Source organism: Sebastes fasciatus, chromosome 6 (genome assembly GCF_043250625.1).
Source record: "Sebastes fasciatus isolate fSebFas1 chromosome 6, fSebFas1.pri, whole genome shotgun sequence".
Classification (NCBI taxonomy): Eukaryota; Metazoa; Chordata; class Actinopteri; order Perciformes; family Sebastidae; genus Sebastes; species Sebastes fasciatus.
The window spans coordinates 26,890,261-26,957,726 of NC_133800.1; the positions used below are offsets into that span (position 1 = coordinate 26,890,261).

Consider the following 67,466-nt stretch of genomic DNA (forward strand, 5'->3'; position numbering starts at 1 on the left):
CCTCGTTAGACTAAAACATTACAATCCTCTCCTTGTTTTTGGCATTTTATGAATATTTATATTATTTATTTAGCGGAACAAAACAGGAGAAGTCACAATTATTTATATATATTTTGCATTTTATTTTGATTAGTCTATGAAAATTGCTTATAGATTTAAAAAGAAATGGTATTGTTCTTAATCAAGAGGAAAGTGTTGAACTCTGAATGACATCCTGACACCATCTGCTGGTGACATAATGACATGGCAGCATTTCCTGATAATAATTCACCCTGTGACAGAGGTGAGTGTAAATGAAAGTAGATTTTGACATTGTTGATCAGAGCTGAGACGCCATCACAGGGTGTGAGATCTCTGCTGGAAAACACACGTTTGGATTATTTGAAGCAATCAAGAGACGGGACAGTAACTCGGTGAGTCTTGCTTCTGAAAGACAATTTAGCAGTGGCGGCCGGCCAATAGAGGGCCACGGGGCCTGGCCCCACCCACCTTGAGCCACCAAAAAAAAAAAAAAAAAATTATAAAATTATTAATTATAAAAATTCTAAAAATTCTAAAAATTGTCAATATGTGTGTTTTTGACCTATGGAATATACCCGTAATATTTGTAAAATAGGATAACTGCGCCAAATATCTGCTTTCCTCCTTGAACTCTCTGCTAGTGCACCTCTCAGCTGCTCTGCTGCACGTGCACTTTCTGGGGCCAAATGGATTTGGCCCCAGAAAGGCGGGTCTAATAAGCAGTACAGCCAATCACTGATTAAAGATATATGATTACAAGCATGAATGACATACAATTCATCCAATCAGCGCCGTAAAAAAGACTTCCGGGAGGGCCAAACTGATTTGGCCCATGGTGTGCGCGCGCACGTTCACGTGTGTCTCTCTCTGTTCTCGTCAGGGCTCATGTCAGTTCTCGCGGGATCAAGACCTTCCTGAGAAACACCATGACACAGGATCGCCTTAATGCTCTGGCTATGCTCTCCATGGAGAAGAAACTTGTCAGGAACATGCCTGACTTCAATAAGAAGGTCATTGAGAGGTTTGCCACTCAGAAGGACAGAAGAGCAAAGTTCCTTTATAAATGATCTGTCGTATGTTATATTAACATACTGAATTGTATGAATAAGATGTCCTTATGTCAGTGTTGGAATAAATGATAAAAATGTAACTGCAAAGTAGTAATGCGTTTTTGATACCTTTTTTTGCATTGAATCGTACTAGGATGTTTGTTGAAATTGATTGGCCCTACCCAAAAAAAAATCCACCAGCCGCCACTGCAATTTAGGTACCAAGTCAAATGGCTGAGAAAATTGATCTTTTTGAAAGTTTCCTGAACTGCCATGTGTGTTCAGAGACTTTCAGAAATCCTGTGTCTCTGAGCTGCAACCACAGCTTCTGTTCAAGCTGCCTGAAGAAATTCTGGGAACAAACTGAAAACAAAAACTGTCCCATTTGTAAAAGAAAATCATCTAAAGACCGTCCCTGGGTGAACTTTGCACTGAAGGAACTGTCTGACTCGTTTGCTGAGAGACAGAAAGCTGGATCATCTGAGACAGAAAAAGAAGAGAAGAAGGTGGAGGTGGTGTGTAGTAAACATCAAGAAGAGCCTAAACTGTTCTGTAAGGATGAAGAGAGAGCTGTGTGTCCTGTCTGTGAGTTTTCTCTCCACCAGGGTCACAAGGTGGTTCCTGTAGAACAAGCAGTCAGTGACCTGAAGGACCAGCTGAAATCTGACTTAGAGTCTTTAGAGGACAAGAGGGACAAACACAAACAAGTAGAGAACACATACGATGAAATGGTTAAACACTCCAAGAAGCAGCTGTTGTCCACAGAGAGGCAGATCAGAGCAGAGTTCAACAAGCTCCACCAGTTCCTGAAAGAGGAAGAGGAGTCCAGACTGGCAGCTCTGAGGGAGGAAGAGGAGCAGAAGGGGAAGACTATCAGCAGAGAGATGAAGATGATTCAGGAGCACATCTCCTCTCTGTCAGACAGTATCTCTGCTGTTGAAGAAGACCTGCAGAAACACAACGTGCCCTTCCTCAGCAGTTATAAAGCCACTCAGACCAGAGCCAGAGTCCAGTGCTCACTGTCAGATCCACAGCTGGTCTCAGGAGCGCTGATAGATGTGGCCAAACACCTGGGCAACCTGTCCTTCAGAGTCTGGGAGAAGATGAAGGACACGGTCCACTTCAGTCCTGTCATTCTGGACCCAAACACTGCAAGCCCCAGTCTCTATCTGTCTGATGATCTGACCAGTGTGAGACATGGAGACACAGACCAGCAGCTTCCTGACAATCCAGAGAGAAACACTAAGCATCCCACTGTTCTGGGCTCTGAGGGCTTCAGCTCAGGGAAACACAGCTGGGAGGTGGAGGTGGGAGACCATCCTGACTGGTTTATAGGTTTGGCTAAAGAGTCAGCTGACAGGAAGGGAGAGATATATGCCTCACCAAAATATGGAATCTGGTGTTTAATTCATCAAAGTGGAAAATACACTGATGTTCTTGGTAAGACATTCAGAGTGAAGAAGAGTCTCCAGAGGATCAGAGTCCAGCTGGACTATGACAAGGGGGAGGTGTCCTTCTACGACCCTGAAGACATGACTCACATCTACACTCACAGAGACACTTTCAATGAGAAACTCTTCCCATATATCTGTATTATGTCAGCTGGTGATGCTAAAACTGCTGATGTCAAAATCTGTCAAACTGAGATTCTCTGTGATGTTCAGACACGTTGGTGTTAGTTCAGACTTTAATCTGACTTCACTGTCTGTCTAGATCTCATTGAAATAATCAAGACAATCAACAGTTATAACAAAAATAATATTTACTCAATACTTAAACTGCATTACATCATCAGGTCTTAAACTTTCATACAGCTCCAAATCAGTTTACTTATTAACCTGGTTATCATCATCTTGTGTTGAATCAGACCACAATATAACATCTGCTGTATCCACTATACCAAACACTTTGTTTCAGCTGTGTGATTCTTTAAGGGGAGACTCTACAGGTGAATAGGGTAAAATATTTAACTAATAGATATCACCATGAAACTTCCCCAGTTGATTACTGACATTAAGACAATTATTTTTTGTATTACAAGTTTTCTGAAATGTTATGTTTACATATGCAAATGAGGCATTATCTAATTATAACTTTCGGTGAATTTAGGAGAAATCTACAGACACAAATAGACAAAGTAGTAAAATAAAAACCTAAATGTGTATTTTGGATGTTTTCTAGTCTGAAAGAAGACTTTTTATTGAAGCAAAATTGACCAGTGTATGAAAAACAATGTTTCTGCCTGTAGTGTCTTTCCTTAAATTTTATCACCATCAGACAACATTTTTAGTTTGTCAGATTTCTGGATCTTCTTGTGAGTTATTTCAGCTCTGATTTATAATTTCAATGTTTTACACTTTACACTCAAAGTCTCAGTTCATCAAAACACATTCTGGCTCTGATTGATTGTTATCTTTTTTATATTTTTATGATTTGTTGAGGGTCACAGATATTGTTTTTCTCTACTGTCCAAAATTAATTTATATTATTTTATTGTTTTAATGCAACTCACTGTAAAAACATGGACACATAAATCATTTCTTATATCTGAAATTCATTTTTGAGAATACCTTGAGAAATTAAGTATATGTTGTTTAGAAAAAATGTGTTGAAGATGGTAACTAAGATTAATCCACAAGAAAATGTGGCTGCAAAATCTGTATCACATCATCAGGAGACAAACTCTAAAGATAAAAGCTGTTAATTATTCTGGTTATCAGCATCTTGTTTTGAGTCAAACAACATTATATCGTAGTTTCAATCATTAGTTTAAGTTTTTGATATTTTCTAGGATCTTCTGATGAGTTATTTTAATTTTGGATCTCTTGTTTTAATGATGTTTTATTTTAAGATGAGATAAAAACTTTATTCATCCTGAGGGAAATTGCTGTGCAGTAGTTGCAACAAAAAGTGAGAAAAGTGTAAATATAAAAAGTGTAAATATAAAGTCTATGACAATATGGTGTAAATATATACAAAAAAATATACAATGCCTAAATCAAGTCAACAGTATGGGTCATAAAAATATAAACATGCTTTTATTCAGTACTTAATTCTTACAGCGCTTCTTCAAACTGTATATGATATTTTTTGTAGTGTATACATGATCAATAATATGAATGATAAATGACAATGTCCAGTTTGAGATCAAAATAAAGGAAATATCAGCAGTACAATTTAGTTTCATGTTTTTTTTATATAAAATTTAAATCCAATATATCTTTATAAAATGTACATCTTGTAACTTTCCTAGTGCTCTAGGAACTACACTGTGCCAGACCCGCCCAGCCTGTTCGATGGCCACGTCTGGCCCATGTGTTTGAAACACAACAACATCTTGTGTCGAGCTTTTATCTTGTAAAGATAAAAGCTGTTAATTATTCTGGTTATCAGCATCTTGTTTTGAGTCAAACAACATTATATAGTAGTTTCAATCATTAGTTTAAGTTTTTGATATTTTTGGGATCTTCTGATGAATTATTTTAGTTTTGAATCTCAACAATTAATTTATGATATATACTTTTTTATATATATATATATATAAACAACATTCAAATAGAATAAAAAAAATAAAACTGGTCATGGAACAAGAAATAAAAAATAATAAATTAGAAAATATATATATATATATGTACAGTGTATATATTTATATACAGTATATATATAAAGTATATATCATAAATTAAAAGAAACAGTGCTCATCTCAAATTAATTTGTACATATCAAACAAAGAGAATAATTTGACAGCTTTTTTAGTCAGTCATAATGTACAAAGATTTACTTAGCAGTTTTAACTCATTCTTCATACTGGTCAGACAGGGTTTAGTGTTGAGTTATCTGCATTAATGTATAAAAATGTTCTTAACCCTCCTGTTTCTTCCCCGCCGTCGACCATGCAAATTTTTTCTTCCCGGGTCAAAATGAACCCGGTCTGGTTTGACTTTTTATAAAGCATACAGTATAAACTATCACCCAATTCTGTGTTACACCTTTTTGGCCAACTTCATTCCTAATTATTAAGTTTTACACTTTTTGGGGGGAAATTAAGGTTAATAAACCTAATTTCCGTGAAATTATACCAAATTATTTAGTATAAAAAACAACCAGATATTGTGAATTATTTTGACTAAAGTTATTATCAGAGGAACATAATGTCGATGTTTTATCACATACTGGTATATGTAAACTTTTAGTCAGAATATTGTTTTGAGTAGGCAACCATCAATGTTATTTTTGGGTAATTAGATTAAAGAAATCCATATTTATGATATAATGAAGTTTGAAAACGGGTCAAATTTGACCCGAGGACAACAGGAGGGTTAATAAAAGTGAAATATTGATAACAAAATCCAAATTCTGATTGGCAGCAAAGATACCAAATTTGACCGTTTTCTCTCTGAATGGTGACAGCTCAGTCCTCTTGGATTGTAGCCAGCTCTGCATGTCATTCCAGAAAAACTTCCCTGATTCACAATTAAAAAAAAACAACACATGTTCCAAAATTTCAATTTCACTTTCACAAACTACACAGTTATTCACATCAAAGTTAAACCTCAGTCTGAAGAATTAGTTCGTTGGGTAAATCTCATTCAGGATATTGAAGTTCACCTCTTTCACCTTAGGAGGGAGAGGGAATGAAATATATCTTCTCCGTATTATCTTAAACTCTTCAGCTTCAAATTCCTTGAAAACATAATTTCTCCTGACTGGGTTAGTGAAGTATTCTCTTAAAGGAATATTACTAATAACTTTGTTGGTAATCTTGATGTCACACAAATCAATTCCTTCTATACAGAGCTGTCTTAGACCAGGGGAGATATTTGAATACAAGATGTCTTCTATCACCATTGATCTCAGGCAGGGGTCAGCAACCTGCGGCTCCGGAGCCACTTGAGGCTCTTTAGCTCCTCTCCAGTGGCTCCCTGTGGATTTTTAAAAATGGAAATGAATAACTGTTTTTTTGTTTACATTTTCATTTTTATGTATCATTGTTGTAGGTCTATGTACGATGGTACGACAGAGTATTAGGGCCACATTGAGGAAAAAAAATAAATCTGAGATTTCGAGAATAAAGTCATAATATTACGAGAATAAAGTTGTAATATTATGAAAATAAAGTCATACGTTTACGAGAAACAAAGTTGTAATGTGAGAATAAAGTCATAAGTTTACGAGAAAAAAAGTCGTAATATTATGAGAATAAAATCATAATATTATAAAGTAGTAATTTTTACGTGTTATTTTATTTTTTTCTCGTAAAGTTCTAACTTTATTCTCGTAATATTACAACTTTTTTCTTGTAATATTATGACTTCATTCTGGAAATCTCAGATTTTTTTTCCCTCAATGTGGCCCTAATACTCCGTAGTACATTTGCACTTTGGCCCTCACTGCATTAGACTTATATGCTATATACTTATACTATAAACTGTCTTACCTTCATCACAATGCTCAAATGTTTTGCGGCTCTAGACAGATTTTTTTTTTTTTCTTTGCATAAAATATCTCTTTTGATAGTAAAGGTTGCTGACCCCTGATCTAAGGGAAGCTGGTACGGCTTTTATCTTTCTATTATAGTTCTTAACGGTACATTGGATTGAGAACTTCTCACAAAACTCTTCATGCTGTAACAAGTTTCCACTGTCATTCATGAAATGGGCTACAGCCCAAATCCCTTTGGATTTCCAATCCTCTATGTACTCTGATTTTTTACTCCACAAAATGTGTCTATTGTTCCACACAGGTGTGTTATGTGGTGTAAAGTTATGTTTGTAAATTAACTTCCAATAGAGGAGCACTTGCTGATGGAAAGCAGAAAGTTTGACAATGTAAAAATCCCATCGGCTTTGTGATGCTGACTTCCAGGTTGCCCTACATTAATTCATCATCCCTGCACCGCTCTATTTGCTTCTGTAAAGTCACATGACTAATTAACTGATTGTAGAAACAACCTCATAGCAGCCTGATGACGGCTAAATAGCTGAAAACATGTGAGGAATAAATGAATTGTGCAACTTGTTTAATTTAGATGGACTTGTTTTGATTCTCACACTGGTCTGTACCTCACTGTGTGTGTTGTCAACATTAGAAACAGTCAGAAATCACATTTAAAAGATGGTTCAACTTTACCCTCCTACAACTTCACTGCATCATTATAATCTCATATAAAAACAAACAAACAAGCAGAATCATGTCAGTTGTTGATCAGCTTTGTTAGTTGAAGTCGTAACAGTGTGTTGATACTCCAGTCTGTTCTGGACAGCCTCACTGAAGAGAGGGAGCACTGAGGGTTGTATACACAGAGATGTAGTGATGGCTGTCTAAACTGACCTTAAGGAGCATTAAGATGTTCACTATAAAGATGTGTTTCTTTAATCCAGTTGAGTCAGTCAGCAGGACTGTATAATGCTAACACAGTGTATGAAGGCTGTAGAGATGGATAAGCATTTCCAAGAAGACAACATTGTTTAAGAAATGATTTCACTTTTACATTTGATTCATTCTGTAACCTACTGAATGCAGTTTTCAGGGACAACATGCTCACATGTGCATAATGTCATCAACATTATTGAATGTACAGTATGTATACAACATGTGAATGCATGGACACATTTTACTTCCTGTTAACACCACTAGATGGAGACAAAGTCCACGTTTTGTTGCTCATTTTGAACACTGAACATTTTATTTCTGTTACTTATTTACATGCATATTGTTGTTTGCTGCACAGGTTGATCAATAGTAGCTCCTCTTAATAGTTTCTGATAGATTGTTATTTTAATGCATATTCGTCAACATACTTTATGTCCAGAGTATCTAAGAAATGCATCACTGCTGTGTCTCTTGATGTTGTTGTTGCTTCATCAGGCACCAAATGAGTCAAATCATCTCAAACACATGATTCAGATTGAATTATATCTCTGACATGAGTCTTTTCAGCTCTTAAGAGACCAACATTAATTTTGTGCTGAATGAATGAATGAATGAACGTATGAATGAATGAATGAATGAATGAATGAATGAGGGAGAAAATGTGCCAGAAAGTAAAACAAATACAGTCAGGTTGAGAAAATGTATGTAGATTCTATATCATGATTGTTATTTGTACATTTACTGTGACACAATGTGAAAAACAACAGTAATTTTAGTGAGTTTTCTCTTTTTGGAAAATACTCGCACTTGCACAGACATTTGACCACGTTGACTTGTGATGAATAGGAGAATAAGCAAATGAAATGAAAAGTAAATAACAAGTTTAATTCCTATAAGTGATGGTTTAGAGAGTGCTATCTATTTAGTCAAACTGGATGAAACTAACAAAGTCATGCAACTGGTTTAGTGTCAGTCAGCCTGTTGAAATGTTCAGTCCTCGTTAGACTAAAACATTACAATCATCTCCTTGTTTTTGGCATTTTATGAACATTTCTATTATTTATTTAGCGAAACAAAACAGGAGAAGTCACAATTATTTATATATATTTTGCATTTTATTTTGTTTAGTCTATGAAAATTGATTATAGATTTAAAAAGAAATGTTATTGTTCTTAATCAAGAGGAAAGTGTTGAACTCTGAATGACATCCTGACACCATCTGCTGGTAACATAATGACATGGCAGCATTTCCTGATAATAATTCACCCTGTGACAGAGGTGAGTGTAAATGAAAGTAGATTTTGACATTGTTGATCAGAGCTGGGTGTGAGATCTCTGCTGGAAAACACACGTTTGGATTATTTGAAGCAATCAAGAGACGGGACAGTAACTCGGTGAGTCTTGCTTTTGAAAGACAATTTAGATACCAAGACAAATGGCTGAGAAAATTGCTCTTGTTGAAAGTTTCCTGAACTGCCATGTGTGTTCAGAGACTTTCAGAGATCCTGTGTCTCTGAGCTGCAGCCACAGCTTCTGTTCAAGCTGCCTGAAGAAATTCTGGGAACAAGCTGAAAACAAAAACTGTCCCATTTGTAAAAGAAAATCCTCAAATGATTTTCCAGGAGTGAACTTTGCACTGAAGGAACTGTCTGACTCGTTTGCTGAGAGACAGAAAGCTGGATCATCTGAGACAGAAAAAGAAGAGAAGAAGGTGGAGGTGGTGTGTAGTAAACATCAAGAAAAGCCTAGACTGTTCTGTAAGGATGAAGAGAGAGCTGTGTGTCCTGTCTGTGAGTTTTCTCTCCACCAGAGTCACGAGGTGGTTCCTGTAGAACAAGCAGTCAGTGACCTGAAGGACCAGCTGATATCTGACTTAGAGTGTCTACAGGACAAGAGGGACAAACACAAACAAGTAGAGAAAACATACGATGAAGTGATTCAACACTCCAAGAAGCAGCTGTTGTCCACAGAGAGGCAGATCAGAGCAGAGTTCAACAAGCTCCACCAGTTCCTGAAAGAGGAAGAGGAGTCCAGACTGGCAGCTCTGAGGGAGGAAGAGGAGCAGAAGGGGAAGACTATCAGCAGAGAGATGAAGATGATTCAGGAGCAAATCTCCTCTCTGTCATACAGTATCTCTGCTGTTGAAGAAGACCTGCAGAAACACAACATGCCCTTCCTCAGCAGTTATAAAGCCACTCAGACCAGAGCCAGAGTCCAGTGCTCACTGTCAGATCCACAGCTGGTCTCAGGAGCGCTGATAGATGTGGCCAAACACCTGGGCAACCTGTCCTTCAGAATCTGGGAGAAGATGAAGGACAAGGTCCACTTCAGTCCTGTCATTCTGGACCCAAACACTGCACACCCCAGGCTCTATCTGTCTGATGATCTGACCAGTTTGAGACTTGGAGACACAAGGCAGCAGCTTCCTGACAATCCAGAGAGAAACACTTATTCTGCCACTGTTCTGGGCTCTGAGGGCTTCAGCTCAGGGAAACACAGCTGGGAGGTGGAGGTGGGAGACCATCCTCACTGGCTTGTAGGTTTGGCTAAAGAGTCAGCTGACAGGAAGGGAGAGATATATTCCTCACCAAAATATGGAATCTGGAGTTTAACTCATCGCAGTGGAAAATACACTAATGGTCTTGGTGAGACAGTCAGAGTGAAGAAGAGTCTCCAGAGGATCAGAGTCCAGCTGGACTATGACAGGGGGGAGGTGTCCTTCTACGACCCTGAAGACATGACTCACATCTACACTCACAGAGACACTTTCACTGAGAAACTCTTCCCATATTTCTATATTGGACCAGCTGGTGATGCTAAAACTGTTTATATCAAAATCAGTCAAACTGAGATTCTCTGTGATGTTCAGACACGTTGGTGTTAGTTCAGATTTTAATCTGACTTCACTGTCTGTCTAGATCTCACTAATATAATCAAGACAATCAACAGTTATAACAGAAATAATATTTACTCAATACTTAAACTGCATTACATCATCAGGTCTTAAACTTTCATACAGCTCCAAATCAGTTTACTTATGGTTATCATCATCTTGTGTTTAATCAGACAACAATATAACATCTACTGTATCCACTATACCAAACACTTTGTTTCAGCTGTGTGATTCTTTAAGGGGAGACTCTAAAGGTGAATAGGGTAAAATATTTAACTAATAGATATCACCATGAAACTTCCCCAGTTGATTACTGACATTAAGGCAATTATTTTTTGCACGACAAGTTTTCTGAAATGTTATGTTTAAATATGCAAATGAGGCATTATCTAAATATAACTTTGGGTGAATGTAGGAGTAATCTACAGACGCAAATAGACAAAGTAGTAAAATAAACACCTAAATGTGTATTATGGATGTTTTCTTTCCACTAGTCTGAAAGAAGACGTGTTATTGAAGCAATATAGCCCAAAAATGTCAAAATTGACCAGTGTATGAAAAACAATGTTTCTGCCTGTAGTGTCTCTCCTTAACTTTTATCATCATCAGACAACATTTTTAGTTTGTCAGATTTCTGGATCTTCTGATCAGTTATTGCAGCTCTGATTTATGATTTCAATGTTTTACACTTTACACTCAGAGTCTCAGTTCATCAAAACACATTCTGGCTCTGATTGATTGTTATCTTTTTATGATTTGTTGAGGGTCACAGAAACCGTTTTTCTCTACTGTCTCTACTGTCCCAAGTTAATTAATATTCTTTTATTGTTTTAATGCAACTTACTGTAAAAACATGAACATAAACATTTTTTTATATCTGAAATTCATTTTTGGAAATACCTTGAGAAATTAAGGATTTGTTGTTTAGCAAAAATGTTTTAAAGACGGTAACTAAGATTAATCCACAAGAAATTGTGGCTACAAAATCTGTATCACATCATCAGGAGACAAACTTTAAAGATTAAAGCTGTTAATTATTCTGGTTATCAGCATCTTGTTATGAGTCAAACAACATTATATAGTAGTTTCAATCATTAGTTTATGTTTTTGATATTTTCTAGGATCTTCTGATGAATTATTTCAATTTTGGATCTTTTGTTTTAATGGTGTTTTATTTTAAGATAAGATAAAACTTTATTCATCCTGAGGGAAATTGCTGTGCAGCAGTTGCAACAAAAAGTGAGAAGAGTGTAAATATAAAAAAGTGTAAATATAAAGTCTAACAATACGGTGTAAATATATACACAAGTATATACAATATCAGAATCAAGTCAACAGTATGGGTCATAAAAATATAAACATGCTTTGATTCAGTCTTTAATTCTTACAGCGCTTCTTCAAACTGTATATGATATTTTTTGTAGTGTATTCATGATCAATAATATGAATGATAAATGACAATGTCCAGTTTGTGATTAAAATAAAGGAAATGTCAGCAGTACAATTTAGTTTCATGGGTTTTTTATTAAATCAAATATATCTTTATAAAATGTACATCAGATGGATGCTGCTTCACATGATGTGTAATTAAATCACCAGCAGTTTTTATTCTGTAGTTTGTGTATGAGGTTGTTTCTTTACATAAATCTGTCAAATGTTCAGGTGACGAATTACGAAGAATACAAATAATGAAAGATAATTATACAACCAGCTTTAAAAAATACAATATTTAATCTTTCTCTTCAATTTTTTATTTTAAATACATTAAATTTCTTACTGAAACTCTTTCAACTTCAACATTTATGGAACTAACTTATTATTTATAAAGTGCTACAGGAATGAATCCTAAAACACAGAAATGAGTTAGCAATTTAGCACTTCCTGTTTCCTCTTCTGGAAGTCAATGGGTTTTCAGTTAGATGCCTGAAATAAGGTCTGTGGTTAACACACGCTGAAGAGATGTTATAAAATACGTCAGTAAATATCCCACTAGTGAATTTTGAAGCTTTTATGTGTCTTAGAAAAGGTGGTTGCTAACAAGTGACTAAATGAGACTACTAAACTTCATCACGGTGACTCGTCCTCCTTTACAGCCTCGCTGTGTATAGTCATGCCACCGTGGTGTAGTTTGTTTATAGCCTAACCTTAGCTTTATACTTATGTCAACTGCATTCATGCTTCAAAAATCATAAAGTGGTGTTTATTTGTGGAGATTATTTTACGGAACAAAACATGTAAATATGATAAACATTTGTCACAGAGCTTATTTTAAATAAACATTTCATGTTCTAAAGAGCTTGGTTATTTGACTTGTGTGTGTGTTTGTGTATAAACAATTTGAATCACTGTTCACTATGACCAAGAACTCCGTAGCAACCCTGAGATTAAGAGACTCAATTGATTAATATCACATTTTGAATTTTTCCCTGTTTTTATAAAATTAGGTGGCTCCTGGATAAATTCTGATATTAAAACTAATTGTGTGTGATATTTGAAGCTGAGTTTCACCACTCTCCTTCACATTTTATTACAATTCATGGGTTTATGATTAATACATTTGAGTTATTTATTAGAGATATATATTTTGATATTAATTAATGATTGATTATCAATATGCTCTATGCAATAACGCTACAGCATTATTCATTTAATATCTATTAGTTAAAGATATTTACCCTATTCACTTACAGTGTCTTACAAATTGTATGGAATTTAACAATCCATATCTTTAAAGGCAGTTTTCTCAAAATTAGTACTTTCTCAGATTCAGAGACAGAAATCTCTACTTCAGTAGCACTTACATTCACCAAACTTTCTAGTTTCATTCCTATCTATATTCTGAAGGTTTTTACAGAGGGGTTTGTTCATTTATCATTCACAGCCTGATTTATAGAACATTTTATTCATATAGACATGGCGAAAATTGTTTTGTTTTTTTTATTACTCTTGACAGTATTTTCTGATTTATGGAGCGATGAAAAGAGATATCCAACATCCCCTCTGTAAAAACATTTGACTCCAATGTGTCAAAAAAAATGAAACAAGAATTTTGAGACAGTTTTTATCCAATGTTCACATTTCTGTTCTGGAAATGTATTTAAATTATCACATATTTAGTAAGATAATGCCTGGTTTGCATATGTAAACATGCATTTTCAGAAAACTTGTATTACAAAAAATAATTGTGTTAATGTAAGTAATCAACTTTGGAAGTTTCATGTTGATATCTATCAGTCAATTTTTTTGCCTTATTCACCTGTAGTGTCTCCTTAGAGAATCTTGTTTTTGTTGACCTCCAGTGGTGAAAGTTGATGTTGAATTTGTGATGAAGCAGATGCATTATAGTTACTGAAAAGTGTGATATTCAGTGTGCATGGACAAAGTAGTCATCTAATTGATGACTTAAACAAACAACAAAACAAATTCTGATTCCTCTCCATTTTCCAGTAGGACTTATACCTTCTTGCTTTTCGGCTTTTTTCAGATACTGGATGGCTGACGGCTTTCATATTGCATTTTACACATTTTATATTCATATACAGTACAGTACATTTTCACAGATGGGCCTTCACACATTCAGTTACAGTTGTGTGTGGACATAATTTCCCTTTCTTTATCTCCACAAGGGGGCAACAAAGCCTGCACCTTTCCCTGCAGGCTGCCCAGCATGTTCAACAGAAGTCAGTTTATTTCCACCAACTGTCTGTTTGTGAGTAAAACTTAAACGTTAAAAAAACAAAAAACTGTGCATATAAAGTGCTGTGAAGTAAATCAACTTTAATGTTGTTGGTTGTTTCTTCATGCATCATTATTACCTGATTATCCCTGAAAAGAAATACTGTAACTAGGTTATATATGATTATGATCTGGCACAATCTTACATACCTTAAGTAAGAACAGATACACTGCTTAGTTTTTAGGATTTACAGTAGTTTTGAGGGGTTTTGCAATGAAAATATATAAAGTGAAAAAGATATTAAAACTAGGGTTGTTAATCAATTAAAATAGTTAATCACGATTAATCGCAAATTAATCAAATTTTTTATCCGTTCAAAATGTACGTTAAAGGGAGATTTGTCAAGTCTTTAATACTCTTATCAACATGGGAGTGGGCAAATATGATTGCTTTATTCAAATGTATGTATATATTTATTATTGGAAATCAATTAACAACACAAAATAATGACAAATATTGTCCAGAAACCCTCACAGGTACTGCATTTAACATAAAAAATATGCTCAAATCATAACATGGCAAACTGCAGCCCAACAGGCAACAACAGCTGTCAGTGTGTCAGTGTGATGACTTGACTATGACTTGCCCCAAACTGCATGTGATTATCATAAAGTCCACTTCAGTCCTGTCATTCTGGACCCAAACACTGCAAGCCGCTGGCTCTATCTGTCTGATGATCTGACCAGTGTGAGACGTGGAGACACAAGGCAGCAGCTTCCTGACAATCCAGAGAGAAACACTAATTATCACATTGTTCTGGGCTCTGAGGGCTTCAGCTCAGGGAAACACAGCTGGGAGGTGGAGGTGGGAGACCATCCTGACTGGTTTGTAGGTTTGGCTAAAGAGTCAGCTGACAGGAAGGGAGAGAGATCTGCCTCACCAAAAAATGGAATCTGGTGTTTAATTCATCTTAGTGGAAAATACACTGATGGTCTTAGTGAGACATTCAGAGTGAAGAAGGGTGTCCAGAGGATCAGAGTCCAGCTGGACTATGACAGGGGGGAGGTGTCCTTCTACCCTGAAGACATGACTCACATCTACACTCACAGAGACACTTTCACTGAGAAACTCTTCCCAGCTCCTTCACAGCTGTAAACATTTTATTTACAGCTGTGTGATTCTTTAAGGTGAGACTGTACAGGTGAATAGGGTAAAATATTTAACTCATAAATATCCCATGAAACTTCCCCAGTTTTCCCCAAATTAATTAATATTCTTTTATTGTTTTAATGCAACTTACTGTAAAAACATGTTGTTTTCATCAGAAAACACACGTTTTATTTTTGATATTTACTGGAAATAACATACGATATAGCCAAGAGCAAGTAGGTTGTTATCTAGTGATCTTCTCTAGCCAGCTGCCACCTTATTTTGGTTTCTGTTTTGAAATGAGGAGGTACTGTAGGCTACAGATAACTCCTCAGGCACGCCCTGGCACGCCCTGTGTCTTGCTATTGCCAGGGTCAAAATGTGCACACACGCAAGTGCCGAGATAAAGTAAACAGGGGGTTAAACAACACATTAATATAACAGTCTGACTGATTTCTTCATAACTATAATTTAAGTTAATAAAGACTAAATGTGGATGTTTCACTCAGCAGTTGTTGTCCCTGCTCAGCCTGCTGTAGTGTAACATTAGTCCATTGTTTTATTCCATGATACTGAACAGAATAATCCAAACAGGTAGAAAAAAGTAAGATGTGAGAGGAGCACAGGATGCTTTTTACTCTCTTGGTCCTAATTATGCTTTAATGCACCAGGTTTGTAGGTCTACTTTCTCTCATTTTTTTCTATTGAGCTAGATTGAAAAAGAAAAAAAAAAAAAAACACTCAAACGGAGCGGATCAAAACGAGGCTTCTTACTGAAATATTGTAGTGACGGCTCATATTTCCCAGAGTTTCCATAGTTGTCTCTTTGCGCTGTGTGTTCGTGTTTTATTTGAACCATTAGTGAGGTTGCTGTTGTGTTTTTTGACAGGTAGCTCGTAATAAAGTTTCACTAGTGAACTTTATTACATATAACTGTGAGCGTCAATGCCTGTGCTGAAAGTGTCAGTAATCAAGTTCATATTTTCATTTACATCCAGGACAACTGACCCGGTTTTCTCGGCTCATTGTATCTAAACTAATCAGCCGTTCCTCTCAATATGAGTGACAGGAAAAAATAGGAACCGTATATCCGATAGCAGTTCAGACAAAACGTCACGCCGCGCTGTGCAGCGCCGTGTTGCTCACAGCCAGTTAGGACACTCCAATAGAAAACTATGTAATCAAGCCCAAGTACATAGTTGTTTCTTAAATGCAAAACTATCACTGTTTTGTGCTTTATTTTGCATTGCAGTGTTAAGTCCTTCCATTACCAAACTGAATTAATTAATTTTACTAATAGCTTAGCTGTTATTTCAGTTTAGTTTTTTGTCAGGAGAGAATTCAGCTGAGGAGGCACAGTGACCTTTTTGGACGGGCCTGGGCCCATATGGCCCGCCCCTAACGCTGACGCTGGGTGTGATATATCTGCTGGAAAACACACGTTTGGATTATTTGACGCAATCAAGAGACGGGACAGTAACTCGGTGAGTCTTGCTTTTGAAAGACAATTTAGATACTGAGACAAATGGCTGAGAGAACCGCTCTTTTTGAAAGTTTCCTGAACTGCCATGTGTGTTCAGAGACTTTCAGAGATCCTGTGTCTCTGAGCTGCAGCCACAGCTTCTGTTCAAGCTGCCTGAAGAAATCCTGGGAACAAGCTGAAAACAAAAACTGTCCCATTTGTAAAAGAAAATCATCTAAAGATAATCCCTGGGTGAGCTTTGCACTGAAGGAACTGTCTGACTCGTTTGCTGGGGGACAGAAAGCTGGATCATCTGAGACAGAAAAAGAAGAGAAGAAGGTGGAGGTGGTGTGTAGTAAACATCAAGAAGAGCTTAAACTGTTCTGTAAGGATGAAGAGAGAGCTGTGTGTCCTGTCTGTGAGTTATCGCTCCACCAGAGTCACAAGGTGGTTCCTGTAGAACAAGCAGTCAGTGACCTGAAGGACCAGCTGAAATCTGACTTAGAGTCTCTACAGGACAAGAGGGACAAACACAAACAAGTAGAGAAAACATACCATGAAGTGATTCAACACTCCAAGAAGCAGCTGTTGTCCACAGAGAGGCAGATCAGAGCAGAGTTCAACAAGCTCCACCAGTTCCTGAAAGAGGAAGAGGAGTCCAGACTGGCAGCTCTGAGGGAGGAAGAGGAGCAGAAGGGGAAGACTATCAGCAGAGAGATGAAGATGATTCAGGAGCACATCTCCTCTCTGTCAGACAGTATCTCTGCTGTTGAAGAAGACCTGCAGAAACACAACGTGCCCTTCCTCAGCAGTTATAAAGCCACTCAGACCAGAGCCAGAGTCCAGTGCTCACTGTCAGATCCACAGCTGGTCTCAGGAGCGCTGATAGATGTGGCCAAACACCTGGGCAACCTGTCCTTCAGAGTCTGGGAGAAGATGAAGGACAAGGTCCACTTCAGTCCTGTCATTCTGGACCCAAACACTGCAAACCGCTGTCTCTATCTGTCTGATGATCTGACCAGTGTGAGACATGGAGACACAATCCAGCAGCTTCCTGACAATCCAGAGAGAAACACTAAGTATGCCACTGTTCTGGGCTCTGAGAGCTTCAGCTCAGGGAAACACAGCTGGGAGGTGGAGGTGGGAGACCATCCTCACTGGAATGTAGGTTTGGCTAAAGAGTCTGTTGACAGGAAGGGAGAGATATATGCCTCACCAGAATATGGAATCTGGAGTTTAACTCATCGCAGTGGAAAATACACTGTTGGAGCTGGTGAGACAGTCAGAGTGAAGAAGAGTCTCCAGAGGATCAGAGTCCAGCTGGACTATGACAGGGGGGAGGTGTCCTTCTACGACCCTGAAGACATGACTCGCATCTACACTCACAGAGACACTTTCACTGAGAAACTCTTCCCATATTTCAGTATTGGAGCGGCTGGTGATGTTAAAACTGCTGATGTCAAAATCTGTCAAACTGAGATTCTCTGTGATGTTCAGACACGTTGGTGTTAGTTCAGACTTTAATCTGACTTCACTGTCTGTCTAGATCTCATTGAAATAATCAAGACAATCAACAGTTATAACAGAAATAATATTTAGTCAATACTTAAACTGCATTACATCATCAGGTCTTAAACTTTCATACAGCTCCAAATCAGTTTACTTATTAACCTGGTTATCATCATCTTGTGTTTAATCAGACCACAATATAACATCTACTGTATCCACTATACCAAACACTTTGTTTCAGCTGTGTGATTCTTTAAGGGGAAACTCTACAGGTGAATAGGGTAAAATATTTAACTAATAGATATCACCATGAAACTTCCCCAGTTGATTACTGACATTAAGACAATTATTTTTTGTATTATAAGTTTCTGAAATGTTATGTTTAATTATGCAAATGAGGCATTATCTATAGCTAACTTTGGGTGAATTTAGGAGAAATCTACAGACACAAATAGACAAAGTAGTAAAATTAATTCCAATCCCAAATTAATAAATTTTATTTTATTGTTTTCATGCAACTCACTGTAAAAACATGAACCCAATTATTTGTTATATCTGAAATTCATTTTTGAAAATACCTTGAGAAATTAAGGATTTGTTTTTAGAAAAAATGTGTTAAAGACAGTAACTAAGATTAATCCACAAGAAAATGTGGCTGCAAAATCTGTATCACATCATCAGGAGACGAACTTTAAAGATAAAAGCTGTTAATTATTCTGGTTATCAGCATCTTGTTTTGAGTCAAAGAACATTATATCGTAGTTTCAATCATTAGTTTTAGTTTTTTATATTTTTGGGATCATCTGATGAGTTATTTTAATTTTGGATCTCTTGTTTTAATGGTGTTTTATTTTAAGATAAGATAAAACTTTATTCATCCTGAGGGAAATTGCTGTGCAGCAGTTGCAACAAAAATTGAGAAAAGTGTAAATATATACAGTGTAAATATAAAGTCTAACAATAAGGTGTAAGTCCAAAATATATACAATGCCAAAATCAAGTAAACAGTATGGATCATAAAAATATAAACATGCTTTGATTCAGTCTTTAATTCTTACAGCGCTTCTTCAAACTGTATATGATATTTTTTGTAGTGTATACATGATCAATAATATGACTGATAAATGACAATGTCCAGTTTGTGATCAAAATAAAGGAAATATTAGAACTAAAAGTTAGTTTCATGTTTTTATTTATATAAAATTTAAATCCAATATATCTTTATAAAATGTACATCTTGTAACTTTGCTAGTGCTCTAGGAACTACACTGTGCCAGACCCGCCCAGCCTGTTCGATGGCCACGTCTGGCCCATGTGTTTGAAACACAACAACATCTTGTGTCGAGCTTTTATCTTGTAAAGATAAAAGCTGTTAATTATTCTGGTTATCAGCATCTTGTTTTGAGTCAAACAACATTATATAGTAGTTTCAATCATTAGTTTAAGTTTTTGATATTTTTGGGATCTTCTGATGAGTCGTTTTAGTTTTGGATCTCAACATATATCAAAAATAACATTCAAATGGAATAAAAATAAAGTAAAACTGGTCAAGGAACAAGAAATAAAAGATAATAAATGAATGAAAAAAGAAAAAATATATACTGTATATATATGTATATATATATACATATATATACAGTATATATCACATAAATTAAAAGAAACAGTGCTCATCTCAAATTAATTTGTACATATCAAATAAAGAGAATAATTTAGCAAGTTTTTTAGTCAGTCATAATCGACAAAGATTTACTTAGCAGTTTTAACTCATTCTTCATACTGGTCAGACAGGGTTTAGTTTTGAGTTATCTACATTAATGTATAAAAATGTACTTAACCCTGTTTCTTCCCGTCCGTCGACCATGCAACTTTTGTCTTCCCGGGTCAAAATGAACCCGGTCTGGTTTGACTTTTTATAAAGCATACAGTATAAACTATCAACCAATTCTGTGTTAAACCTTTTTGGCCAACTTCATTCCTAATTATTAAGTTTTACACTATTTTGGGGGAAATTAAGGTTAATAAACCTAATTTCCGTGAAATTATACCAAATTATTTAGTATAAAAAAACAACCAGATATTGTGAATTATTTTGACTAAAGTTATTATCAGAGGAACATAATGTCGATGTTTTATCACATACTGGTATATGTAAACTTTTAGTCAGAATATTGTTTTGAGTAGGCAACCATCAATGTTATTTTTGGGTAATTAGATTAAAGAAATCCATATTTATGATATAATGAAGTTTGAAAACAGGTCAAATTTGACCCGAGGACAACAGGAGGGTTAATAAAAGTGAAATATTGATAACAAAATCCAAATTAGGATTCGCAGCAAAGATACCAAATTTGACCATTTTCTCTCTGAATGGTGACAGCTCAGTCCTCTTGGATTGTAGCCAGCTCTGCATGTCATTCCAGAAAAACTTCACTGATTCACAATAAAAAAAAAACCCACATGTTCCAAACTTTCAATTTCACTTTTATAAAATACACAGTTATTCAAATCAAAGTTAAACATCAGTCTTAAGAATTCGTTCGTTGGGTAAATCTCATTCAGGATTTTGAAGTTCACCTCTTTCACATTAGGAGGGAGAGGGAATGAAATATATCTTCTCCGTATTATCTTAAACTCTTCAGCTTCAAATTCCTTGAAAACATAATTTCTCCTGACTGGGTTAGGGAAGTATTCTCTTAACAGAATATTCCTAATAACTTTGTTGGTAATCTTGCTGTCACACAAATCAATTCCTTCTACACAGAGCTGTCTTAGACTAGGGGAGATATTTGAATACAAGATGTCTTCTATCACCATTGATCTAAGGCAGGGGTCAGCAACCTGCGGCTCCGGAGCCACTTGAGGCTCTTTAGCTCCTCTCCAGTGGCTCCCTGTGGATTTTTAAAAATGGAAATGAATAACTGTTTTTTTGTTTACATTTTCATTTTTATGTATCATTGTTGTAGGTCTATGTACGATGGTACGACAGAGTATTAGGGCCACATTGAGGAAAAAAAATAAATCTGAGATTTCGAGAATAAAGTCATAATATTACGAGAATAAAGTTGTAATATTATGAAAATAAAGTCATACGTTTACGAGAAACAAAGTTGTAATGTGAGAATAAAGTCATAAGTTTACGAGAAAAAAATTCGTAATATTATGAGAATAAAATCATAATATTATAAAGTAGTAATTTTTACGTGTTATTTTATTTTTTTCTCGTAAAGTTCTAACTTTATTCTCGTAATATTACAACTTTTTTCTTGTAATATTATGACTTCATTCTGGAAATCTCAGATTTTTTTTCCCTCAATGTGGCCCTAATACTCCGTAGTACATTTGCACTTTGGCCCTCACTGCATTAGACTTATATGCTATATACTTAGACTATAAACTGTGTTACCTTCATCACAATGCTCAAATGTTTTGCGGCTCTAGACAGATTTTTTTTTTTTTCTTTGCATAAAATATCTCTTTTGATAGTAAAGGTTGCTGACCCCTGATCTAAGGGAAGCTGGCACGGCTTTTATCTTTCTATTATAGTTCTTAACGGTACATTGGATTGAGAACTTCTCACAAAACTCTTCATGCTGTAACAAGTTTCCACTGTCATTCATGAAATGGGCTACAGCCCAAATCCCTTTGGATTTCCAATCCTCTATGTACTCTGATTTTTTACTCCACAAAATGTGTCTATTGTTCCACACAGGTGTGTTATGTGGTGTAAAGTTATGTTTGTAAATTAACTTCCAATAGAGGAGCACTTGCTGATGGAAAGCAGAAAGTTTGACAATGTAAAAATCCCATCGGCTTTGTGATGCTGACTTCCAGGTTGCCCTACATTAATTCATCATCTCTGCACCGCTCTATTTGCTTCTGTAAAGTCACATGACTAATTAACTGATTGTAGAAACAACCTCATAGCAGCCTGATGACGGCTAAATAGCTGAAAACATGTGAGGAATAAATGAATTGTGCAACTTGTTTAATTTAGATGGACTTGTTTTGATTCTCACACTGGTCTGTACCTCACTGTGTGTGTTGTCAACATTAGAAACAGTCAGAAATCACATTTAAAAGATGGTTCAACTTTACCCTCCTACAACTTCACTGCATCATTATAATCTCATATAAAAACAAACAAACAAGCAGAATCATGTCAGTTGTTGATCAGCTTTGTTAGTTGAAGTCGTAACAGTGTGTTGATACTCCAGTCTGTTCTAGACAGCCTCACTGAAGAGAGGGAGCACTGAGGGTTATATACACAGAGATGTAGTGATGGCTGTCTAAACTGACCTTAAGGAGCATTAAGATGTTCACTATAAAGATGTGTTTCTTTAAACCAGTTGAGTCAGTCAGCAGGACTGTATAATGCTAACACAGTGTATGAAGGCTGTAGAGATGGATAAGCATTTCCAAGAAGACAACATTGTTTAAGAAATGATTTCACTTTTACATTTGATTAATTCTGTAACCTACTGAATGCAGTTTTCAGGGACAACATGCTCACATGTGCATAATGTCATCAACATTACTGAATGTACAGTATGTATACAACATGTGAATGCATGGACACATTTTACTTCCTGTTAACACCACTAGATGGAGACAAAGTCCACGTTTTGTTGCTCATTTTGAACACTGAACATTTTGTTTCTGTTACTTATTTACATGCATATTGTTGTTTGCTGCACAGGTTGATCAATAGTAGCTCCTCTTAATAGTTTCTGATAGATTTTTCTTTTAATGTGTATTCGTCAACATACTTTATGTCCAGAGTATCTAAGAAATGCATCACTGCTGTGTCTCTTGATGTTGTTGTTGCTTCATCAGGCACCAAATGAGTCAAATCATCTCAAACACATGATTCAGATTGAATTATATCTCAGACATGAGTCTTTTCAGCTCTTAAGAGGCCAGCATTTATTTTGAGCTGCTGTACCATCATCATCAAAACTCATGAATGAATGAATGAATGAATGAATGAATGAGAGAGAAAATGTGCCAGAAAGTAAAACAAATACAGTCAGGTTGAGAGACTTTATGTAGATTCTATATCATGATTATTATTTGTACATTTACGGTGACACAATGTGGAAAAACAACAGTCATTTTAGTGAGTTTTCTCTTTTTGGAAAATACTCTCAAAATATATTGCACAGACATTTGACCACGTTGACTTGTGATGAATAGGAGAATAAGCAAATGAAATGAAAAGTAAATAACAAGTTTAATTTGTATGAGTGATGGTTTAGAGAGTGCTATATATTTAGTCCAACTGGATGAAACTAACAAAGTCATGCAACTGGTTTAGTGTCAGTCAGCCTGTTGAAATGTTCAGTCCTCGTTAGACTAAAACATAACAATCCTCTCCTTGTTTTTGGCATTTTATGAAAATTTCTATTATTTATTTATTTAGCAAAACAAAACAGGAGAAGTCACAATTATTTATATATATTTTGCATTTTATTTTGATTAGTCTATGAAAATTGCTTATAGATTTAAAAAGAAATGTTATTGTTTTTCATCAAGAGGAAAGTGTTGAACTCTGAATGACATCCTGACACCATCTGCTGGTGACATAATGACATGGCAGCATTTCCTGATAATAATTCATCCTGTGACAGAGGTGAGTGTAAATGAAAGTAGATTTTGACATTGTTGATCAGAGCTGAGACGCCATCACAGGGTGTGAGATCTCTGCTGGAAAACACACATTTGGATTATTTGAAGCAATCAAGAGACGGGACAGTAACTCGGTGAGTCTTGCTTTTGAAAGACAATTTAAATACCAAGACAAATGGCTGAGAGAGCTCTTTTTGAAAGTTTCCTGAACTGCCATGTGTGTTCAGAGACTTTCAGAGATCCTGTGTCTCTGAGCTGCAACCACAGCTTCTGTTCAAGCTGCCTGAAGAAATTCTGGGAACAAGCTGAAAACAAAAACTGTCCCATTTGTAAAAGAAAATCATCTAAAGACGATCCAGGAGTGAGCTTTGCACTGAAGGAACTGTCTGACTCGTTTGCTGAGAGACAGAAAGCTGGATTATCTGAGACAGAAAAAGAAGAGAAGAAGGTGGAGGTGGTGTGTAGTAAACATCAAGAAGAGCCTAAACTGTTCTGTAAGGACGAAGAGAGAGCTGTGTGTCCTGTCTGTGAGTTATCGCTCCACCAGAGTCACGAGGTGGTTCCTGTAGAACAAGCAGTCAGTGACCTGAAGGACCAGCTGAAATCTGACTTAAAGTCTCTACAGGACAAGAGGGACAAACACAAACAAGTAGAGAAAACATATGATGAAATAGTTAAACACTCCAAGAAGCAGCTGTTGTCCACAGAGAGGCAGATCAGAGCAGAGTTCAACAAGCTCCACCAGTTCCTGAAAGAGGAAGAGGAGTCCAGACTGGCAGCTCTGAGGGAGGAAGAGGAGCAGAAGGGGAAGACTATCAGCAGAGAGATGAAGATGATTCAGGAGCACATCTCCTCTCTGTCAGACAGTATCTCTGCTGTTGAAGAAGACCTGCAGAAACACAACGGGCCCTTCCTCAGCAGTTATAAAGCCACTCAGACCAGAGCCAGAGTCCAGTGCTCACTGTCAGATCCACAGCTGGTCTCAGGAGCGCTGATAGATGTGGCCAAACACCTGGGCAACCTGTCCTTCAGAGTCTGGGAGAAGATGAAGGACAAGGTCCACTTCAGTCCTGTCATTCTGGACCCAAACACTGCATACCCCATTCTCTATCTGTCTGATGATCTGACCAGTGTGAGATATGGAGACACAGACCAGCAGCTTCCTGACAATCCAGAGAGAAATACTAATTATATCACTGTTCTGGGCTCTGAGGGCTTCAGCTCAGGGAAACACAGCTGGGAGGTGGAGGTGGGAGACCATCCTGAATGGTTTTTAGGTTTGGCTAAAGAGTCTGTTGACAGGAAGGGAGAGATATATGCCTCACCAGAATATGGAATCTGGAGTTTAACTCATCGCAGTGGAAAATACACTGTTGGAGCTGGTGAGACAGTCAGAGTGAAGAAGAGTCTCCAGAGGATCAGAGTCCAGCTGGACTATGACAGGGGGGAGGTGTCCTTCTACGACCCTGAAGACATGACTCACATCTACACTCTCAGAGACACTTTCACTGAGAAACTCTTCCCATGGTTCAGTATTGGACTGGCTGGTGATGCTAAAACTGCTGATATCAAAATCTGCCAAACTGAGATTTCTCTGTGATGTTCAGACACGTTGGTGTTAGTTCAGACAGAAACTGTTTCTCTATCCTGTCTCTACTGTCCCAAATGAATTATGCAAAACTGTTTTCATCTTCCTTTATTGTTTAATGTAACCCATTTTAAAAATATGAACACAGAAGTAATTTCTTATATCTGAAATTAATTTTTCGGAAATACCTTGAGAAATTAAGAATTTGTTGTTTAGCAAAAATGTGTTAAAGACGGTAACTAAGATTAATCCACAAGAAAATATGGCTACAAAATCTGTATCACATCATCAGGAGACAAACTTTAAAGATTAAAGCTGTTAATTATTCTGGTTATCAGCATCTTGTTTTGAGTCAAACAACATTATATAGTAGTTTCAATCATTAGTTTAAGTTTTTGATATTTTTTGGAGTTATTTTAGTTTTGGATCTCAACATATATCAAAAATAACATTCAAATGGAATAAAAATAAAGTAAAACTGGTGAAGGAACAAGAAATGAAAGATAATAAATGAATTAAAAAAGAAAAAAATATATAAATATATATATACAGTATATATCACATGAATTAAAAGAAACAGTGCTCATCTCAAATTAATTTGTAAATATTAAATAAAGCGAATAATTTAACAGTTTTTTTGTCAGTCATAATGGACAAAGATTTACTTAGCAGTTTTAACTCATTCTTCATACTGGTCAGACAGGGTTTAATTTTGAGGTATCTGCATTAATGTATAAAAGATTTACTTAATAATAATAAAATATTGATATCAAATTCGGATTCGCAGCAAAGATACCAAATTTGACCGTTTTCTCTCTGAATGGTGACAGCTCAGTCCTCTTGGATTGTAGCCAGCTCTGCATGTCATTCCAGAAAAACTTCACTGATTCACAATAAAAAAAAAAAACATGTCCCAAACTTTCAATTTCACTTTTATAAAATACACAGTTATTCAAATCAAAGTTCAATCTCAGTCTTAAGAATTTGTTTGTTGGGTAAATCTCATTCAGGATTTTGAAGTTCACCTCTTTCACCTTAGGAGGGAGAGGGAATGAAATATATTTTCTCCGTATTATCTTAAACTCTTCAGCTTCAAATTCCTTGAAAACATAATTTCTCCTGACTGGGTTAGTGAAGTATTCTCTTAAAGGAATATTACTAATAACTTTGTTGGTAATCTTGCTGTCACACAAATCAATTCCTTCTATACAGAGTTGTCTTAGACTAGGGGAGATATTTGAATACAAGATGTCTTCTATCACCATTGATCTAAGGCAGGGGTCAGCAACCTGCGGCTCCTGAGCCACTTGAGGCTCTTTAGCTCTTCTCCAGTGGCTCCCTGTGGATTTTTAAAAATGGAAATGAATAACTGTTTTTTGTTTACATTTTCATTTTTATGTATCATTGTTGTAGGTCTAATGTACGACGGTACGACAGAGTATTAGGGCCACATTGAGGAAAAAAAATAAATCATAGATTTCGAGAATAAAGTTGTAATATTATGAAAATAAGGTCATACGTTTACGAGAAACAAAGTTGTAATGTGAGAATAAAGTCAGAAGTATACGAGAAAAAAAAGTCGTAATATTATGAGAATAAAATCATAATATTATAAAGTAGTAATTTTACGTCTTATTTTATTTTTTTCTCGTAAAGTTCTGACTTTTTTCTCGTAATATTACGACTTTTTTTCTTGTAATATTATGACTTTATTCTGGAAATCTCTGATTTTTTTCCCCTCAATGTGGCCCTAATACTCCGTAGTACATTTGCACTTTAGCCCTCACTGCATTAGACTTATATGCTATATACTTAGACTATAAACTGTGTTACCTTCATCACAATGCTCAAATGTTTTGCGGCACCAGACAGATTTTTTTTTTTTCTTTGCCTAAAATGGCTCTTTTGATAGTAAAGGTTGCTGACCCCTGATCTAAGGGAAGCTGGTACGGCTTTTATCTTTCTAATATAGTTCTTAACGGTACATTGGATTGAGAACTTCTCACAAAACTCTACAAGTTTCCACTGTCATCCATGAAATTGGCTACAGCCCAAATCCCTTTGGATTTCCAAACCACTATGTACACTGATATTTTACTCCACAAAATGTATCTATTGTTCAACACAGGTGTGTTATGTGGTGTAAAGTTATGTTTGTAAATTAACTTCCAATAGAGGAGCACTTGCTGATGGAAAGCGGAAAGTTTGACATTGTAAAAATCCCATCGGCTTTGTGATTCTGACTTCCAGGTTGGCCTACATTAATTCATCATCCCTGCACCGCTCTATTTGCTTCTGTAAAGTCACATGACTAATTAACTGATTGTAGAAACAACCTCATAGCAGCCTGATGACGGCTAAATAGCTGAAAACATGTGAGGAATAAATGAATTGTGCAACTTGTTTAATTTAGATGGAGTTGTTTTGATTCTCACACTGGTCTGTACCTCACTGTGTGTGTTGTCAACATTAGAAACAATCAGAAATCACATTTAAAAGATGGTTCAACTTTACCCTCCTACAACTTCACTGCATCATTATAATCTCATATAAAAAACAAACAAACAAGCAGAATCATGTCAGTTGTTGATCAGCTTTGTTCGTTGAAGTCGTAACAGTGTGTTGATACTCCAGTCTGTTCTAGACAGCCTCACTGAAGAGAGGGAGCACTGAGGGTTGTATACACAGAGATGTAGTGATGGCTGTCTAAACTGACCTTAAGGAGCATTAAGATGTTCACTATAAAGATGTGTTTCTTTAAACCAGTTGAGTCAGTCAGCAGGACTGTATGATGCTAACACAGTGTATGAAGGCTGTAGAGATGGATAAGCATTTCCAAGAAGACAACATTGTTTAAGAAATGATTTCACTTTTACATTTGATTCATTCTGTAACCTACTGAATGCAGTTTTCAGGGTCAACATGCTCACATGTGCATAATGTCATCAACATTATTGAATGTACAGTATGTATACAACATGTGAATGCATGGACACATTTTACTTCCTGTTAACACCACTAGATGGAGACAAAGTCCACGTTTTGTTGCTCATTTTGAACACTGAACATTTTATTTCTGTTACTTATTTACATGCATATTGTTGTTTGCTGCACAGGTTGATCAATAGTAGCTCCTCTTAATAGTTTCTGATAGATTTTTCTTTTAATGTGTATTCGTCAACATACTTTATGTCCAGAGTATCTAAGAAATGCATCACTGCTGTGTCTCTTGATGTTGTTGTTGCTTCATCAGGCACCAAATGAGTCAAATCATCTCAAACACATGATTCAGATTGAATTATATCTCTGACATGAGTCTTTTCAGCTCTTAAGAGACCAACATTAATTTTGTGCTGAATGAATGAATGAATGAACGTATGAATGAATGAATGAATGAATGAATGAATGAGGGAGAAAATGTGCCAGAAAGTAAAACAAATACAGTCAGGTTGAGAAAATGTATGTAGATTCTATATCATGATTGTTATTTGTACATTTACTGTGACACAATGTGAAAAACAACAGTAATTTTAGTGAGTTTTCTCTTTTTGGAAAATACTCGCACTTGCACAGACATTTGACCACGTTGACTTGTGATGAATAGGAGAATAAGCAAATGAAATGAAAAGTAAATAACAAGTTTAATTCCTATAAGTGATGGTTTAGAGAGTGCTATATATTTAGTCCAACTGGATGAAACTAACAAAGTCATGCAACTGGTTTAGTGTCAGTCAGCCTGTTGAAATGTTCAGTCCTCGTTAGACTAAAACATTACAATCATCTCCTTGTTTTTGGCATTTTATGAACATTTCTATTATTTATTTATTTAGCGAAACAAAACAGGAGAAGTCACAATTATTTATATATATTTTGCATTTTATTTTGTTTAGTCTATTAAAATTGATTATAGATTTAAAAAGAAATGTTATTGTTCTTAATCAAGAGGAAAGTGTTGAACTCTGAATGACATCCTGACACCATCTGCTGGTAACATAATGACATGGCAGCATTTCCTGATAATAATTCACCCTGTGACAGAGGTGAGTGTAAATGAAAGTAGATTTTGACATTGTTGATCAGAGCTGGGTGTGAGATCTCTGCTGGAAAACACACGTTTGGATTATTTGAAGCAATCAAGAGACGGGACAGTAACTCGGTGAGTCTTGCTTTTGAAAGACAATTTAGATACCAAGACAAATGGCTGAGAAAATTGCTCTTGTTGAAAGTTTCCTGAACTGCCATGTGTGTTCAGAGACTTTCAGAGATCCTGTGTCTCTGAGCTGCAACCACAGCTTCTGTTCAAGCTGCCTGAAGAAATTCTGGGAACAAGCTGAAAACAAAAACTGTCCCATTTGTAAAAGAAAATCCTCAAATGATTTTCCAGGAGTGAACTTTGCACTGAAGGAACTGTCTGACTCGTTTGCTGAGAGACAGAAAGCTGGATCATCTGAGACAGAAAAAGAAGAGAAGAAGGTGGAGGTGGTGTGTAGTAAACATCAAGAAAAGCCTAGACTGTTCTGTAAGGATGAAGAGAGAGCTGTGTGTCCTGTCTGTGAGTTTTCTCTCCACCAGAGTCACGAGGTGGTTCCTGTAGAACAAGCAGTCAGTGACCTGAAGGACCAGCTGAAATCTGACTTAAAGTCTCTACAGGACAAGAGGGACACACACAAACAAGTAGAGAAACAATCTGATGAAATAGTTAAACACTCCACGAAGCAGCTGTTGTCCACAGAGAGGCAGATCAGAGCAGAGTTCAACAAGCTCCACCAGTTCCTGAAAGAGGAAGAGGAGTCCAGACTGGCAGCTCTGAGGGAGGAAGAGGAGCAGAAGGGGAAGACTATCAGCAGAGAGATGAAGATGATTCAGGAGCACATCTCCTCTCTGTCAGACAGTATCTCTGCTGTTGAAGAAGACCTGCAGAAACACAACATGCCCTTCCTCAGCAGTTATAAAGCCACTCAGACCAGAGCCAGAGTCCAGTGCTCACTGTCAGATCCACAGCTGGTCTCAGGAGCGCTGATAGATGTGGCCAAACACCTGGGCAACCTGTCCTTCAGAATCTGGGAGAAGATGAAGGACAAGGTCCACTTCAGTCCTGTCATTCTGGACCCAAACACTGCACACCCCAGGCTCTATCTGTCTGATGATCTGACCAGTTTGAGACTTGGAGACACAATCCAGCAGCTTCCTGACAATCCAGAGAGAAACACTTATTCTGCCACTGTTCTGGGCTCTGAGGGCTTCAGCTCAGGGAAACACAGCTGGGAGGTGGAGGTGGGAGACCATCCTCACTGGCTTGTAGGTTTGGCTAAAGAGTCAGCTGACAGGAAGGGAGAGCTATATTCCTCACCAAAATATGGAATCTGGAGTTTAACTCATCGCAGTGGAAAATACACTAATGGTCTTGGTGAGACAGTCAGAGTGAAGAAGAGTCTCCAGAGGATCAGAGTCCAGCTGGACTATGACAAGGGGGAGGTGTCCTTCTACGACCCTGAAGACATGACTCACATCTACACTCACAGAGACACTTTCACTGAGAAACTCTTCCCATATTTCTATATTGGACCAGCTGGTGATGCTAAAACTGTTTATATCAAAATCAGTCAAACTGAGATTCTCTGAGATGTTCAGACACGTTGGTGTTAGTTCAGATTTTAATCTGACTTCACTGTCTGTCTAGATCTCACTAATATAATCAAGACAATCAACAGTTATAACAGAAATAATATTTACTCAATACTTAAACTGCATTACATCATCAGGTCTTAAACTTTCATACAGCTCCAAATCAGTTTACTTATGGTTATCATCATCTTGTGTTTAATCAGACAACAATATAACATCTACTGTATCCACTATACCAAACACTTTGTTTCAGCTGTGTGATTCTTTAAGGGGAGACTCTAAAGGTGAATAGGGTAAAATATTTAACTAATAGATATCACCATGAAACTTCCCCAGTTGATTACTGACATTAAGACAATTATTTTTTGCACGACAAGTTTTCTGAAATGTTATGTTTAAATATGCAAATGAGGCATTATCTAAATATAACTTTGGGTGAATGTAGGAGTAATCTACAGACGCAAATAGACAAAGTAGTAAAATAAACACCTAAATGTGTATTATGGATGTTTTCTTTCCACTAGTCTGAAAGAAGACGTGTTATTGAAGCAATATAGCCCAAAAATGTCAAAATTGACCAGTGTATGAAAAACAATGTTTCTGCCTGTAGTGTCTCTCCTTAACTTTTATCATCATCAGACAACATTTTTAGTTTGTCAGATTTCTGGATCTTCTGATCAGTTATTGCAGCTCTGATTTATGATTTCAATGTTTTACACTTTACACTCAGAGTCTCAGTTCATCAAAACACATTCTGGCTCTGATTGATTGTTATCTTTTTATGATTTGTTGAGGGTCACAGAAACCGTTTTTCTCTACTGTCTCTACTGTCCCAAGTTAATTAATATTCTTTTATTGTTTTAATGCAACTTACTGTAAAAACATGAACATAAACATTTTTTTATATCTGAAATTCATTTTTGGAAATACCTTGAGAAATTAAGGATTTGTTGTTTAGCAAAAATGTTTTAAAGACGGTAACTAAGATTAATCCACAAGAAATTGTGGCTACAAAATCTGTATCACATCATCAGGAGACAAACTTTAAAGATTAAAGCTGTTAATTATTCTGGTTATCAGCATCTTGTTATGAGTCAAACAACATTATATAGTAGTTTCAATCATTAGTTTATGTTTTTGATATTTTCTAGGATCTTCTGATGAATTATTTCAATTTTGGATCTTTTGTTTTAATGGTGTTTTATTTTAAGATAAGATAAAACTTTATTCATCCTGAGGGAAATTGCTGTGCAGCAGTTGCAACAAAAAGTGAGAAGAGTGTAAATATAAAAAAGTGTAAATATAAAGTCTAACAATACGGTGTAAATATATACACAAGTATATACAATATCAGAATCAAGTCAACAGTATGGGTCATAAAAATATAAACATGCTTTGATTCAGTCTTTAATTCTTACAGCGCTTCTTCAAACTGTATATGATATTTTTTGTAGTGTATTCATGATCAATAATATGAATGATAAATGACAATGTCCAGTTTGTGATTAAAATAAAGGAAATGTCAGCAGTACAATTTAGTTTCATGGGTTTTTTATTAAATCAAATATATCTTTATAAAATGTACATCAGATGGATGCTGCTTCACATGATGTGTAATTAAATCACCAGCAGTTTTTATTCTGTAGTTTGTGTATGAGGTTGTTTCTTTACATAAATCTGTCAAATGTTCAGGTGACGAATTACGAAGAATACAAATAATGAAAGATAATTATACAACCAGCTTTAAAAAATACAATATTTAATCTTTCTCTTCAATTTTTTATTTTAAATACATTAAATGTCTTACTGAAACTCTTTCAACTTCAACATTTATGGAACTAACTTATTATTTATAAAGTGCTACAGGAATGAATCCTAAAACACAGAAATGAGTTAGCATTTTAGCACTTCCTGTTTCCTCTTCTGGAAGTCAATGGGTTTTCAGTTAGATGCCTGAAATAAGGTCTGTGGTTAACACAAGCTGAAGAGATGTTATAAAATGCGTCAGTAAATATCCCACTAGTGAATTTTTAAGCTTTTATGTGTCTTAAAAAAGGTGGTTGCTAACAAGTGACTAAATGAGACTACTAAACTTCATCACGGTGACTCGTCCTCCTTTACCGCCTCGTTGTGTATACACGGCGAGGCGGTAAAGGAGGACAAACAGGATAAACAGGATAAACAAACTACACCACGGTGGCATGACTATATATAGTCATGCCACCGTGGTGTAGTTTGTTTATAGCCTAACCTTAGCTTTTTACTTATGTCAACTGCATTCATGCTTCAAAAATCATAAAGTGGTGTTTATTTGTGGAGATTATTTTACGGAACAAAACATGTAAATATGATAAACATTTGTCACAGAGCTTATTTTAAATAAACATTTCATGTTCTAAAGAGCTTGGTTATTTGACTTGTGTGTGTGTATAAACAATTTGAATCACTGTTCACTATGACCAAGAACTCCGTAGCAACCCTGAGATTAAGAGACTCAATTGATTAATATCACATTTTGAATTTTTCCCTGTTTTTATTAAATTAGGTGGCTCCTGGATAAATTCTGATATTAAAACTAATTGTGTGTGATATTTGAAGCTGAGTTTCACCACTCTCCTTCACATTTTATTACAATTCATGGGTTTATGATTAATAAATTTGAGTTATTTATTAGAGATATATATTTTGATATTAATTAATGATTGATTATCAATATGCTCTATGCAATAACGCTACAGCATTATTCATTTAATATCTATTAGTTAAAGATATTTACCCTATTCACTTACAGTGTCTTACAAATTGTATGGAATTTAACAATCCATATCTTTAAAGGCAGTTTTCTCAAAATTAGTACTTTCTCAGATTCAGAGACAGAAATCTCTACTTCAGTAGCACTTACATTCACCAAACTTTCTAGTTTCATTCCTATCTATATTCTGAAGGTTTTTACAGAGGGGTTTGTTCATTTATCATTCACAGCCTGATTTATAGAACATTTTATTCATATAGACATGGCGAAAATTGTTTTGTTTTTTTTATTACTCTTGACAGTATTTTCTGATTTATGGAGCGATGAAAAGAGATATCCAACATCCCCTCTGTAAAAACATTTGACTCCAATGTGTCAAAAAAAATGAAACAAGAATTTTGAGACAGTTTTTATCCAATGTTCACATTTCTGTTCTGGAAATGTATTTAAATTATCACATATTTAGTAAGATAATGCCTGGTTTGCATATGTAAACATGCATTTTCAGAAAACTTGTATTACAAAAAATAATTGTGTTAATGTAAGTAATCAACTTTGGAAGTTTCATGTTGATATCTATCAGTCAATTTTTTTGCCTTATTCACCTGTAGTGTCTCTCCTTAGAGAATCTTGTTTTTGTTGACCTCCAGTGGTGAAAGTTGATGTTGAATTTGTGATGAAGCAGATGCATTATAGTTACTGAAAAGTGTGATATTCAGTGTGCATGGACAAAGTAGTCATCTAATTGATGACTTAAACAAACAACAAAACAAATTCTGATTCCTCTCCATTTTCCAGTAGGACTTATACCTTCTTGCTTTTCGGCTTTTTTCAGATACTGGATGGCTGACGGCTTTCATATTGCATTTTACACATTTTATATTCATATACAGTACAGTACATTTTCACAGATGGGCCTTCACACATTCAGTTACAGTTGTGTGTGGACATAATTTCCCTTTCTTTATCTCCACAAGGGGGCAACAAAGCCTGCACCTTTCCCTGCAGGCTGCCCAGCATGTTCAACAGAAGTCAGTTTATTTCCACCAACTGTCTGTTTGTGAGTAAAACTTAAACGTTAAAAAAACAAAAAACTGTGCATATAAAGTGCTGTGAAGTAAATCAACTTTAATGTTGTTGGTTGTTTCTTCATGCATCATTATTACCTGATTATCCCTGAAAAGAAATACTGTAACTAGGTTATATATGATTATGATCTGGCACAATCTTACATACCTTAAGTAAGAACAGATACACTACTTAGTTTTTAGGATTTACAGTAGTTTTGAGGGGTTTTGCAATGAAAATATATAAAGTGAAAAAGATATTAAAACTAGGGTTGTTAATCAATTAAAATAGTTAATCACGATTAATCGCAAATTAATCAAATTTTTTATCCGTTCAAAATGTACGTTAAAGGGAGATTTGTCAAGTCTTTAATACTCTTATCAACATGGGAGTGGGCAAATATGATTGCTTTATTCAAATGTATGTATATATTTATTATTGGAAATCAATTAACAACACAAAATAATGACAAATATTGTCCAGAAACCCTCACAGGTACTGCATTCAGCATAAAAAATATGCTCAAATCATAACATGGCAAACTGCAGCCCAACAGGCAACAACAGCTGTCAGTGTGTCAGTGTGATGACTTGACTATGACTTGCCCCAAACTGCATGTGATTATCATAAAGTCCACTTCAGTCCTGTCATTCTGGACCCAAACACTGCAAGCCGCTGGCTCTATCTGTCTGATGATCTGACCAGTGTGAGACGTGGAGACACAAGGCAGCAGCTTCCTGACAATCCAGAGAGAAACACTAATTATCACATTGTTCTGGGCTCTGAGGGCTTCAGCTCAGGGAAACACAGCTGGGAGGTGGAGGTGGGAGACCATCCTGACTGGTTTGTAGGTTTGGCTAAAGAGTCAGCTGACAGGAAGGGAGAGAGATCTGCCTCACCAAAAGATGGAATCTGGTGTTTAATTCATCTTAGTGGAAAATACACTGATGGTCTTAGTGAGACATTCAGAGTGAAGAAGAGTCTCCAGAGGATCAGAGTCCAGCTGGATTATGACAGGGGGGAGGTGTCCTTCTACCCTGAAGACATGACTCACATCTACACTCACAGAGACACTTTCACTGAGAAACTCTTCCCAGCTCCTTCACAGCTGTAAACATTTCATTTACAGCTGTGTGATTCTTTAAGGTGAGACTGTACAGGTGAATAGGGTAAAATATTTAACTCATAAATATCCCATGAAACTTCCCCAGTTTTCCCCAAATTAATTAATATTCTTTTATTGTTTTAATGCAACTTACTGTAAAAACATGTTGTTTTCATCAGAAAACACACGTTTTATTTTTGATATTTACTGGAAATAACATACGATATAGCCAAGAGCAAGTAGGTTGTTATCTAGTGATCTTCTCTAGCCAGCTGCCACCTTATTTTGGTTTCTGTTTTGAAATGAGGAGGTACTGTAGGCTACAGATAACTCCTCAGGCACGCCCTGGCACGCCCTGTGTCTTGCTATTGCCAGGGTCTAAATGTGCACACACGCAAGTGCCGAGATAAAGTAAACAGGGGGTTAAACAACACATTAATCTAACAGTCTGACTGATTTCTTCATAACTATAATTTGAGTTAATAAAGACTAAATGTGGATGTTTCACTCAGCAGTTGTTGTCCCTGCTCAGCCTGCTGTAGTGTAACATTAGTCCATTGTTTTATTCCATGATACTGAACAGAATAATCCAAACAGGTAGAAAAAAGTAAGATGTGAGAGGAGCACAGGATGCTTTTTACTCTCTTGGTCCTAATTGTGCTTTAATGCACCAGGTTTGTAGGTCTACTTTCTCTCATTTTTTTCTATTGAGCTAGATTGAAAAAGAAAAAAAAAAAAAAACACTCAAACGGAGCGGATCAAAACGAGGCTTCTTACTGAAATATTGTAGTGACGGCTCATATTTCCCAGAGTTTCCATAGTTGTCTCTTTGCGCTGTGTGTTCGTGTTTTATTTGAACCATTAGTGAGGTTGCTGTTGTGTTTTTTGACAGGTAGATCGTAATAAAGTTTCACTAGTGAACTTTATTACATATAACTGCGAGCGTCAATGCCTGTGCTGAAAGTGTCAGTAATCAAGTTCATATTTTCATTTACATCCAGGACAACTGACCCGGTTTTCTCGGCTCATTGTATCTAAACTAATCAGCCGTTCCTCTCAATATGAGTGACAGGAAAAAATAGGAACCGTGTATCCGATAGAAGTTCAGACAAAACGTCACGCCGCGCTGTGCAGCGCCGTGTTGCTCACAGCCAGTTAGGACACTCCAATAGAAAACTATGTAATCAAGCCCAAGTACATAGTTGTTTCTTAAATGCAAAACTATCACTGTTTTGTGCTTTATTTTGCATTGCAGTGTTAAGTCCTTCCATTACCAAACTGAATTAATTAATTTTACTAATAGCTTAGCTGTTATTTCAGTTTAGTTTTTTGTCAGGAGAGAATTCAGCTGAGGAGGCACAGTGACCTTTTTGGACGGGCCTGGGCCCATATGGCCCGCCCCTAACGCTGACGCTGGGTGTGATATATCTGCTGGAAAACACACGTTTGGATTATTTGACGCAATCAAGAGACGGGACAGTAACTCGGTGAGTCTTGCTTTTGAAAGACAATTTAGATACCAAGACAAATGGCTGAGAGAACCGCTCTTTTTGAAAGTTTCCTGAACTGCCATGTGTGTTCAGAGACTTTCAGAGATCCTGTGTCTCTGAGCTGCAGCCACAACTTCTGTTCAAGCTGCCTGAAGAAATCCTGGGAACAAGCTGAAAACAAAAACTGTCCCATTTGTAAAAGAAAATCATCTAAAAATAATATCTGGGTGAGCTTTGCACTGAAGGAACTGTCTGACTCGTTTGCTGGGGGACAGAAAGCTGGATCATCTGAGACAGAAAAAGAAGAGAAGAAGGTGGAGGTGGTGTGTAGTAAACATCAAGAAGAGCTTAAACTGTTCTGTAAGGATGAAGAGAGAGCTGTGTGTCCTGTCTGTGAGTTATCGCTCCACCAGAGTCAAAAGGTGGTTCCTGTAGAACAAGCAGTCAGTGACCTGAAGGACCAGCTGAAATCTGACTTAGAGTCTCTACAGGACAAGAGGGACAAACACAAACAAGTAGAGAAAACATACCATGAAGTGATTCAACACTCCAAGAAGCAGCTGTTGTCCACAGAGAGGCAGATCAGAGCAGAGTTCAACAAGCTCCACCAGTTCCTGAAAGAGGAAGAGGAGTCCAGACTGGCAGCTCTGAGGGAGGAAGAGGAGCAGAAGGGGAAGACTATCAGCAGAGAGATGAAGATGATTCAGGAGCACATCTCCTCTCTGTCAGACAGTATCTCTGCTGTTGAAGAAGACCTGCAGAAACACAACGTGCCCTTCCTCAGCAGTTATAAAGCCACTCAGACCAGAGCCAGAGTCCAGTGCTCACTGTCAGATCCACAGCTGGTCTCAGGAGCGCTGATAGATGTGGCCAAACACCTGGGCAACCTGTCCTTCAGAGTCTGGGAGAAGATGAAGGACAAGGTCCACTTCAGTCCTGTCATTCTGGACCCAAACACTGCAAACCGCTGTCTCTATCTGTCTGATGATCTGACCAGTGTGAGACATGGAGACACAATCCAGCAGTTTCCTGACAATCCAGAGAGAAACACTAAGTATGCCACTGTTCTGGGCTCTGAGAGCTTCAGCTCAGGGAAACACAGCTGGGAGGTGGAGGTGGGAGACCATCCTCACTGGAATGTAGGTTTGACTAAAGAGTCTGTTGAGAGGAAGGGAGAGATATATGCCTCACCAGAATATGGAATCTGGAGTTTAACTCATCGCAGTGGAAAATACACTGTTGGAGCTGGTGAGACAGTCAGAGTGAAGAAGAGTCTCCAGAGGATCAGAGTCCAGCTGGACTATGACAGGGGGGAGGTGTCCTTCTACGACCCTGAAGACATGACTCGCATCTACACTCACAGAGACACTTTCACTGAGAAACTCTTCCCATATTTCAGTATTGGAGCGGCTGGTGATGTTAAAACTGCTGATGTCAAAATCTGTCAAACTGAGATTCTCTGTGATGTTCAGACACGTTGGTGTTAGTTCAGACTTTAATCTGACTTCACTGTCTGTCTAGATCTCATTGAAATAATCAAGACAATCAACAGTTATAACAGAAATAATATTTAGTCAATACTTAAACTGCATTACATCATCAGGTCTTAAACTTTCATACAGCTCCAAATCAGTTTACTTATTAACCTGGTTATCATCATCTTGTGTTTAATCAGACCACAATATAACATCTACTGTATCCACTATACCAAACACTTTGTTTCAGCTGTGTGATTCTTTAAGGGGAAACTCTACAGGTGAATAGGGTAAAATATTTAACTAATAGATATCACCATGAAACTTCCCCAGTTGATTACTGACATTAAGACAATTATTTTTTGTATTATAAGTTTCTGAAATGTTATGTTTAATTATGCAAATGAGGCATTATCTATAGCTAACTTTGGGTGAATTTAGGAGAAATCTACAGACACAAATAGACAAAGTAGTAAAATTAATTCCAATCCCAAATTAATAAATTTTATTTTATTGTTTTCATGCAACTCACTGTAAAAACATGAACCCAATTATTTGTTATATCTGAAATTCATTTTTGAAAATACCTTGAGAAATTAAGGATTTGTTTTTAGAAAAAATGTGTTAAAGACAGTAACTAAGATTAATCCACAAGAAAATGTGGCTGCAAAATCTGTATCACATCATCAGGAGACGAACTTTAAAGATAAAAGCTGTTAATTATTCTGGTTATCAGCATCTTGTTTTGAGTCAAAGAACATTATATCGTAGTTTCAATCATTAGTTTTCGTTTTTGATATTTTTTAGGATCTTCTGATGAGTTATTTTAATTTTGGATCTTTTGCTAATGATGTTTTATTTTAAGATAAGATAAAACTTTATTCATCCTGAGGGAAATTGCTGTGCAGCAGTTGCAACAAAAAGTGAGAAAAGTGTAAATATAAAAAGTGTAAATATAAAGTCTATGACAATATGGTGTAAATATATACAAAAATATATACAATGCCTAAATCAAGTTAACAGTGTGGATCATAAAAATATAAACATGCTTTGATTCAGTCTTTAATTCTTACAGCGCTTCTTCAAACTGTATATGATATTTTTTGTAGTGTATACAAGATCAATAATATGACTGATAAATGACAATGTCCAATTTGTGATCAAAATAAAGGAAATATCAGCAGTACAATTTAGTTTCATGTTTTTTTTAATATAAAATTTAAATCCAATATATCTTTATAAAATGTACATCTTGTAACTTTCCTAGTGCTCTAGGAACTACACTGTGCCAGACCCCCCCAGCCTGTTCGATGGCCACGTCTGGCCCATGTGTTTGAAACACAACAACATCTTGTGTCGAGCTTTTATCTTGTAAAGATAAAAGCCGTTAATTATTCTGGGTATCAGCATCTTGTTTTGAGTCAAACAACATTATATAGTAGTTTCAATCATTAGTTTAAGTTTTTGATATTTTTGGGATCTTCTGATGAGTTGTTTTAGTTTTCAATCTCAACATATATATATATATATATATAGTATATATCATAAATTAAAACAAACAGTGCTCATCTCAAATTAATTTGTACATATCAAATAAAGAGAATAGTTTAAGAGATTTACTGAGCAGTTTTAACTCTTTCTTCATAGTCAGACAGGGTTTAGTTTTGAGTTATCTGCATTAATGTATAAAAATGTACTTAACCCTCCTGTTTCTTCCCGTCCGTCGACCATGCAACTTTTGTCTTCCCGGGTCAAAATGAACCCGGTCTGGTTTGACTTTTTATAAAGCATACAGTATAAACTATCACCCAATTCTGTGTTACACCTTTTGGGCCAACTTCATTCCTAATTATTAAGTTTTACACTTTTTGGGGGGAAATTAAGGTTAATAAACCTAATTTCCGTGAAATTATACCAAATTTTTTAGTATAAAAAAACAACCAGATATTGTGAATTATTTTGACTAAAGTTATTATCAGAGGAACATAATGTTGTTGTATTATCACATACTGGTATATGTAAACTTTTAGTCAGAATATTGTTTTGAGTAGGCAACCATCCATGTTATTTTTGGGTAATTAGATTAAAGAAATCCATATTTATGATATGATGGAGTTTGAAAACGGGTCAAATTTGACCCTAGGACAACAGGAGGGTTAATAATAGTGAAATATTGATAACAAAATCCAAATTCTGATTCGCAGCAAAGATACCAAATTTGACCGTTTTCTCTCTGAATGGTGACAGCTCAGTCCTCTTGGATTGTAGCCAGCTCTGCATGTCATTCCAGAAAAACTTCACTGATTCACAATTAAAAAAAAAACACATGTTCCAAACTTTCAATTTCACTTTCACAAAATACACAGTTATTCACATCAAAGTTAAACCTCAGTCTCAAGAATTCGTTCGTTGGGTAAATCTCATTCAGGATTTTGAAGTTCACCTCTTTCACCTTAGGAGGGAGAGGGAATGAAATATATCTTCTCCGTATTATCTTAAACTCTTCAGCTTCAAATTCCTTGAAAACATAATTTCTCCTGACTGGGTTAGGGAAGTATTCTCTGAACAGAATATTACTAATAACTTTGTTGGTAATCTTGCTGTCACACAAATCAATTCCTTCTATACAGAGTTGTCTTAGACTAGGGGAGATATCTGAATACAAGATGTCTTCTATCACCATTGATCTAAGGCAGGGGTCAGCAACCTGCGGCTCCGGAGCCACTTGAGGCTCTTTAGCTCCTCTCCAGTGGCTCCCTGTGGATTTATAAAAATGGAAATGAATAACTGTTTTTTGTTTACATTTTCATTTTTATGTATCATTGTTGTAGGTCTAATGTACGACGGTACGACAGAGTATTAGGGCCACATTGAGGAAAAAAAATAAATCTGAGATTTCGAGAATAAAGTCATAATATTACGAGAATAAAGTTGTAATATTATGAAAATAAAGTCATACGTTTACGAGAAACAAAGTTGTAATGTGAGAATAAAGTCAGAAGTTTACGAGAAAAAAAAGTCGTAATATTATGAGAATAAAATCATAATATTATAAAGTAGTAATTTTACTTATTTAATTTTTTTCTCGTAAAGTTTTAACTTTATTCTCGTAATATTACGACTTTTTTTCTTGTAATATTATGACTTTATTCTGGAAATCTCTGATTTTTTCCCCCCTTAACGTGGCCCTAATACTCCGTAGTACATTTGCACTTTGGCCCTCACTGCATTAGACTTATATACTATATACTTAGACTATAAACTGTGTTACCTTCATCACAATGCTCAAATGTTTTGCGGCTCCAGACAGATTTTTTTTTTTCTTTGCCTAAAAATGGCTCTTTTGACAGTAAAGCTTGCTGACCCCTGATCTAAGGGAAGCTGGTACGGCTTTTATCTTTCTATTATAGTTCTTAACGGTACATTGGATTGAGAACTTCTCACAAAACTCTTCATGATGTCACAAGTTTCCACTGCCATCCATGAAATGGGCTACAGCCCAAATCCCTTTGGATTTCCAAACCACTATGTACTCTGATTTTTTACTCCACAAAATGTGTCTATTGTTCCACACAGGTGTGTTATGTGGTGTAAAGTTATGTTTGTAAATTAACTTCCAATAGAGGAGCACTTGCTGATGGAAAGCGGAAAGTTTGACAATGTAAAAATCCCATCGGCTTTGTGATGCTGACTTCCAGGTTGGCCTACATTAATTCATCATCCCTGCACCGCTCTATTTGCTTCTGTAAAGCCACATGACTAATTAACTGATTGTAGAAACAAACTCATAGCAGCCTGATGACGGCTAAATAGCTGAAAACATGTGAGGAATAAATGAATTGTGCAACTTGTTTAATTTAGATGGAGTTGTTTTGATTCTCACACTGGTCTGTACCTCACTGTGTGTGTTGTCAACATTAGAAACAGTCAGAAATCACATTTAAAAGATGGTTCAACTTTACCCTCCTACAACTTCACTGCATCATTATAATCTCATATAAAAACAAACAGACAAGCAGAATCATGTCAGTTGTTGATCAGCTTTGTTAGTTGAAGTCGTAACAGTGTGTTGATACTCCAGTCTGTTCTAGACAGCCTCACTGAAGAGAGGGAGCACTGAGGGTTGTATACACAGAGATGTAGTGATGGCTGTCTAAACTGACCTTAAGGAGCATTAAGATGTTCACTATAAAGATGTGTTTCTTTAAACCAGTTGAGTCAGTCAGCAGGACTGTATAATGCTAACACAGTGTATGAAGGCTGTAGAGATGGATAAGCATTTCCAAGAAGACAACATTGTTTAAGAAATGATTTCACTTTTACATTTGATTAATTATGTAACCTACTGAATGCAGTTTTCAGGGTCAACATGCTCACATGTGCACAGTGGCGGCCGGCCAATAGAGGGCCACGGGGCCTGGCCCCACCCACCTTGAGCCACCAAAAAAAAAAAAAAAAAATTATAAAATTATTAATTATAAAAATTCTAAAAATTCAAAAAATTGTCAATATGTGTGTTTTTGACCTATGGAATATACCCGTAATATTTGTAAAATAGGATAACTGCGCCAAATATCTGCTTTCCTCCTTGAACTCTCTGCTAGTGCACCTCTCAGCTGCTCTGCTGCACGTGCACTTTCTGGGGCCAAATGGATTTGGCCCAAGGAAGGCGGGTCTAATAAGCAGTACAGCCAATCACTGATTAAAGATATATGATTACAAGCATGAATGACATACAATTCATCCAATCAGCGCCGTAAAAAAGACTTCCGGGAGGGCCAAACTGATTTGGCCCATGGTGTGCGCGCGCACGTTCACGTGTGTCTCTCTCTGTTCTCGTCAGGGCTCATGTCAGTTCTCGCGGGATCAAGACCTTCCTGAGAAACACCATGACACAGGATCGCCTTAATGCTCTGGCTATGCTCTCCATGGAGAAGAAACTTGTCAGGAACATGCCTGACTTCAATAAGAAGGTCATTGAGAGGTTTGCCACTCAGAAGGACAGAAGAGCAAAGTTCCTTTATAAATGATCTGTCGTATGTTATATTAACATACTGAATTGTATGAATAAGATGTCCTTATGTCAGTGTTGGAATAAATGATAAAAATGTAACTGCAAAGTAGTAATGCGTTTTTGATACCTTTTTTTGCATTGAATCGTACTAGGATGTTTGTTGAAATTGATTGGCCCTACCCAAAAAAAAATCCACCAGCCACCACTGCTCAAATTGCAATTTAGCGGGTTGTGGAGTCATTTTTCTTAAACATGACTGGCAAAAATAAAAAAAATAAATAAAAAAGTAAATAAAAAAAAATTAAAAAATTAAAAAATTAAAAAATAAGTAAATAAATAAATAAATTAGTAAATAAATAAATAAGTAAATAAGTAAATAAATAAATAAGTAATAAATAAAAAATAAACAAGTAAATTAATAAAAAAATAATAATAATAAGTAAACAAGTAAATAAATAATGATAAAAAAACTCAATAAATAAATAAGTAAATCAATAAATCAATCAATAAATCAATAAAAAAATAAAAAAACAAGTAATTTATTTATGGGGCTGTCAATCGATTAAAATACTTAATCACGATTAAACGCATGATTGTTCATAGTTAATCGCAATTAATCACAAATTAATCGCACATGTTTTATCTGTTCAAAATGAACCTTAAAGGGAGATTTGTCAAGTATTAAATCCTCTTATCAACATGGGAGTGGGCAAATATGCTTGAGGTCAGAGGTCAGAGATGACAGCTTTTCCTCGCCAAAATTTAGCGTAAGTTTGGAGCGTTACTTAACCTCCTTCACGGCAAGCTAGTATGACATGTTGGTCCCGATGAATTCATCAGGTTTAATAGTTTCATATGATACCATCAGCTTTAAAACTGAGCCACTACAACCTCGGAAAGATCAAATAGCGGCCTAACCATATTTCTTAAAAAATTAAATTAAATAAATAAAAAACAAAACAAAAAAAGTTGGGGCGAATATATTACTTATAATATTATTATATATAATATTATAACTTCAGTTTATGACCAAATACCTGCAGAACTAATGACGTTTATCAGCCTCAGCATGTTATAGTGTCACTGGGATGCATTTAACTCAGTTTAGCTTCACAGAGCTGCAGACTCTAGTTAAAGAGAGAGAGAGAGCGAGAGAGAGAGAGAGAGAGAGAGAGAGAGAGAGGAAGAGAGAGAGAGAGAGAGAGAGGAAGAGAGAGAGAGAGAGAGAGAGAGAGAGAGAGAGAGAGAGAGAGGAAGAGAGAGAGAGAGAGATAGAGGAAGAGAGAGAGAGAGAGAGAGGGGAAGAGAGAGAGAGAGGGGAAGTGGAAGTTGTCCAGAGACTCTAAACTACTCTTCACAGGTCTCTTCACTTTAAACAGCAGTGAGTTACATCAACATCTGTACGGGATCCTGACTGAACACCAGACTGTTTATATGGTGAGTGGACTCATTTGAACTTCAGATAGATATAGATATTGATATAGATATAGATTTAGATATAGATTAGATAATTACTGCCTGACATGAGTTTTAAAACATGCATGAAATGAACAGAAAAAGCAGATTATGAAGGTGTATTAATGGCAGTGATTGGGGGGGCAATGAAACATCTGACATTGAAAGAATAAAGTCATAATTTTTTAAGAAAATGTCATGAAAATATGAGGATATATATCAGTGGCGGCCGGCCAATAGAGGGCCACGGGGCCTGGCCCCACCCACCTTGAGCCACCAAAAAAAAAAAAAAAAAATTATAAAATTATTAATTATAAAAATTCTAAAAATTCTAAAAATTGTCAATATGTGTGTTTTTGACCTATGGAATATACCCGTAATATTTGTAAAATAGGATAACTGCGCCAAATATCTGCTTTCCTCCTTGAACTCTCTGCTAGTGCACCTCTCAGCTGCTCTGCTGCACGTGCACTTTCTGGGGCCAAATGGATTTGGCCGAAGGAAGGCGGGTCTAATAAGCAGTACAGCCAATCACTGATTAAAGATATATGATTACAAGCATGAATGACATACAATTCATCCAATCAGCGCCGTAAAAAAGACTTCCGGGAGGGCCAAACTGATTTGGCCCATGGTGTGCGCGCGCACGTTCACGTGTGTCTCTCTCTGTTCTCGTCAGGGCTCATGTCAGTTCTCGCGGGATCAAGACCTTCCTGAGAAACACCATGACACAGGATCGCCTTAATGCTCTGGCTATGCTCTCCATGGAGAAGAAACTTGTCAGGAACATGCCTGACTTCAATAAGAAGGTCATTGAGAGGTTTGCCACTCAGAAGGACAGAAGAGCAAAGTTCCTTTATAAATGATCTGTCGTATGTTATATTAACATACTGAATTGTATGAATAAGATGTCCTTATGTCAGTGTTGGAATAAATGATAAAAATGTAACTGCAAAGTAGTAATGCGTTTTTGATACCTTTTTTTGCATTGAATCGTACTAGGATGTTTGTTGAAATTGATTGGCCCTACCCAAAAAAAAATCCACCAGCCGCCACTGATCTACAGTTTCTGGGACTTTAGACGTTGATGACAGAAAGAAAAGTGTCCTGATGAAACGTGGTTGTTAGTTATCACCACACTCATTCATGGTTATTTATTTATGTTGCCTGTTTGTCCTAAATTTGTTCCTAAATTATGCACAAATTTGCATTTTGGTGGGTTTTTAACGCTGATTCAGATTTGATTTGTAGAGTTGTTTTTCTTAAAAAAAGAAAAAAAAGAATTATATATATATATATATATACTGCATATGCCTGTTGATTGATTAAAATATTTAATAAAATTAATCACACTTTTTTTATCTGTTCAAAATGTATCTTAAAGGGAGATTTGTCAAGTATTTAAATATATGCTTGAGGTCAGAGGTCAAGGGACCCCTTTGAAAATGGACATGACAGTTTTTCTTTGCCAAAATTTGTTGTTAGTTTAGAGCATTATTTAACCTCCTTCACTACAAGCTAGTATGACATGGTTGGTACCGATGGATTCATCAGGTTTTATAGTTTACTATGATACCATCAGCTTTAAAACTGAGCTGCTACAACCTCGGAAAGATCGAATAGCGGCCAGACTAAATCGCAAGTTGAGCAAATTTGTTATCGACTGCCCTGTAAAATATATATAACATATAAATACTAATATTTCTTAATATTTTTCTCATGAATATAGTATATAACTACTATAATATCTATTACAAACTACTATCAATACAGGAAGAAACATTAACTACATAATATATTAAAATGTATAGAATTTGTTTTTACATTTTTGGACTAATTATATCAGTTAGGGACTGATGAGTTCACCAATTAACTAACTAACTAACTAACTAACTAACTAACTAACTAACTAATTAACTAATTAACTAACTAACTAACTAACTAACTAACTAACTAATTAACTAACTAACTAATTAACTAACTAACTAACTAACTAACTAACTAAAAGAGAAAACACACTACAGTTTTCTGTCTGGTTTGTTGTGCTTTGGGAATAATAATAATAATAATAATAACGCGGAAAAATACAATTCAATTAAAAAAATAAACATAAAAAAATAAAAAATATATAAATACATGTCAGGATGTTTTGTCGGGAACACTTTTTAGGGGTCTATGACCTATTTTGAGTCAGGAAACAAAGAGATTTAGACTTAACATGTAGGCATATTTATATAATTTATATGCATTTATATATATATACTGTATATAAAGCGGAGGAGAGAGGAACGAGAGGAGGAGAGAAGAAAAAAGGATGATTTTATTATTTATCAAAAAATAATATATGATGAAATTATATATATATATATATATATATATATATATATATATACAGTATATATATTATCCTGAGAGCCTCAATGATGCCGTATTTAGTAAGTATTCAGATCCTTTACTGCAGTAAAAGTACTAATACCACACTGTTACAATACTTACTGTAACTTTTACTGTAACAGTGTTTTCAGTACGACATCCATGTATTTTTGGCATATTGTAGATTTCCATACTGCGTACTACATGCTACATTCTGGCCAAATCAGTACGTACTACTAGTATAGTATGAGGTTTAGAATACAGCCTTACCCGTCATGTCATCACATTGTGATGTCATCACATTCTCATGACATGATGACATGAGAATGTGATGACATCACAGGTAAGGCTGTATTCCAAACTGTCTCATGACATCACAATGTGATGTTCTGGAATCGGCTGTGATTCCTGTGATGTTGAGTTTGGCTTTAATCTAAAATTTTACTTATAGGAGAAGATTAGTGAACCAGGCAGTTGTTGACAAGCTGATTTAACATTCAGGTTAATTTAACATTCGGGTTAATTTAACATTCGGGTTAATTTAACATTCAGGTTAATTTAACATTCGGGTTAATTTAACATTCGGGTTAATTTAACATTCGGGTTAATTTAACATTCAGGTTAATTTAACATTCAGGTTAATTTAACATTCAGGTTAATTTAACATCCAGGTTAATTTAACATTCAGGTTAATTTAACATTCAGGTTAATTTAACATCCAGGTTAATTTAACATTCAGGTTAATTTACCGTTCAGGTTAAACAGTTTAACGTTGACAGTCGACTGTAGGGTGAGTACATTATTTACATCTCCATGGATCAAGCATCATTGTTACTGAGCTCTAAGGAGCTTTGGTTCACCAAAGAACTGAAAACCTTCAAGGAAGAAAACGACGCTCTGAAGGAGATCGCCTGGGAAAGAAAAGTCCAACTGTTGGAAGCCCAGCAGAAGGAACTGCAGGACAACTTTACTTTGGACCTTGCTGAGAAGCAACGAGGCTGGAAGACGCAGCAGACTCAACTCCAGATCAGAGTGAACCATTTGACGTGGCACATTCGCGATAAAGACGCTGTTATCCGTGGTCTCCGTAAAGAGCAGCACGATAAGGACCCTGCAATCCCTGATCTCCGGCAGGAGCAGCACGATAAGGACGCTGTGATCCGTGGTCTCCTTAAAGAGCAGCACGATAAGGACCCTGCAATCCCTGATCTCCGGCAGGAGCAGCACGATAAGGACGCTGTTATCCGTGGTCTCCGTAAAGAGCAGCACGATAAGGACGCTGTTATCCGTGGTCTCCGCCAGGAGCAGCACGATAAGGACGCTGTGATCCGTGGTCTCCTTAAAGAGCAGCACGATAAGGACCCTGCAATCCCTGATCTCCGGCAGGAGCAGCACGATAAGGACGCTGTTATCCTTGATCTCCGCCAGGAGCAGATCGATAAGGACGCTGTAATCCTTGATCTCCGGCAGGAGCAGCGAGGCTGGGAGACGCAGCAGACTCAACTCCAGATCAAAGTGAACCATTTGACGTGGCACATTCGCGATAAGGACGCTGTTATCCGTGGTCTCCGTAAAGAGCAGCACGATAAGGACCCTGCAATCCCTGATCTCCGGCAGGAGCAGCACGATAAGGACGCTGTTATCCTTGATCTCCAGCAGGAGCAGCACGATAAGGACGCTGTTATCCTTGATCTCCAGCAGGAGCAGCGCGATAAGGACGCTGTGATCTTTGATCTCCAGCAGGAGCAGCACGATAAGGACGCTGTTATCCTTGATCTCCAGCAGGAGCAGATCGATAAGGACGCTGTAATCCTTGATCTCCAGCAGGAGCAGCACGATAAGGACGCTGTTATCCTTGATCTCCGCCAGGAGCAGATCGATAAGGACGCTGTAATCCTTGATCTCCGGCAGGAGCAGCGCGATAAGGACGCTGTTATCCTTGATCTCCGCCAGGAGCAGATCGATAAGGACGCTGTAATCCTTGATCTCCAGCAGGAGCAGCGCGATAAGGACGCTGTGATCTTTGATCTCCAGCAGGAGCAGATCGATAAGGACGCTGTTATCCTTGATCTCCGCCAGGAGCAGCGCGATAAGGACGCTGTGATCCTTGATCTCCAGCAGGAGCAGCGCGATAAGGACGCTGTGATCTTTGATCTCCAGCAGGAGCAGCGCGATAAGGACGCTGTGATCTTTGGTCTCTTCCAGGAGAAGAAGAGTCTCAATGAAAAGCTCGTGGAGACCAGAACCGAGCTGTTGAGCTCTGCAGATGAACTCCGACAGAGAGAGGACGCCTGGCAGGCCAAATACAAGGCTCTGGAGGACAATGTCACAAAGGTCCTGACAGAAAAAGACCAGATCTGGAAGACTAAGGTCAGTCAGTTGGAGGACGTCAACAAGGACCTGACGGACAGAGAACAGAGCCTGGAGACCACAGTCCAACACATGGAGGTTGAGAAGAAGCTCCTGGAGGACATCTGCCTGAAAATGAAGAAGAAGATGAGAGGAGTCTTTTCTCGCAGGAGGACCGAGGATCGAGAGACAACATTACAGAAGATGAAAAAGGAAGAGACGGAGCGGGAGGGGGTGGAGAAGAAAGAGAAGAAGAAAGGTTGTTTTCGCTGGATGCGCAGGTTCTTCCTGAAGCGTGACGGCAACAGTCAGGTAGAGGAGGCTGCAGCTCAGGTTGGATACCAGCAGATCCCTCTTCCTCCCCCCTTCGCCTTCCCGTCTTCCCTCCACCCTTACCTTCCTCTCTCAACCTCCCCCTCATTCTTTACGACGTAGAGGATGAGGGGGAGGTTGAGACGTAGAGTCTACGTCATCACCGTCCCTCCACCCCTACATCCCTCCTCAGTGATTAGTGATTAGCACTGCAGCCTCACTGAGACAGCTCCACCTGTCCGGCTGTGGGGAGTTTGTATATTCTCCCTGTGTCTGCGTGGGTTTTCTCCTGGTGCTCAGGTTTCCCCAGAATTCCTAGTTATGCGTGAGGCTAACTGGACACTCTAAATTACCTCCAAATATCTTTTTAATATATTTGGTGGTAATTTAGAGTATTCAAAAAAATTTCAATCTATCATATATCAGTAAGGGTTTTCTCCTGGTGCTCAGGTTTCTCCCACAATTCGTAGTTATGCATGAGGCTAACTGGACACTCTAAATTACCTCCAAATATTTTTTAAATATATTTTTAGGTAATTTAGAGTATTCAAAAAAAATGTCAATCTATCATATATCAGTAGGGTTTTTCTCCTGGTGCTCAGGTTTCTCCCACAATTCCTAGTTATGCGTGAGGCTAACTGGACACTCTAAATTACCCCCAAATATTTTTAAAATATATTTGGAGGTAATTTAGAGTATTACATTTTTTTTAAATCTATCATATATCAGTAGGGGTTTTCTCCTGGTGCTCAGGTTTCTCCCAAAGTTTCTAGTTATGCATGAGGCTAACTGGACACTCTAAATTACCTCCAAATATTTTTTAAATATAATTTTAGGTAATTTAGAGTATTCCAATTTTTTTTCAATCTATCATATATCAGTAAGGGTTTTCTCCTGGTGCTCAGGTTTCTCCCACAATTCCTAGTTATGCGTGAGGCTAACCGGACACTCTAAATTACCCCCAAATACTTTTAAATATATTTGGTGGTAATTTAGAGTATTCAAAAAAATGTCAATCTATCATATATCAGTAGGGGTTTTCTCCTGGTGCTCAGGTTTCTCCCAAAATTCCTAGTTATGCATTAGGCTAACTGGACACTCTAAATTACCTCCAAATATTTTTTTAATATATTTGGTGGTAATTTAGAGTATTCAAAAAAAAAGTCAATCTATCATATATCAGTAGGGTTTTTCTCCTGGTGCTCAGGTTTCTCCCACAATTCCTAGTTATGCGTGAGGCTAACTGGACACTCTAAATTACCCCCAAATATTTTTAAAATATATTTGGAGGTAATTTAGAGTATTACATTTTTTTTAAATCTATCATATATCAGTAGGGGTTTTCTCCTGGTGCTCAGGTTTCTCCCAAAGTTTCTAGTTATGCATGAGGCTAACTGGACACTCTAAATTACCCCCAAATATTTTAAAAATATATTTGGAGGTAATTTAGAGTATTACATTTTTTTTAAATCTATCATATATCAGTATGGGTTTTCTCCTGGTGCTCAGGTTTCTCCCACAATTCCTAGTTATGCGTGAGGCTAACTGGACACTCTAAATTACCCCCAAATACTTTTAAATATATTTGGTGGTAATTTAGAGTATTCAAAAAAATGTCAATCTATCATATATCAGTAGGGGTTTTCTCCTGGTGCTCAGGTTTCTCCCAAAATTCCTAGTTATGCATGAGGCTAACTGGACACTCTAAATTACCTCCAAATATTTTTTAAATATATTTTTAGGTAATTTAGAGTATTCAAAAAAAATGTCAATCTATCATATATCAGTAGGGTTTTTCTCCTGGTGCTCAGGTTTCTCCCACAATTCCTAGTTATGCGTGAGGCTAACTGGACACTCTAAATTACCCCCAAATATTTTAAAAATATATTTGGAGGTAATTTAGAGTATTAAATTTTTTTTAAATCTATCATATATCAGTAGGGGTTTTCTCCTGGTAATCAGGTTTCTCCCAAAGTTTCTAGTTATGCATGAGGCTAACTGGACACTCTAAATTACCTCCAAATATTTTTTAAATATAATTTTAGGTAATTTAGAGTATTCCAATTTTTTTTCAATCTATCATATATCAGTAAGGGTTTTCTCCTGGTGCTCAGGTTTCTCCCACAATTCCTAGTTATGCGTGAGGCTAACTGGACACTCTAAATTACCCCCAAATACTTTTAAATATATTTGGTGGTAATTTAGAGTATTCAAAAAAATGTCAATCTATCATATATCAGTAGGGGTTTTCTCCTGGTGCTCAGGTTTCTCCCAAAATTCCTAGTTATGCATGAGGCTAACTGGACACTCTAAATTACCTCCAAATATTTTTTTAATATATTTGGTGGTAATTTAGAGTATTCAAAAAAAATGTCAATCTATCATATATCAGTAGGGTTTTTCTCCTGGTGCTCAGGTTTCTCCCACAATTCCTAGTTATGCGTGAGGCTAACTGGACACTCTAAATTACCCCCAAATATTTTTAAAATATATTTGGAGGTAATTTAGAGTATTACATTTTTTTTAAATCTATCATATATCAGTAGGGGTTTTCTCCTGGTGCTCAGGTTTCTCCCAAAGTTTCTAGTTATGCATGAGGCTAACTGGACACTCTAAATTACCTCCAAATATTTTTTTAAATATAATTTTAGGTAATTTAGAGTATTCCAATTTTTTTTTCAATCTATCATATATCAGTAGGGTTTTTCTCCTGGTGCTCAGGTTTCTCCCACAATTCCTAGTTATGCGTGAGGCTAACTGGACACTCTAAATTACCCCCAAATATTTTTAAAATATATTTGGAGGTAATTTAGAGTATTACATTTTTTTTAAATCTATCATATATCAGTAGGGGTTTTCTCCTGGTGCTCAGGTTTCTCCCACAATTCCTAGTGATGCGTGAGGCTAACTGGACACTCTAAATTACCCCCAAATACTTTTTAATATATTTGGTGGTAATTTAGAGTATTCAAAAAAATTTCAATCTATCATATATCAGTAAGGGGATTCTCCTGGTGCTCAGGTTTCTCCCACAATTCGTAGTTATGCATGAGGCTAACTGGACACTCTAAATTACCTCCAAATATTTTTTAAATATATTTTTAGGTAATTTAGAGTATTCAAAAAAAATGTCAATCTATCATATATCAGTAGGGTTTTTCTCCTGGTGCTCAGGTTTCTCCCACAATTCCTAGTTATGCGTGAGGCTAACTGGACACTCTAAATTACCCCCAAAGACTTTTAAATATATTTGGTGGTAATTTAGAGTATTCAAAAAAATGTCAATCTATCATATATCAGTAGGGGTTTTCTCCTGGTGCTCAGGTTTCTCCCACAATTCCTAGTTATGCATGAGTCTAACTGGACACTCTAAATTACCTCCAAATATTTTTTTAATATATTTTTAGGTAATTAGAGTGTTTAAAAAAAGAAGTCAATCCATCATATATCAGTAAGGGGATTCTCCTGGTGCTCAGGTTTCTCCCACAAAATATATATTGAAATGAATAAAAAATAAATAAAATAAAATTTAATTAAAAATCAAATAAACAGTGAAATATAATTTCATTATGTCTGCCTCTCTGAATAAATGTGTACAGTATAAATACAACTTTATGACATTATGGTGGCTATAAAGTAGAAGTACTGGTATCTGTTTAAGTTGTGATTTCAACAACACTGAAGCTGATCAATAAAACGATCAATGTGACTAATAAAAGATGTTCCAAATAGTATTTTAGACGCTGGTTAACAACATGAGCCGGTTCTGTAATAAACCATGTGACCTTCATGACTGACGGGTTCATGATTATTTTTAATATTAGCACCATTTACAGGTAATTATTAAGCTGTCATTTCATTATTATCAACAGACAGTTGTAAACTACTCAAACATCTTTTCTTTCTGATTGTGAATCACTGGTGTTGAATACATGAAGCTCACAGGTGGACAGGCAGAGAGACAAACATCTGGACCATGAGTTTATCCAGATGTTTTCCCTCGTTGTGTGAGTTGACTGATAACGAGTTGATCACTCACATCCTTTTCTACTATGTCTGTTTTTTCACTGTGAGCTGAGTTGATGAAACCACCCTATTTTCAGCTCTAATCGTTGCACACAATCTAGAAACACGCTTCCTCTGAACGTTCAGCTCTTCTAGCGAAGAGGATCGTTGCATCACTTCCTGCGCCAGGTCATCTAGAAGGCGGAAAGCAGAAGTTGTTGCTGCTGATCAGCATCTTGTTCGTCTGTGTCATCCAAATTACCAGCCAATAAAGTATGAGTCAGCTTAGAGGAATCGCTAAAACAAAAGTCTGTGTAGGAGAAAAATGACAGTTTGTTCTAGATGTATGAGATAATTAAATGTCCTGATCTCCTTCCTGCTCGCCAGGATATTATAATGACCCCAGGTATGGAGGATGGCACCTGCCAAAGTAAAAAATAAATAAATATATAATGACTCAATAAATAAATATGTCATTAAATGTAAAAAAAAATTATATTGAAAATAAATGTAAACGAAATAAATGCAAAATAAATAAATAATACAGATAAATACATAAATAAATAAAAGATAAAAATTAAACAGAAGAGTAAATAAATAAGGGAATTAATTAATTAATTATGAATAAATAAAGAAACAAATTATAACAAAAATATCAAATGATGTTACATTTTTATCAATTAATTAAATTAAAGATAAATAAATAAATAAATGACTCGATAAATAAATATGATATTAAATGTAGCAAAAATAAATGTATTATTTTATTATTATTATTATGTTTTACCATTAATTAATTGATAAAAATTGAGGGTTTTTTTCATAAATGTATGACTTTAAAATCTCGCAAATTTGTGAGTTTTTTTCTCGTAAATTTGCCTCTTTAATCTCAGAGAATACGTGAGTTTTTTCTCGTAAATTTCTGGCTTTAAAATGTGTCATAAATTTGTCAGTTTTTTCTCATAAATGTGCCACATTAATCTCAGAATATCGGAGTTTTTTCCTCATAAATTAATGACTTTAAAATCTCATAAGCGTCTTTGAGTTCTTTAAAAGCGCTTTATAAGTTGAATTTATTATTATTATTATTATAAATTTGTGAGTTAAAATGTGACGTAAATTTGTGATTTTCTTCTCGTAAATGTGTCCCATTAAACTCAGAATATCTTCATTTTATTTTCGTAAATTTATGACTTTAAAATCAAAATATATATATAATATATAATATTAAAAAATATCTAACATAAACACAGGAAGTCAGAATCATGATATTTTTAAAGTTATTAACTTGATATTGATCGTTTCCAAGTGAGAAGCAGAAGCCGGCGTGTGATCGCTTTAGTGTTTAAAAGTTGAACTTCTGTACAGATCAACTCGGGGAAACAATCATTTGGCGACAGCAGAAGTCACAGGTTCGAGACAAGACTCGGGTCGAGACAAGACGAGGGCTAAAAATAAAAGAATCAGGACAGGAAAACAGAAGGCGTCCTGGTGTCAGCGCGGACTGTTTTTATAGGCGTTTGATGGAGGAGGACCACAGTGTGTGTTGGACCGGGATGAATCGGTGGTGGGAGGAGGGAAGTGTGTGTGAACAGCAGGACAAACAGGAGTTCAAGACGCTTTTTATTTGTGCACGTGTCCCCGTGTAAACACAGCGCTGTGTGTTCAGTTTATGAACATAAAAGGCTTCTGTGGGGCGTTAACACACCGACACGGCCTTTGTTAAATGTAAAAGAGACTTATTAAGAGTTCTCCTGACAGAGAAACGTACTTCTACTGTGACATCTACTGTTCATTATGTTCAAACTGTGTTGTTTGTGTGTTTCCAGTGATGGAACACCTCAACGCCACCCGTCTCCCCGGCAACCAATCAGACTTCAGCAGCATCTTCACCCAGCAGGTGCTCCCGCCGCTCTACTTGGTGATCTGCGTGGTCGGGGCGTCCCTGAATGGCGTGGCCGCCTGGATCTTCTTCAGGGTGCCCAGTGACTCGGGCCTGGTGGTCTACCTGAAGAACATGGTGGTGGCCGACCTCCTCATGCTGACCACCTTCCCCTTCAGGCTGGCGGCTCAGCTGGGTCTGGGCGGCTGGCGCCTCCACGTGGTCACCTGCCGCTACACCGCCGTGCTCTTCTACTCGTCCATGTACGTGGGGATCCTCTTCATGGGGCTCATCAGCCTCGAGCGCTACGTTAAGATCGTCAGACACACCTCCTCCTCCTCATCCTCCTGCAGGTCCCGGTTGGGCGGCGTGTCCTCGCTGCATGTCCTGCAGAGCGTCGGCTTCGCCCGGGTGCTGGCGCTCCTCACCTGGAGCTTCCTCCTCGTCTGCGTCCTGCCCAACGTGGTGCTGACCAGCCAGCCGGCCGACGAGGAGAGCTCGCGGCACTGCATGCAGCTGAAGACGCCGCTGGGCATGCAGTGGCACCGGGTGTCCACGCTCCTCAGCGTCGGCCTGTTCTGGGTGACCCTGCTGGTCCTCGCCTACTGCTACGCCTCCATCGCCTGCCGCGTCTACCAGTCCTACCGCCGCGTGCGCCGCGACAACAGCGACGTCTGCCGGAAGTCGAACCGCAGCATCTTCAGCATCCTGGCGGTGTTCTTCGTCTGCTTCGTGCCGTACCACGTCTGCCACGTGCCGTACACTCTGAGCCAGATGCCGGAGTCGGGCTTCAGCCCGGACGCCCGCTTCCTGTTGTTCCAGCTGAAGGAGGGGACGCTCTTCCTGTCGGCGCTCAACGTCTGCCTCGACCCCATCATCTACTTCCTGATGTGCCGAACCTTCAGAGAGTCGCTGCTGAGGAAACTGTCGAGAAGAGACCGGAGGAGGTCGCTGACCACCGGCCAGAGTCTGAGCCACATTTAGGAGGAGAGGGGACAAGGAGAGGAGACAAGTAGACAAGGAGAGGAGACGAGGAGAGGACAGAGGAGACAAGAGAGGAGACAAGGAGAGGACAGAGGAGACAAGAGAGGAGAGACAGGAGGAGGTCGCTGACCACCGACCAGAGTCTGAGCCACATTTAAGAGGAGAGCAGACAAGGAGAGGAGACAAGGAGAGGAGACAAGGAGAGGGGACAAGAGAGGAGAAGAGGAGAGGACAGAGGAGACAAGAGAGGAGAGACAGGAGGAGGTCGCTGACCACCGGCCAGAGTCTAGGAGGAGAGGGGACAAGGAGAGGAGAGGAGGAGAGGAGATAAGGAGAGGAGACAAGAGAGGAGACAATAGAGTCACTGCTGAGGAAACTGTCGGGAAGGAGAAGGCACAAAGAGAGGAGACAAGAGAGGAAAGTAGACAAGAGAGGAGACAAGGAGAGGAAACAAGGAGAGGACAAAGGGATAGGAGAAAAGGGGAGGAGGCAAGAGAGGACACAGGGAGAAGAGACAAGAGAAGAGAAAAGGAGAGGAGACAAAAAGAGAGAGGAGAAGAGATAAGGAAAGGAGACAATGACAGGATACAGGGAGAGGAGACAAAGAGAAGAGACAAGAGAAGAGACAAGTAGAGGGGACAAGGAGAGGAGACAAGTAGATGAGACAAGTAGACAACACAGGGAGAAGAGACAAGGAGAGGAGGCAAGAGAAGAGAGGAGATAAGGAAAGACACAAGGAGAGGACAGAGAGAGGAGAAAAAGAGAGGAAACAAGAGAGGAGTTGAGATAAGGACAGGACACAGGGAGAGGAGACAAGGAGAGAAGAAAAGAGGGTACAAGGAGAGGAGACGAGGAGAGGAATCAAGGATAGAGATGTGGTCCTGTGTAAATGCAGACTTGTATAATTGTATATAAATATCAGTATATATATATTAAAGTATAGATATTAAATAATGATTGACAGTCTCAGTTGTGTTTATTGATGAGTCACCAGCGTGAAGGAGAGAACAGGAAGTGGTGATGTGGAAGTGAAAGTGGACGCAATCGCTGGGCATCGAACTCACGGGACCAGAGACGGCTGGTGAGTTCAGTTCTCCTCCGGCGTTACCACGGCAACCGTCCACTTCTCAGTAAATTCAGCTGATCTGGTTTCTGTGGCTCTGAGGTCACTCTCTTCTCTCTGTTAGATTATAATAACTTTAATTTTTATATACGTTTGAGACGGAGCACACAGCTCATCAAATAAAATCACACAGTAATATGCAGTGAGACAAAACAACAGTTTTTTGTATAGTAGATGTTAATATTAAAGTTATTTGTCATAATGCACAATAATTTCATAGAAGAAGCCGTTGGCAATATTTTTTGTTCTCAGGCTGCTCTAATGCTGCTATAAAATAAATATAAAATCAGACAAGTAAGAAGGGGAATTTAAAACATAAAATAGTGCAGCTGGTCAAATATAGGAATATAATATAATATGATATAATATAATTCAATATATTATAAAATATAATATAATATTGTGTAATTAAATATATTATAAAATATAATAGAATAAAATAAACTATAATAAAATACAATATAATATAATATCATATAATATAATATCATATAATATTATATAATATAATATATTTAAATATATTATAAAATATAATAAAATAAAATATATAATATGATATAATATAATATAATAAAATATAATATAGTATACCCGATCCCGGATAAGCGGTTGAAGATGGATGGATGGATAATATAGTATAGTATAATATAATATAATAAACTATAATATAATACAATATGATGTGATATAATAAAATAAAATATAGTATAATATGATACAATAAAAAAATACAATATAATATAATTTAATAAAATATAATATAATATAATATAGTATAATATAACACAATATAATATAATATAATATAACATAATATAATATGATATAGTATAATATAATATAATTTAACATAATATAATATGATATAATATAATATAATATAACATAATATAATATGATATAATATAATATAACATAATATAATATGATATAATATAATATAATATAACATATTATAATATGATATAGTATAATATAATATAATATAACATAATATAATATGATATAATATAATATATAATATAATATAATATAACATATTATAATATGATATAGTATAATATAATATAATATAACATAATATAATATGATATAATATAATATAATATGATATAATATAATATAACATAATATAACATGATATAATATAATATAATATAACATAATATAATATGATATAATATAATATAATATAATATAATATAATATAATATGATATAATATAATATAATATAATATAATATAACATAATATAATATGATATAATATAATATAATATAATATAATATAATATAATATGATATAATATAATATAATATAATATAATATAATATGATATAATATAATATAACATAATATAACATGATATAATATAATATAATATAACATAATATAATATGATATAATATAATATAATATAATATAATATAATATAATATGATATAATATAATATAATATAATATAATATAATATAATATAATATAATATAATATGATATAATATAATATAATATAATATAATATAATATGATATAATATAATATAACATAACATAACATGATATAATATAATATAATATAACATAATATAATATGATATAATATAATATAATATAATATAATATAATATGATATAATATAATATAATATAATATAATATAATATGATATAATATAATATAACATAATATAACATGATATAATATAATATAATATAACATAATATAATATGATATAATATAATATAATATAATATAATATAATATAATATAATATAATATAATATGATATAATATAATATAATATAATATAATATAATATAATATGATATAATATAATATAACATAATATAACATGATATAATATAATATAATATAACATAATATAATATGATATAATATAATATAATATAATATAATATAATATAATATAATATAATATAATATAATATAATATAATATGATATAATATAATATAATATAATATAATATAATATAATATAATATAATATATTCCACACTGCCCTCCAGTGGTCACAGTGTGTTACTATATATAAACCAGAGGTGTAACACTGACAGTGACCATCAGAGGAGAGTGTTAATACATGATTAGAAATGCTTTAATAAAAATAGACTGAACCAAAGTGTAAAAACAGACATGATGATATCAAACTAAACAAGTTCCTGTGAGAAAAGAGAGAATCTAAAAGCGTCTGGGAACCAATGAAGGACCGGACACGTGTGTGTGTGTATGTCTGTGTGTGTGTGTGTGTGTGTGTGTGTGTTTGTGTGTGTGTGTGTGTTCGTGCGTGTGTGTGTGTCTGTGTGTGTGTGTGTGTGTGTGTGTGTGTGTGCGTGCGTGCGTGTGTGTGTGTGTGTGTTAATGACATGTAAATGAGTGGCGGTAACACACACACACACACACACACTACCTATATGCTGAACATCAGAACCACATCAGTCTTCCTCCCTCTCGCTAACCAGAAGGAAGTCAGATTGTTCAGAGAGTCACACAGACGGGTGAGTACTGCAGGTAACTCTGTTCTCTGTACTTCTACTGTAGTAACACCTTTGTTATATGTATGAGCTGAAATACTGTAAACTACAGTCACAAATATGAGTTATTATAGACGGAAAATGTGTATTTATTAGTGTTGGTTAACGGAGTCTGTTTATCTGCTGTGGTTACAAACATTAACGTGGAAGAAGTACTTAAGTTAATATGTTAATACAACAATGTAAAAATACTCAAGTAAAGGTATTATCAGCCTCATGTAGTTAAAGTATCAGTAGTAAATGTAACCTGGTATTATCAGCCTCATGTAAATTATCAGCAGTAAAAGTACACAACTATTCTTACCTTCGCGTGGTTAAAGTATCAGCAGTAAAGGTACACAAGTATTCTTACCTTCGCGTGGTTAAAGTATCAGCAGTAAAGGTACACAAGTATTCTTACCTTCGCGTGGTTAAAGTATCAGCAGTAAAGGTACACAAGTATTCTTACCTTCGCGTGGTTAAAGTATCAGCAGTAAAGATACACAAGTATTCTTACCTTCGCGTGGTTAAAGTATCAGCAGTAAAGGTACACAAGTATTCTTACCTTCGCGTGGTTAAAGTATCAGCAGTAAAGGTACACAAGTATTCTTACCTTCGCGTGGTTAAAGTATCAGCAGTAAAGGTACACAAGTATTCTTACCTTCGCGTGGTTAAAGTATCAGCAGTAAAGGTACACAAGTATTCTTACCTTCGCGTGGTTAAAGTATCAGCAGTAAAGGTACACAAGTATTCTTACCTTCGCGTGGTTAAAGTATCAGCAGTAAAAGTACACAAGTATTATCAGCTTCATGTAGTTAATAATTACTTCAGTAAAAGTACTAATACCACACTGTGAAAATACTCCACTACAGGTAATAGTCCTGAATTCAAAACACTACTGAAATGAAGTAGAAGTACAAAGTAGCAGAAAATAGAAATACTCAAGTAAAGTACCTCAAATGTGTACTTTAGTACGTTCCTTCAGTAAATGCACTGTGAAAACACAACCGAGGCTATTAAATAAGCGTTATCAGTCACATCTATGGGGCTTATAGTTACTGATAACGCCTATTTAATAGCCTGACAACACTCTAATCGGCTGAGAGGTCGCTGTCGTCTTCTTTTATACCTTCTTTCGGTGATCTACCATGTGACTAGATGATTAAACCTACTAGTAGGCGTAGTAGGCCCCTACTGACCCACGTCTATGGTGCTTATACTGATAACGATGATAACTGATAACAATCTGGAAAACGTGACTGAGGCAGACTTTGTGACAGTCTGTTCCTTACTGTTTTATCTGCTCAGTGTTGCAGATTTTTTTAAACATTTGTATTGTTCGTACACAAAAAACACAAACTTTCTACACTAAACTTTGTGTTTTGTTTTATTTTGTTGATTTCTTTTTTTTTTAAAGTTTAGACTTTTAATTGTTTTTATTTTCAGTCATTTCCTTTATTATTATTTTTTTTTAGATTTCTTCTTTTTATTATTTGTAATAATAAGAAATGTTTTTATTTATGTGTTTATTTCTTTGTAGCTCCATCACATTCTTATATCTGATTGTTATTTTTCTAAATAAACGACTGTGCAGATGTGGGTGGTTTTAGATTGAGAGCAGCTCTAGTTAGCAGCCTTCAGACCAGCTTTGGACCAGCTTGTGAATCTTGGTCGTGGTTAATCACGTGACTCTGGCGACCACATATGTCAGATTTAGATGTCCTGGCTACCTGAGGTGTGTTTTAGAATACGTGTTTTTGAGGTTTGTTCGGCTGCTGCTGCTGCTGTGGTGATCTGTTACTTCCCTCTCAGCACAAGCCAGTTCCTGAATGCAGATAAATGATGTTTGAACCATTATCTAACACATCATTCTTCTGGGTTCAGCTCTCTTCCAGAAACATGAGTGAACTCCCGTTCTCCAACCGGTCCTCAGTGCTCAACCTGACGAACGGCAGCAGTACGAGTCACTGCGATCACGTCGACAAGTCGGCCCACGTTTGCTTCCTGCTGGTCTACACTCTGATGTTTCTGGTGAGTCTCGTTCTCTAAAGAATGATTTTATTTGCACAGATCCTAAACGTTCCCGTCTCCTCTCCAGGTGGGTTTGCTCCTGAACGGCTTCACCCTGAAGGTTTACTTCTGTGGAGCTCAGCAGCCGGCGTCCAGCAGCGTGACCGTCTACATGAAGAACCTGGCGGCCGCCGACTTCCTGATCAGCCTCTGTCTACCGCTCCGAATCGCCAACTACGCCAGCAGCTCCGTCGCCGTCCGCCGCCTCTACTGCAACTTTGGCGCCTCCGCCTTCTATCTGAACATGTACGCAAGCATCCTGTTCATGGGTTTCATCGCCGCTAACAGGTAGGACTGGGCTGGACGGCAGCGTGGCGTTGAGGGGAAGGTAGAGCAGCTGGTTATCGGCTGGTTTCAGGTTCGGAGACGTTCGTTGTGATGTTGTCGCAGTTTCAGCGATCCTGCAACGAGCCCCAAAAAATGTTAAAAGGAAAAGCTCAACTCTTTCTTGGGTAAAAATATATATAATAACCATCATTTATAAATGGTAAATTAATAGCTAATTAAACATATTACACGGCTTTGTTGAATACTCAATTCTGATTGGTCAATCATGGCTTGGTCTGTTATTTCTTTATAGCAGACCGTTGCTACGTATAACAGGCCGTTGCTACATATAACAGACCATTGCTATGTATAACAGACCTATGTATAACAGACCATTGCTACGTATAACAGACCATTGCTATGTATAACAGACCTATGTATAACAGACCTATGTATAACAGACCGTTGCTACGTATAACAGACCATTGCTATGTATAACAGACCTATGTATAACAGACCGTTGCTAAGTGTAACAGACCGTTGCTATGTATAATAGACTGTTACTACGTATAACAGACCGTTGCTACGTATAACAGACCGTTGCTACGTATAACAGACCGTTGCTCCGTTGCTATGTATAACAGACCGTTGCTGTGTATAACAGACCGCTGCTATGTATAACAGACCGTTGCTATGTATAACAGACCGTTGCTATGTATAACAGACTGTTGTAACGTATAACAGACCGTTGTTACGTATAACAGACCGTTGCTACGTATAACAGACCGTTGCTACGTATAGCAGACCGTTGCTACGTATAACAGACCATTGCTCCGTTGCTATGTATAACAGACCGTTGCTATGTACAGCTAGCGGGTCATTGTTGTGAAATAAACAGCGTCGCCCTGTCTGGGTTTATTTCCCAATAACGACCGGCTCGCTGTACATTATCCTTTACTTAGTTAATAGTTATTTCACTGTTAACAAACAATGAAATGATAATTAATAATGTTTAACTCATTATTAGTAACGCTATAAATGTTCATTAATAATCAATTTACCATTTATAAATGAAGGTTATTATAAAGTGTAACCCTTTCTTGCTGAGAGTATAACTGTCAGATTAATATCACAATCTGTACACTAAATATGAAGCTACAGCCAGCAGCTGGTTAGCTTAGCTTAGCATAAAGACTAGAAAGAGCACCTTTAAAGCTCACTGATAGCAGTGTGTCAGAGAGTACATTGTGTCCTCATCTCTTTTGGTGGTTGTATGACGTCACTCTACAGTCAAAACCAAGTGTTGCAATAATTTCAAAGAAAACTAAGTGTGGTTTTGTGTCTTTGCATCATCAGTCTGGTTTTATTGAGGTCGGTGTACCACGCAGTCTTTACTGGAAGGACTGCTGCAGTTTTCAGTCAGCGCTGCTGCCCAGCGGCTGGCTGGTTGGTTATCAAGAAGAAAATCAGCTTTTTTCTTTGCACATTGAGGATTTTTTTGCTTCCTCATTTTAACATTGAGAACTGAATTAACATTTCAGACAATAAAGCAGTGTAATCTGAAAACACTCACAACCTGCAGCAACTACAGAGTTAAAGCTTTGAGTTGACAAGTTTAATAGCTCAGACTTTCCGTTCTGTTATGAAGATGTGAAACAAGATAAGAACTCTGACTATAAATATGTTACCACAGAAGCTACACTGGGCTGGTTTTCGTGTCGTTAGGGGGATGTGAGATTTATGCTTAAAAAGCATCAGGATGTGGTTCTGTAACACTGATAAAGCTGCCAGACAGTCAGTAGCTGTCAGAGTTTCTCAGAGAAGATAAACAATAATTAATGTTTGAGTTCAGAGGAACATGAGGACAGCTTATTTATTTTTTACCCTTAATTTAACCAGGCAAGACAATTAACGACCAATTCTTATTTACAAAGTCTCTCGAGGGAGAAGGGTAGGGGGTAAAAAGAAATATTAAAAATTAAAAAGACAGCACTGGCATTCATTACAAACATTACATAAAGGAAATGCAGACAGGCACACATATCTAAAATTAAATTTCGACTAGTCAAAATGACGTTGTAGATATCTCTACCTGGAGTTACAGATAGTCAGAATCAGTGGCGGCCGGCCAATAGAGGGCCACGGGGCCTGGCCCCACCCACCTTGAGCCACCAAAAAAAAAAAAAAAAATTATAAAATTATTAATTATAAAAATTCTAAAAATTCTAAAAATTGTCAATATGTGTGTTTTTGACCTATGGAATATACCCATAATATTTGTAAAATAGGATAACTGCGCCAAATATCTGCTTTCCTCCTTGAACTCTCTGCTAGTGCACCTCTCAGCTGCTCTGCTGCACGTGCACTTTCTGGGGCCAAATGGATTTGGCCCAAGAAAGGCGGGTCTAATAAGCAGTACAGCCAATCACTGATTAAAGATATATGATTACAAGCATGAATGACATACAATTCATCCAATCAGCGCCGTAAAAAAGACTTCCGGGAGGGCCAAACTGATTTGGCCCATGGTGTGCGCGCGCACGTTCACGTGTGTCTCTCTCTGTTCTCGTCAGGGCTCATGTCAGTTCTCGCGGGATCAAGACCTTCCTGAGAAACACCATGACACAGGATCGCCTTAATGCTCTGGCTATGCTCTCCATGGAGAAGAAACTTGTCAGGAACATGCCTGACTTCAATAAGAAGGTCATTGAGAGGTTTGCCACTCAGAAGGACAGAAGAGCAAAGTTCCTTTATAAATGATCTGTCGTATGTTATATTAACATACTGAATTGTATGAATAAGATGTCCTTATGTCAGTGTTGGAATAAATGATAAAAATGTAACTGCAAAGTAGTAATGCGTTTTTGATACCTTTTTTTGCATTGAATCGTACTAGGATGTTTGTTGAAATTGATTGGCCCTACCCAAAAAAAAATCCAGCAGCCGCCACTGCATGTGCATAATGTCATCAACATTATTGAATGTACAGTATGTATACAACATGTGAATGCATGGACACATTTTACTTCCTGTTAACACCACAAGATGGAGACAAAGTCCACGTTTTGTTGCTCATTTTGAACACTGAACATTTTATTTCTGTTACTTATTTACATGCATATTGTTGTTTGCTGCACAGGTTGATCACTAGTAGCTCCTCTTAATAGTTTCTGATAGATTTTTCTTTTAATGTGTATTCGTCAACATACTTTATGTCCAGAGTATCTAAGAAATGCATCACTGCTGTGTCTCTTGATGTTGTTGTTGCTTCATCAGGCACCAAATGAGTCAAATCATCTCAAACACATGATTCAGATTGAATTATATCTCAGACATGAGTCTTTTCAGCTCTTAAGAGGCCAGCTTTTATTTTGAGCTGCTGTACCATCATCATCAAAACTCATGAATGAATGAATGAATGAATGAATGAATGAGAGAGAAAATGTGCCAGAAAGTAAAACAAATACAGTCAGGTTGAGAAACTTTATGTAGATTTTATATCATGATTGTTATTTGTACATTTACTGTGACACAATGTGGTAAAACAACAGTCATTTTAGTGAGTTTTCTCTCATGTTTTTGGAAAATACTCTCAAAATATATTGCACAGACATTTGACCACTTTGACTTGTGATGAATCGGAGAATAAGCAAATGAAATGAAAAGTAAATAACAAGTTTAATTTGTATTAGTGATGGTTTAGAGAGTGCTATACATTTAGTCCAACTGGATGAAACTAACAAAGTCATGCAACTGGTTTAGTGTCAGTCAGCCTGTTGAAATGTTCAGTCCTCGTTAGACTAAAACATTACAATCCTCTCCTTGTTTTTGGCATTTTATGAATATTTATATTATTTATTTAGCGGAACAAAACAGGAGAAGTCACAATTATTTATATATATTTTGCATTTTATTTTGATTAGTCTATGAAAATTGCTTATAGATTTAAAAAGAAATGGTATTGTTCTTAATCAAGAGGAAAGTGTTGAACTCTGAATGACATCCTGACACCATCTGCTGGTGACATAATGACATGGCAGCATTTCCTGATAATAATTCACCCTGTGACAGAGGTGAGTGTAAATGAAAGTAGATTTTGACATTGTTGATCAGAGCTGAGACGCCATCACAGGGTGTGAGATCTCTGCTGGAAAACACACGTTTGGATTATTTGAAGCAATCAAGAGACGGGACAGTAACTCGGTGAGTCTTGCTTCTGAAAGACAATTTAGCAG

At 36.5% G+C, this 67,466-nt stretch overlaps 8 protein-coding genes across 8 annotated transcripts; all 8 read left to right on the forward strand.

The window, feature by feature from the left end:
• Window positions 1-1,300: 1,300 nt before the first annotated feature.
• Window positions 1,301-4,240, forward strand: LOC141769613 (zinc-binding protein A33-like). Its single transcript, XM_074638858.1, has one exon. It carries the CDS (start codon window positions 1,301-1,303, stop codon window positions 2,747-2,749), a length of 1,449 nt encoding a protein of 482 aa, XP_074494959.1. The 3' UTR covers window positions 2,750-4,240.
• Window positions 4,241-8,875: 4,635 nt separating this feature from the next.
• LOC141769618 (zinc-binding protein A33-like) lies at window positions 8,876-11,826 on the forward strand. Its single transcript, XM_074638864.1, has one exon. The coding sequence runs from the start codon at window positions 8,878-8,880 to the stop codon at window positions 10,324-10,326; it is 1,449 nt and encodes a 482-aa protein (XP_074494965.1). The 5' UTR covers window positions 8,876-8,877; the 3' UTR covers window positions 10,327-11,826.
• Window positions 11,827-16,685: 4,859 nt separating this feature from the next.
• On the forward strand, window positions 16,686-18,134 carry LOC141770105 (zinc-binding protein A33-like). The gene has a single exon (XM_074639768.1). The coding sequence runs from the start codon at window positions 16,686-16,688 to the stop codon at window positions 18,132-18,134; it is 1,449 nt and encodes a 482-aa protein (XP_074495869.1).
• A 5,800-nt stretch (window positions 18,135-23,934) lies between these two features.
• On the forward strand, window positions 23,935-25,405 carry LOC141769624 (zinc-binding protein A33-like). The gene has a single exon (XM_074638869.1). The coding sequence runs from the start codon at window positions 23,935-23,937 to the stop codon at window positions 25,357-25,359; it is 1,425 nt and encodes a 474-aa protein (XP_074494970.1). The 3' UTR covers window positions 25,360-25,405.
• Window positions 25,406-29,542: 4,137 nt separating this feature from the next.
• LOC141769622 (nuclear factor 7, brain-like) lies at window positions 29,543-32,506 on the forward strand. The gene has a single exon (XM_074638868.1). The coding sequence runs from the start codon at window positions 29,545-29,547 to the stop codon at window positions 30,967-30,969; it is 1,425 nt and encodes a 474-aa protein (XP_074494969.1). The 5' UTR covers window positions 29,543-29,544; the 3' UTR covers window positions 30,970-32,506.
• Window positions 32,507-37,394: 4,888 nt separating this feature from the next.
• Window positions 37,395-40,051, forward strand: LOC141769617 (zinc-binding protein A33-like). The gene has a single exon (XM_074638863.1). It carries the CDS (start codon window positions 37,426-37,428, stop codon window positions 38,872-38,874), a length of 1,449 nt encoding a protein of 482 aa, XP_074494964.1. The 5' UTR covers window positions 37,395-37,425; the 3' UTR covers window positions 38,875-40,051.
• A 5,184-nt stretch (window positions 40,052-45,235) lies between these two features.
• Window positions 45,236-57,325, forward strand: LOC141769629 (P2Y purinoceptor 14-like). Its single transcript, XM_074638875.1, has 2 exons — window positions 45,236-45,313; window positions 56,200-57,325. Exon 2 carries the CDS (start codon window positions 56,202-56,204, stop codon window positions 57,234-57,236), a length of 1,035 nt encoding a protein of 344 aa, XP_074494976.1. The 5' UTR covers window positions 45,236-45,313; window positions 56,200-56,201; the 3' UTR covers window positions 57,237-57,325.
• Window positions 57,326-62,734: 5,409 nt separating this feature from the next.
• On the forward strand, window positions 62,735-63,668 carry LOC141770210 (P2Y purinoceptor 12-like). The gene is made up of 2 exons (XM_074639848.1): window positions 62,735-62,925; window positions 62,993-63,668. Exons 1-2 carry the CDS (start codon window positions 62,737-62,739, stop codon window positions 63,254-63,256), a joined length of 453 nt encoding a protein of 150 aa, XP_074495949.1. The 5' UTR covers window positions 62,735-62,736; the 3' UTR covers window positions 63,257-63,668.
• Window positions 63,669-67,466: the final 3,798 nt, after the last annotated feature.

What these genes read in the sequence shown, in the direction of transcription:
- LOC141769613 (XM_074638858.1), top strand. Translation starts at nt 1,301, where the DNA reads ATGGCTGAGAAAATTGATCTTTTTGAAAGTTTCCTGAACTGCCATGTG.
- LOC141769618 (XM_074638864.1), top strand. Translation starts at nt 8,878, where the DNA reads ATGGCTGAGAAAATTGCTCTTGTTGAAAGTTTCCTGAACTGCCATGTG.
- LOC141770105 (XM_074639768.1), top strand. Translation starts at nt 16,686, where the DNA reads ATGGCTGAGAGAACCGCTCTTTTTGAAAGTTTCCTGAACTGCCATGTG.
- LOC141769624 (XM_074638869.1), top strand. Translation starts at nt 23,935, where the DNA reads ATGGCTGAGAGAGCTCTTTTTGAAAGTTTCCTGAACTGCCATGTGTGT.
- LOC141769622 (XM_074638868.1), top strand. Translation starts at nt 29,545, where the DNA reads ATGGCTGAGAAAATTGCTCTTGTTGAAAGTTTCCTGAACTGCCATGTG.
- LOC141769617 (XM_074638863.1), top strand. Translation starts at nt 37,426, where the DNA reads ATGGCTGAGAGAACCGCTCTTTTTGAAAGTTTCCTGAACTGCCATGTG.
- LOC141769629 (XM_074638875.1), top strand. Translation starts at nt 56,202, where the DNA reads ATGGAACACCTCAACGCCACCCGTCTCCCCGGCAACCAATCAGACTTC.
- LOC141770210 (XM_074639848.1), top strand. Translation starts at nt 62,737, where the DNA reads ATGTTTGAACCATTATCTAACACATCATTCTTCTGGGTTCAGCTCTCT. An exon ending in TCTACACTCTGATGTTTCTG is followed by an intron (nt 62,926 to 62,992) that starts GTGAGTCTCGTT and finishes TCTCCTCTCCAG; the next exon opens with GTGGGTTTGCTCCTGAACGG.